Below are 72,089 nucleotides of genomic sequence, written 5' to 3'. Positions count from 1 at the left end.
ATTTTAAATCTGACTTCCAACAGTCTATTCACTCTAAACAATGTGATTTTTTGACCACTTTCCCTGAAGCTTTGACAAAAACATAGAGCACATATATCCCATTTAGCAGACAAGTCTACTCTGCTATTCAAATCTAAAATTAGAACAGAAAAGCCTTCTACCAATTAAACTATACAGCTGTTTTGGTAACTGCATCATTTCATTTAATGGAGCTATCTTCCCACTGTTGAATTAACTGCCATAGAACTAGTTTAATGTAGCTAACTTCCCACTGTTGAATTAACTACCATAGAACTAGTTTCATGTAGCTAACTTCCCACTGTTGAATTAACTACCATATAACTAGTTTCATGTAGCTAACTTCCCACTGTTGAATTAACTACCATAGAACTAGTTTAATGTAGCTAACTTCCCACTGTTGAATTAACTACCATAGAACTAGTTTAATGTAGCTAACTTCCTACTGGTGAATTAACTATCATAGAACTAGTTTAATGTAGCTAACTTCCTACTGGTGAATTAACTATCATAGCTACATCAAACTAGTTCTAACTTCCCTGTTGAATTAACTACCATATAACTAGTTTCATGTAGCTAACTTCCCACTGTTGAATTAACTACCATATTAGTTTAATGTAGCTAACTACTACTGTTGAATTAACTACCATATAACTAGTTTAATGTTGCTAACTTCCTACTGTTGAATTAACTACCATAGAACTAGTTTAATGTAGCTAACTTCCTACTGTTGAATTAACTACCATATAACTAGTTTAATGTTGCTAACTTCCTACTGTTGAATTAACTAGCCATAATTAAATCACCATATAACCAGTTTAATGTTGCTAGTTTAATGTAGCTGACTTCCCACTGTTGAATTAACTACCATAGAACTAGTTTAATGTAGCTAACTTCCTACTGTTGAATTAACTACCATAGAACTAGTTTAATGTAGCTAACTTCCTACTGTTGAATTAACTACCATATAACTAGTTTAATGTTGCTAACTTCCTACTGTTGAATTAACTGCCATAGAACTAGTTTAATGTAGCTAACTTCCCACTGTTGAATTAACTACCATAGAACTAGTTTAATGAAGCTTACTTCCCACTGTTGAATTAACTACCATATAACTAGTTTAATGTTGCTAACTTCCTACTGGTGAATTAACTACCATAGAACTAGTTTAATGTAGCTAACTTCATACTGGTGAATTAACTATCATAGAACTAGTTTAATGTTGCTAACTTCCCACTGTTGAATTAACTACCATAGAACTAGTTTAATGTAGCTAACTTCATACTGGTGAATTAACTATCATAGAACTAGTTTAATGTTGCTAACTTCCTACTGGTGAATTAACTACCATAGTTCAGTTTAATGTAACTAACTTCATACTGGTGAATTAACTATCATAGAACTAGTTTAATGTTGCTAACTTCCCACTGTTGAATTAACTACCATAGAACTAGTTTAATGAAGCTTACTTCCCACTGTTGAATTAACTACCATAGAACTAGTTCACACTCCAGGGTCTCTTAAATGAAAATGAATTACCCTCCCTTCAGCAAAATATATTTTCCCTCAACAGAGTCAAGCTGTTTCACCTGGAGTCGATTGTCGCACCAGCCAATCAATTGACGTTACATAACTACAAAAATCACGTCAAACACTCTGGCTTTCTTAAAGCATTCTGTTCATCAGCAAGCTGACCAGACTGTTCTAGATAGTGGATAGTAGACTGTTCTAGATAGTGGATAGTAGACTGTTCTAGATAGTGGATAGTAGACTGTTCTAGATAGTGGATAGTAGACTGTTCTAGATAGTGGATAGTAGACTGTTCTAGATAGTGTCCTTTTTGGAGGATTTTGACATAGGATTGATTATCGATTTCTACGATACAGAAGGAATAATGCCAATCTCAAAACAAGTCTGCAAAGAGTTCAAATAGTATTTGGAAAAGTTTTGGGGGAAATTATGACATATTTCACAATAATTGATGCAAGAAATACATGTATTGTTCCGATATCATTCCAACATGAGGTGTACTGTAATCAAATGAGACAAATGCATGACTGAAAGAAGCAAGGTTTAGCAGGCACCAGTTAGCATCAAGCCTGTCTGGAGCATCTGACCATAGGTTCTCATCCACATCACAGTAAATGTCCTCATTGTTCATGCACCTGCATGAAAAAACATTTTGGCATGACAAATCCAAGCCTGACATAGTTCTGGATTGATGTCATTGCATGCCTCATCCATGGCCTGAAGGGAGCGGTATGCTCATGGGGGACGGCCATCATACATCTTCCACCTCTATTGTAATCATTAAATGTATTTTAATTGTGTTATGTATTATAGTGTGTGTGGCTCAGTTAGTATGAGCATGGCACTAGCAACACCAGAGCTGTGGGTTTGATTCCCACTGAGGTTACATACCAACACTTTGGAGAAAACACCTGCTACACAAATAGCATATATTAGAGTCATAATAAAATGTATTTTAACAAATAAGAAGAGAATCATATCTAAAGTAAAGAGTGGGTTGCATTGTGAAAAGCATTTACATTTATATGAACATGTATTGCAATGTGAAACATGTATTTCTAGATGAAACACTGATTAAGTTTGGTGAATAAGTGACTGTATGATTTTGTGTCTTGTAATAGTCAATAGAAAAATGGCTTAGTTTTGAAACAACTGTCTTTTTGATGAACTGTTTTGGAGTTTTGTACTAATCATTGCTAAAATGTACCACGTAGTTGTGAACACTGCCCCTCCTTCCCTCCCCCAGAGCTGGTTGAAGAGGTGAGTATTTATGACGTCCTGTGGGAGACCAGTGAGAGAGTAGCAGATGAGATCCTCTACTCAGCCTTCCTCAGAGGGATGTATTCCAGGCGTCTGCCTGCGCTGCTATGCTGACTTCTGCCACCAGGGTGCTATACCTGGACAGAGTCATCACCATGCTGCGGGTGAAAATAAATAAAACAAATACCTGTAAAGATTTACTTACTGACTGTGATACGTGGTTGTCGGTCCCTAGTTATCTTAAGATAAGTTGCTCTGGTATAACAATATACATGTGTGTATATGAGCCAGGTGCTGATCAGAACAGTCCAGGGTCCTCCAGACATCATGCTGTTTCTCAGAGACACATCAACTCTACCAAGTCTCTGAAGGAGGCCCAGAACCAAACTCCCACCACACCTGGTAGGAAGCTGTTATAACAATCACCCTTAATATACAATTTAAGATAATACACTGCTCAAAAAAATAAAGGGAACACTTAAACAACACAATGTAACTCCAAGTCAATCACACTTCTGTGAAATCAAACTGTCCACTTAGGAAGCAACACTGATTGACAATAAATTTCACATGCTGTTGTGCAAATGGAATGACAACAGGTGGAAATTATAGGCAATTAGCAAGACACCCCCAATAAATGAGTGGTTCTGCAGGTGGTGACCTCAGACCACTTCTCAGTTCCTATGCTTCCTGGCTGATGTTTTGAGGTCACTTTTGAATGCAGGCGGTGCTTTAACTCTAGTGGTAGCATGAGACAGAGTCTACAACAACACAAGTGGCTCAGGTAGTGCAGCTCATCCAGGATGGCACATCAATGGGAGCTGTGGCAAGAGGTTTGCTGTGTCTGTCAGCGTAGTGTCCAGAGCATGGAGGCGCTACCAGGAGACAGGCCAGTACATCCAGGAGACATGGGAGGCCGTAGGAGGGCAGCAACCCATCAGCTTGACCGCTACCTCTGCCTTTGTGCAAGGAGGCAGGAGGAACACTGCCAGAGCCCTGCAAAATGACCTCCAGCAGGCCACAAATGTGCATGTGTCTGCTCCAAGCGGTCAGAAGCAGACTCCATGAGGGTGGTGTAAGGGCCCCGACGTCCACAGGTGGGGGTTGTGCTTACAGCCCAACACCGTGCAGGGCGTTTGGCATTTGCCAGAGAACACCAAGATGGCAAATTCGCCACTGGCGCCCTGGGCTCTTCACAGGTGAAAGCAGGTTCACACTGAGTACATGTGACAGAGTCTGGAGACCGCCGTGGAGAACGTTCTGCTGCCTGCAACATCCTCCAGCATGACCGGTTTGGCGGTGGGTCAGTCATGGTGTGGGGTGGCATTTCTTTGGGAGCCGCACAGCCCTCCATGTACTCGCCAAGTAGCCTGACTGCCATTGGGTGCCGAGATGAGATCCTCAGACCCCTTGTGAGACCATATGCTGGTGCGGGTGGCTCTGGGTTCCTCCTAATGCAAGGCAATGCTAGACCTCATGTGGCTGGGTGTGTCAGCAGTTCCTGCAAGGAAGGCATTGATGCTATGGACTGGCCCGCCCGTTCCCCAGACCTGAATCCAATTGAGCACATCTGGACATCATGTCTTGCTCCATCCACCAACGCCACGTTGCACCACAGGCTGTCCAGGAGTTGGCGGATGCTTTTAGTCCAGGTCTGGGTGGAGATCCCTCAGGAGACCATCCGTCACCTCATCAGGAGCATGCCCAGGCGTTGTAGGGAGTCATACAGGCACGTGGACGACACACACTACTGAGCCTCATTTTGACTTGTTTTAAAAGGACATTACATCAAATTTGGAATCAGCCTGTAGTTGGTTTCACTTTAATTTTGATCTGCGACTCCAAATCCAGACCGCCATGGGTTGATAAATTTGATTTCCATTGATAATTTTGTGTGATTTTGTTTTCAGCACATTCAACTATGTAAAGAAAAAGTATTTAATAAGAATATTTCATTCATTCAGATCTAGGATGTGGTATTTTAGTGTTCCCTTTATTTCTTTGAGCAGTGCTGTATCCTAATTTACAATTTTAAGATAATATTACTTAATATACAATTTAAGATAACATATATATTTATACAATTTAGATAATGTATTAATGTATAATTTAAGAGTAGGCAAGAAAATTCAACTAGAACGTAGTAGGTGATTTATCAATTCCAAAAACATTTCATGAGCGTTTTCAATGACCCTTTTTTAACCTTTTTTTGTTTTGGTTAATTTCAAGTTCAATTTTGGTTACCCAAGTTTTGGTGTATGTAGACACGCCCCCAAAACGTAAACCAATAATATCCCTTTTTGACTCCCTTTATTTCATTCAGTTCAGGTCTTTTAACAGGACAACACAACAGGAAGATTTTAATTTACAGGATATTTAGAAACCAAATGCATTCAGATCCAACCTGGTGCAGGACAACATGACAGGGAAGATTTTTTAATTTACAGAATATTTGAGAAACCAAATGCATTCAGATCCAACCTGGTGCAGGACAACACAACAGGGAAGATTTTAATTTACAGGATATTTGAGAAACCCAAATGCATTCAGATCAACCTGGTGCAGGACAACATGACAGGGAAGATTTTTAATTTACAGAATATTTGAGAAACACAAATGCATTCAGATCCAACCTGGTGCAGGACAACATGACAGGGAAGATTTTAATTTACAGGATATTTGAGAAACCCAAATCATTCAGATCCAACCTGGTGCAGGACAACATGACAGGGAAGATTTTAATTTGGAATATTTGAGAAACCCAAATGCATTCAGATCAACCTGGTGCAAGGACAACACGACAGGAAGATTTTAATTTACAGGATATTTGAGAAACCCAAATGCATTCAGATCCAACCTGGTGCAGGACAACGTGACAGGAAGATTTTAATTTACAGGATATTTGAGAAACCCAAATGCATTCCAGATCCAACCTGGTGCAGGACAACATGACAGGAAGATTTTAATTTACAGAATATTTGAGAAACACAAATGCATTCAGATCCAACCTGGTGCAGGACAACATGACAGGAAGATTTTAATTTACAGGATATTTGAGAAACCCAAATGCATTCCAGATCCAACCTGGTGCAGGACAACATGACAGGAAGATTTTTAATTTACAGAATATTTGAGAAACCCAAATGCATTCAGATCCAACCTGGTGCGGGACAACACACTTTTAATTTACAGGATATTTGAGAAACCCAAATGCATTTAATTTACAGGGAAGATTTTAATTTACAGGATATTTGAGAAACCCAAATGCATTCAGATCCAACCTGGTGCAGGACAACATGACAGGGAAGATTTTAATTTACAGAATATTTGAGAAGCCAAATGCATTCAGATCAACCTGGTGCAGGACAACATGATTTTAATTTACAGGATATTTGAGAAACCCAAATGCATTCAGATCCAACCTGGTGCAGGACAACATGACAGGGAAGATTTTAATTTACAGAATATTTGAGAAACCCAAATGCATTCAGATCCAACCTGGTGCCAACATGACAGGGAAGATTTTAATTTACAGAATATTTACAGAAACCCAAATGTTTCAGATCCAAGGACAACACGACAGGGAAGATTTTTAATACAGGATATTTGAGAAACCCAAATGCATTCAGATCAACCTGGTGCAGGACAACATGACAGGGAAGATTTTGAATTTACAGAATATTTGAGAAACCCAAATGCATTCAGATCAACCTGGTGCAGGACAACATGACAGGAAGATTTTAAATTTACAGAATATTTGAGAAACCCAAATGCATTCAGATCCAACCTGGTGCAGGACAACATAGCCAGGAAGATTTTAATTTACAGAATATTTGAGAAACCCAAATGCATTCAGATCCAACCTGGTGCAGGACAACACGACAGGGGAAGATTTTAATTTACAGGATATTTAGAGAAACCCAAATGCATTCAGATCCAACCTGGTGCAGGACAGTGGATATAAGGCAGAAGCCACTGCTCCAAAACCTCAAATAAAAAGCCAGACTACGGTTTACAGCTGCACATGGGGACAAAGATGGTACTTTTTGGAGAAATGTCCTCTGGTCTGATGAAACAAAATTAGAACTGTTTGGCCATAATGACCATCGTTATGTTTGGAGGAAAAAGGGGGAGGCTTGCAAGCCGAAGAACACCATCCCAACCTTGAAGCACGGGGGTGGCAGCATCATATAGTGTGGGTGCTTTGCACCAACCCAACCTCTGGTCTGTGGAGTCTGGACCTGATGTTAGCTTGAGTGACTTATTTATTTATGACATGTAGGAGGGACTGGTGCACTTCACAAAATAGATGCCATCATGAGACAGGACAATTATGTGGATATATTGAAGCGATATCTCAAGACGTCAGTCAGGAAGTTGAAGCTTGGTTGCAAATGAGTCTTCCAAATGGACAATGACCCCAAGAATACTTCAAAGGTGTGGCAAAATGGCTAAAGGACAAAGTCAAGGTATTGGAGTGGCCATCACAAAGCGCTGACCTCAATCCCATAGAAGATTTGTGGGCAGAACTGAAAAAGCATGTGCGAGCAATGAGGCATACCAACCTGACACAGTAACACCAGCTCTGTCAGGAGGACTGGACCAAAATTTACCCACCTACTTGTGGGAAGCTTGTGGAAGGCTAACCGAAATGTTTGACCCAAGTTTAAACAATTTATAGGCAATGCTACCAAATACTAACTGAGTGTATGTACATTTACTCACTGGGAATGTGTTGAAATAAATAAAAGCTGAAATAAATCATTCTCTCTACTATTATGCTGACATTTCACATTCTTAAAATAAAGTGGTGATCCTAAGACATGGAATTTGAACTTTTATTAAATGTCAGGAATTGTGAAACTGAGTTGAAATGCATTTGGCTAAGCTTAGCCATAACCACATAGTAAACTCTCTGTCTCACTTCCTCCATCTCTTCCTTTTCCTCTTCCTGCCTACAGAACCTGTCCTCCATCCAGCCCTCTGTAGCCATGCGTCAGTACCTCCAGGTTTTCCATAACCACATAGTAAACTCTCTGACTCACTTCCTCCATCTCTTTCTCTTCCTCTTCCTGCCTACAGAACCTGTCCTCCATCCAGCCCTCTGTAGCCATGCGTCAGTACCTCCAGGTTTTCCATAACCACATAGTAAACTCTCTGTCTCTCTTCCTCCTCCATCTCCTCCTCCTTTTCCTCTTTCTCCTGCCTACAGAACCTGTCCTTCATCCAGCCCTCTGCAGCTGTGCGTCAGTACCTCCAGAGCTTCCATGACATTGTGAATGAGGAGCCCATCTACTGGCTGGTGTCTCTGCTGCCCAGAGCCCTGCTCAGACCTTACCTGGCACAGAACCTGCCCCTGGGAGAGAGGACCAGACCAGACCCCAGCCCCTGCCTCTACCCCTGGCTAAACCTCTTCCCCTGCCCCTGCTACCAGTGGGGGGGAGAGGACATGATGTCAGACCAGAGGAGCCAGAAGGATGAGTCAGGGACATATTACAGGTATATTGAGGAAATTATAATGTAATACAACTGATACAATATAAAATATATGCTGATTGATATTGATGATATGAGGTATGCTGATTGATATTGATGATATAATATATGCTGGTTGATATTGATGATATAATATATGCTGGTTGATATTGATGATATAATACATTGTTAATTGATATTGATGATATTGATTGCCTATGGAAGTTTATAGTGTCTGAACTCCACATTGTTGTGTTTAATCTTGTCAAATGTGGTGATATTGTGGAGTGACTCTTTTCTATCCTGTCTCTCTCTCCAGGCATCTACTGGAGAAGTACCAGGGTGTGATAGACGTCTATAAGGCTGTCAACATCTTCAGAGTCCAGATGATCAACGAGAAGTCTCTCTTCACCTCCAGGTGCGGTGAGCCTGACTTAGGTCTACAGTTAGCCTGACTTAGGTCTACAGTTAGCCTGACTTAGGTCTACAGTTAGCCTGACTTAGGTATGCTGTTAGCATGGTCATGCTATCTATGTTTACAGTTAGCCAGATCCGGCTATCTAATTCTACAGTTAGCCTGGTCCTGCTAACTAAGTCTACAGTTAGCCTGGTCCTGCTAACTAAGTCTACAGTTAGCCTTGTCCTGCTATCTAATTCTACAGTTAGCCTGGTCCTGCTAACTAATTCTACAGTTAGCCTGGTCCTGCTAACTAAGTCTACAGTTAGCCTGGTCCTGCTAACTAAGTCTACAGTTAGCCTGGTCCTGCTAACTAAGTCTACATTTAGCCTGGTCCTGCTAACTAAGTCTACAGTTAGCCTGGTCCTGCTATATAATTCTACAGTTAGCTTGGTCCTGCTATCTAAGTCTACAGTTGGCTTGGTCCTGCTAAACAAGTCTTGCAAGGTCTCCCTCTCAAAACAGGCTCTGAACCCTACGGGGATCTTCTTAGCCTAGGCACCAGTCAATTTTGTGATGTTCATCTCTGTATTACTAGTTGGCAGAGTAATATAACTGAGGTCATATATCATGTTGTCTCTGTGATGTTCATCTCTGTAATAATGTTCAATGTCTCTGTTATGTTCATCTCTGTATTAATGTTAAATATCTCTGTGATGTTCATCTCTGTGTTAATGTTTATTGTCTCTGTGATGTTCATCTCTGTGTTACTAGTTGACAGAGTAATATAACTGAGGTCATATATATAATGTTGTCTCTGTGATGAATCAATGAATATCTGATGTCATCTAATCCGTCTGTGTAATATCATCCTAGCTGGTTTCCCACTGGTGACGAGGAGGAAGAGGAGGACCAACCCAACCTGTTGTCTGCGGAGTCTGGTCCTGACATTAGGGTGAGTGACGTATTTATTTATGACATGTTAATCTTGTATTGAAGTCAGTCGAGGATTGTGAACATTTATTATATTTTATTTCACCTTTATTTAACCAGGTAGGCTAGTTGAGAACACATTCTCATTTACAACTGCGACCTGGCCAAGATAAAGCAAAGCAGTTCGACACATACAACAACACAGAGTTACACATAGAATAAACAAACATACTGTCAATAATTCAGTACAAAAAGTCTATATACAGTGTGTGCAAATGAGGTAAGATAAGGGAGGTAAGGCAATAAATAGGCCATGGTGGCAAAGTAATTACAATTTAGAAATTAAACACTGGAATGGTAGATGTGCAAAAGATGAATGTGCAAGTAGAGATACTGGGTGCAAAGGATCAAGATAAATAAACACAGTATGGGGATGAGGTAGTTGGATGGGCTATTTACAGATGGGCTATGTACAGGTGCAGTGATCTGTGATGATTGATAATGTGACTGTTTCTCTTTTAAACATTTACATGTATTTTCTTACACACTGACCCTCCAATCCCCCCAAAACAGTTGTTCTTTGCAAACACCAAATTTAGGCCAGCCCACTGTGCTTAACGATGGACCGGCCCATCTGGCCCCAAAATGTTCTATCGCCAGTCAGTTTCTGGTTCATAGTGACTCTATTGGGACAGCTATGTCAGGAGAGCCTTTCAGATAACACATCCTATCTCTCATTGGTCTTGTTTGTCCTGTCCCTTAAATCTGGTTGTTTCTGTCGCCCCCTCCAGGTGAAGCTGTAGCAGTGCAGCTGTAGGATACAGGGAGCTGAGTGTGTAAGGCTGTGTGTGTTGGCTTTCACACTGGGCAGGACTGTTCCTCTTGTCAGACATATTCCACTTTTATGTTAGTAACTTCCCCAAATAACTACTGTTTAAACTGTATTAATCCAATAACACAATGAATGTACACATCTAATAACACATTTAATTATTGTCAACAAAGGGGCTACAATAAAATAAAAAATAGTTTGGAAATAAAATCATAGAATGAAACTGTGTGAACTGTTAAACTGTATTTTCTATATGGGTAGTGCAATATGAATAATACACAGCCAATCACAAGAATTGCTCTGGCTAGCCAATAAACAGATGGTATTTCTTCCAAGAATTGACCAATCAGAACAAGCTAAGGTTGCCCAACTAGCAGTGGGCCAATATTTGAATGCTCCATTGTATAAACAATTGTATTTATCCTATGTGCATATTTTATATTCATGTTGGATCCACTGATTTCAAACAATTAGAGAATAGTTGTCCTTATCACATATTCCTCAAATTCTGTCTTTAATTATTTCCTGGATATACAATCAAAAAAATAACATTATGGTTGAGATGTCAACCTGTTCTTAAATGAATAGATGAAAGCCTTTCTCTTTGGGACGTACCAAACATAACTCCTGTTACTTTAACACTTTCCCCTTTCTGGGTGGAACGTTGCGAAGTTCCAATCCTGACGAGTGGATTGACAAAAATAGAGGGTTTTATATCAGAATTTATGGTCTGGATGATTACATTTTTTACATTTAAGTCATTTAGCAGACGCTCTTATCCAGAGCGACTTACAAATTGGTGAATTCACCTTCTGACATCCAGTGGAACAGCCACTTTACAATAGTGCATCTAAATCATTAAGGGGGGGGTGGTGAGAAGGATTACTTATCTTATCCTAGGTATTCCTTGAAGAGGTGGGGTTTCAGGTGTCTCCGGAAGGTGGTGATTGACTCCGCTGTCCTGGCGTCGTGAGGGAGTTTGTTCCACCATTGGGGGGCCAGAGCAGCGAACAGTTTTGACTGGGCTGAGCGGGAACTGTACTTCCTCAATGGTAGGGAGGCGAGCAGGCCAGAGGTGGATGAACGCAGTGCCCTTGCTTGGGTGTAGGGCCTGATCAGAGCCTGGAGGTACTGCGGTGCCGTTCCCCTCACAGCTCCGTAGCAGGCAAGCACCATGGTCTTGTAGCGGATGCGAGCTTCAACTGGAAGCCAGTGGAGAGAGCGGAGGAGCGGGGTGACGTGAGAGAACTTGGGAAGGTTGAACACCAGACGGGCTGCGAGCGTTCACTGGATGAGTTGTAGGGGTTTAATGGCACAGGCAGGGAGCCCAGCCAGCAGCGAAGTTGCAGTAATCCAGACGGGGAGATGACAAGTGCCTGGATTAGGACCTGCGCCGGCTTCCTGTGTGAGGCAGGGTCGTACTCTGCGGATGTTGTAGAGCATGAACCTACGGGAACGGGCCACCGCCATGATGTTGGTTGAGAACGACAGGGTGTTGTCCAGGATCACGCCAAGGTTCTTAGCGCTCTGGGAGGAGGACACAATGGAGTTGTCAACCGTGATGGCGAGATCATGGAACGGGCAGTCCTTCCCCGGGAGGAAGAGCAGCTCCGTCTTGCCGAGGTTCAGCTTGAGGTGGTGATCCGTCATCCACACTGATATGTCTGCCAGACATGCAGAGATGCGATGATGATGTTGAGGAGCGAGGATAGTTAGAAACCAGATGTTGTCTACTGTCAGATTTACATGTTGAGGATAGTTAGAACCCAGATGTTGTCTCCTGTCAGATTTACATGTTGAGGATAATTAGAAACCAGATGTTGTCTCCTGTCAGATTTACATGTTGAGGATAGTTAGAAACCCAATGTTTTCTCCTGTCAGATTTACATGTTGAGGATAGTTAGAAACCAGATGTTGTCTCCTGTCAGATTTACATGTTGAGGATAGTTAGAAACCAGATGTTGTCTCCTGTCAGATTTACATGTTGAGGATAGTTAGAAACCAGATGTTGTCTCCTGTCAGATTTACATGTTGAGGATAGTTCAGAAACCAGATGTTGTCTCTGTCAGATTTACATGTTGAGGATAGTTAGAACCCAGATATTGTCTCCTGTCAGATTTACATGTTGAGGATGAGTTAGAAACCAGATGTTTTCTCCTGTCAGATTTACATGTTGAGTATAGTTAGAAACCAGATGTTGTCTCCTGTCAGATTTACATGTTGAGGATAGTTAGAAACCAGATGTTGTCTCCTGTCAGATTTACATGTTGAGGAAGCTGAGGATAGTTTATTTATATGTTGAGGACAGTTAGAAACCAGATGTTTTCTCCTGTCAGATTTACATGTTGAGGATAGTTCAGAAACCCGATGTTTTCTCCTGTCAGATTTACATGGCAGGAGCGAGGATAGTTCGAAACCCGATAGTTGTCTCCTGTCAGATTTACATGTTGAGGATGAGTTAGAAACCCGATGTTTTCTCCTGTCAGATTTACATGGCGAGGAGCGAGGATAGTTCGAAACCCGATGTTGTCTCCTGTCAGATTTACATGTTGAGGATAGTTAGAAACCCGATTTTTTCTCCTGTCAGATTTACATGGCGAGGAGCGAGGATAGTTAGAAGCCTTCCACAAGCTTCCCACAATAAGTTGCATAAATGTTGGTCCTTTCCTCCTGTCAGAGCTGGTGTAACTGAGGCAGATTTGTAGGCTTCCATGCTCGCACACGCTTTTTCAGTTCTGCCCACAAATGTTGTATGGGATTGAGGTCAGGGCTTTGTGGGCAACTCAAATACCTCGAGTTTGTTCTCCTTAAGCCAATTTGCTACAATTTTGGAAGCATGCTTGGGGTCGTTGTCCATTTGAAAGACCCATTTACGACCAAGCTTTAACTTCCTGACTGAAATCTTGAGATGTTGCTTCAATATATCCACATATATATCCTCAAACATTCGCATGGCATGCTTTCGCTGTAAAGCCTATTGTAAATCGGACAGTGCAGTTAGATTAACAGGAATCTAAGCTTTTAACCAATATAAGACACTTGTATGTACCTAAATGTTTAATATCCATCATTTTTATGATTATTCATTTGAATTGCGTGCCCTCCAGTTTCACCGGAAGTTATACGCCTAGCCTTAACTGTTTATGGCTGCAGGGGCAGTATTGTATTGTATTGTATTGTATTGTACAGTATTGTATTGTATTGTATTGTATTGTACAGTATTGTGTAGCTTGGATGAAAAGGTGCCCATTGAAAACGGCCAACTCCTCAGTCTCAGCTGCTAATATATGCATATTATTATTATTGGATAGAAAACACTCTAAAGTTTCCAAAACTGTCATTATATTGTCTGTGAGTATAACATAACTGATATTGCAGGCGAAACCCTGAGGAAAATCAAAACAGGAAGTGGCTTCTATTTTGAAAACTCCATGTTCCATAGCCTACTTTTGCTCCATTTAAAGGGATATAGAACCAGATTCCTTTTCATATCGCTTCCTCAAGGTGTCAAGTCTTCAGACAGTTTCAGGCTTTTATTTTGAAAAATGAGCCAGAGCGATAACATCGTGTCAAGTTGTCACAAGTTTTGCTCGCGCAACAGAATTTGGACAGGTATTGCTTTTCCCTCTCCTACTGTGAAAGAGATTTGCGGTTGATATATTATTGATTATATATTTTAAAAACAACCTGAGGATTGATTATAAAAAATGTTTGACATGTTTCTGTGGACATTATGGAAACTATGTGGAATTTTTGTCTGCGTTGTCGTGATCGCTCTTTCCTGTGGATTTCTGAGTATAACGTGACAAACAAACGGAGGTATTTTGGATCTAAAAATAATCTTTATGGAACAAAAGGAACATTTGTTGTGTAACTGGGAGTTTCGTGAGTGAAAACATCCGAAGACAATCAAAGGTAAACGATTAATTTGATTGCTTTTCTGATTTTCGTAACCGAGCTACCTGATGCTAAGTGTACATAATGTTTTATTGTGCGATCGATACACTTACACAAATGCTTGGATTGCTTTTGCTGTAAAGCAGAATTTCAAAATCTGACACGACAGGTGGATTAACAAAAGGCTAAGCTGTGTTTTCCTGTATTGCACTTGTGATTTCATGAATATAAACATTTATAGTAATATTTATTTTATGTTACGCTATGCTATTCAGCGGTTGTTGATGACACTTATCCCGATATCGGGATTGCAGCCATAACAAGTTAAAAAGTTTTAATGGTCTCCGGTTGTAACGGCTTTCGTCTGGTGAAGAAGAGTCGGACCAAAATGCAGCGTGGTATCTTTGATACATGTTTAATGACAAAGAAAAAACTAACAGTACAAAAACAACAAACGGAAAGTGAAAACCTATACAGCTATCTGGTGACAACAAACACAGAGACAGGAACAATCACCCACGAAATTCTCAAAGAATATGGCTGCCTAAATATGGTTCCCAATCAGAGACAACAATAAACACCTGCCTCTGATTGAGAACCACTCATGACAGCCATAGACTAAGCTAGATAACCCCCACTAAGCCACACACCCAATACCTAACAAAAACCCCAAGACAAAACACACCACAATAAACCCATGTCACACCCAGGCCTGACCAAATAAATGAAGACAAACACAATATATATCGACCAGGGCATGACACTGGTATTCTCTGTCTTAAATTTGATCAGGGTACCTGAGGGTTGATTAGGAACGTTGTTTAATATGTTTGGAAGAACTTTATTGGTAACTTACGGGATTAATTTGTATGCATTTTGAACCGGTGGATTACTGAGTCTAGCGCACCAATGAAACTGACTTTTTTGGCATATAAAGAAAGACTTTATCGAACAAAAGGACCATTTGTTATGTAGCTGGAAGCCTTGTGATTGCAATCGAACAATGCGGCTGAATTAACAAGAATTTATGCTTTTAAATTATGTATGGCATTTGCATTTTCATGAATGTTTAATATTACGATTTCTGTAATTTGAATTTCGACCTCTGCAATTTCACTGGATGTTGTCGAGGTGAGACGCTAGCGTCCCAGTGATCCGTAAGAATTTAATGGACCCCAGGAAGTGTAGCTGCTGCATATTCAGTAGGTAATAGACCCCAGGAAGTGTAGCTGCTGCATATTCAGCAGGTAATAGACCCCAGGAAGAGTAGCTGCTGCATGTTCAGTAAGTAATAGACCCCAGGAAGTGTAGCTGCTGCATATTCAGTAGGTAATAGACCCCAGGAAGTGTAGCTGCTGCATATTCAGTAGGTAATGGACCCCAGGAAGAGTAGCTGCTGCATATTCAGTAGGTAATGGACCCCAGGAAGAGAAGCTGCTGCATATTCAGTAGTTAATGGACCCTTGGAAGAATTGCTGCTGCATTTTAAGTCGTTACTGTTTCCGCCTGTCTGACGTGCCCAAAGTAAACTGCCTGTTACTCAGGCCCAGAAGCTAGGATAAGCATATAATTGGTATAATTGGGGGAAATCCATAATTGGGGGAAATGTGAAGCTATTGAAAACTGACGTCCGCCTCCCAGATTGCAGTTCCTATGGCTTCCACTAGATGTAAACAGTCTTTATACATAGACTCTGGCTTGTTTTCTGAAAAACCAACGAGGAATAGTAGTTTATCCAAGGGGAGCACTAAGGCAAAAATAGTCTATCTGTGCGCATGATAGAGGGCAGCTCTTCGTTATTTTCCTTCCCTATTGAACATACTAGTCTCCATTATAAAATTTGATCATTTATTTAAATATTATACCACCTGAGGATGAATTAAAACGTCAGTTTGACATGTTTGGACAAACTTTACCACTACCTTTTGGGGAACTTATTTTTATGCATGTTGAACTGGTGGATTATTGAACTCAATGAACTAAACAGACATTTTGGGATGTAAAGAAGGACTTTATCCGAATAAAACAACCATTCATTGTGTAGCTGGGACCCTTGGGATTGCAAACAGAGGAATATCGTCAAAGGTAAGTGATGTATTTTAGCTATTTATGATTTTGTGATGCTGTGCTGGTTTGAAAACATATGTTGTTGTGGGCGTTGTCCTCAGATAATCGAATGCTATGCTTTCGCCGAAGAAAATTGTAAATCGAAAGCAACGTGGATCGATTTACGAAGATTCTAAGCTAAAGAATCTAGTATTTTCATGAATGTTTAATATTACGATTTTGTATTTTGCATTTTGAATTTGGAGCGCTCTGATTTAGAGCGCTGGAAAGTTTGCGGGATCCGTGCGCAAAGAGGTTTTAATGGGGATCCTAACAAACTAAACAATCCTAACGACATTAAATATTTTTAAATGTATTACACTAAATCAGTTTATGGGTCTATACTGTACATGGCAAATCCTCTCCGTATTAACAAAACATTACTTTTTACAGTCAAAATGACTGATTTAAATACATGTAAAGGATAATGGATAATGATAAAATCATTATCCATTAATAATGGATTGGGCACATGTGACACCAGCATCTTCCTCCTGAATCCTCCTCACGATGGTTGCAGAAGCTGGGGTCCTTGGGATATGTTGCCTCCTGGATTTGAGGTCTTACCAATGCCTTTCCCAGCTCCTCGAGAAAGAGCAATCTCCTCTGGAGCTTCCCTCTGTTCCAATCTGGGTTCAACGCCATCCAGATGACAAACGCGTTGTACACCGAGATGTCCAAGATGTTGAAGAATATCACCGGGTAGGGTTCAGCGTAGGGTTCTTCTTTTGCAGCTGTAGCCAGTCACCAACTTGTCCAAATTGTCCACCCCACCTTTTGTGGCATTGTAATCCATTATGATTTCTGGTTTTTGATGTTCCTGGCCAAAAAAATCTGTCATTCTGCCCCTGAACAAGGCGGTTAACCCATTGTTCCCCGGTAGGCCATCATTTCAAATAAGAATATGTTCTTAAATAAAGGTTGAAAACATTTTTTGAAATAAAATTCTCCATCCCTATGCAGCGTACTCACGAGTACCACATTTTTGCCTTTCCTTGGCACGTAGGACACTAGGGACGTGTCAGCTGTGAACACAAACTTAGAGGAATTGATAGGCCTGTTCCATTTATTCAACAGCTGAGGTGGGAGCTCTGGCTTTTTTCCGTACTGTTCCTACCATCGTCAGCTTCTTCTTGCGGAGCTCCTGTCCCAGGTTTTGCGAAATAAAGTTGTGCATGTGATGCTGTGGCAACTGTGTCCCTGTGTCACATCCAGGACAACCCTCATCCCTTGGTTCTTCTCAGGGATCCTCCATCTGGCTTCCCCACATATGATGAAGTAGCATCACAGGCAGCCCACATCTTGATTCCATATTTTGCGGGTTTAGACGGTATGTACTGCCTGAAGGGGCAGCGGCCTCTAAATGGCATAAGCTGCTCATCAATAGTAACGTTGGGCCCAGGGTTGTAAAACAGGGGAAGGCGGTCCACCCACTTGTCCCACACTGACCTGATTGCAGATAGCTTGTCTCTCTGCAGCCGAGCTGGTCTGGTGTCTCGGTTATTGAAGCGGACAGTTGAACAGACTGTATGTCCTGCACATAAGTAAACTCCATCCGCGTCGGCCCTGGTTGCATCCTTATCACATTGGCAACCATGAAGGGTGTCTCATTCCTTGGCCAAGAATGAGCTGGTTGCTGATGGACTGGCTGCTGACTGGCTGCTTCTGGGGCTGGCTGCTGATGGGCTGGCTGCTGACGGGCTGGTCCTGGGGCTGGCTGCTGACGGGCTGGTCCTGGGACTGGCTGCTGACTGGCTGCTTCTGGGGCTGGCTGCTGATGGGCTGGCTGCTGACGGGCTGGTCCTGGGGCTGGCTGCTGACGGCTGGTCCTGGGGCTGGCTGCTGACGGGCTGGTCCTGGGGCTGGCTGCTGACGGATTAGCTGCTGACGGACTGGTCCTGGGGCTGGCTGCTGACGTACTGGCTGCTGACGGCCTGGTCCTGGGGCTGGCCGCTTGACGGACTGGTCCTGGTGCTGGCTGCTGACGGATTAGCTGCTGACGGACTGGTCCTGGGGCTGGCTGCTGACGGACTAGCTGCTGACGGGCTGGTCCTGGGGCTGGCTGCTGACGGACTGGTCCTGGGGCTGGCTGCTGACGGACTAGCTGCTGACGGGCTGGTCCTGGGGCTGGTTGCTGACGTACTGGCTGCTGACGGCCTGGTCCTGGGGCTGGTTGCTGACGTACTGGCTGCTGACGGCCTGGTCCTGGGGCTGGCCGCAGCGGACTGGTCCTGGTGCTGGCTGCTGACGGACTAGCTGCTGACGGACTGGTCCTGGGGCTGGCTGCTGACGGACGAGCTGCTGACGGGCTGGTCCTGGGGCTGGCTGCTGACGGACTGGTCCTGGGGCTTGCTGCTGACGGGCTGGTCCTGGAGCTAGCTGAAGGTCAATCTCATCCTATTCTTCAAACTCACTGTTAGACTCCGAATTGACAGAGACATGATCATCATATTCTAAAAATTCTTAATCCTGCAAAGTGGAAGACTCTACTTCCACACTAGCATCTCTATCTGCAAAGATTATTTCTGAGGCCCTCTGAGCAGAGATTATTTTTGCCATACTGATTGATTGTGGTAAGGAACCCCACACATGCAAAGCTATTTATTTGTTGTGTCCTCCTCCATTTGCACCAGGCTGGGGTAGAGTGTTTTACAATGTATTGGAATAATGTTTTGAAGTAATGTATCGTAATAACATTGAGAAGGTTAATGCAAGACATTGTGTAGTTTCACACGCTACAACGGGTAAAGAGTGTGAGAAAAACGGTAGACCAGCAGACAAGGCAGGGAGACAAACAGACAAGGCAGGGAGACAAAACAGACAAGGCAGGGAGACAAAACAGACAAGGCAGGGAGACAAAAAGACAAGGCAGGGAGTTAAAAGAGACAAGGCAGGGAGACAAAACAGACAAGGCAGGAAGACAAACAGGTTCATGGTGCTTTGTTGAAACAGCAGGCCCAGGGAAGAGGAAGGCAGTGTTAGCACACAGCATACATTTGTTTCATTTTTACTTGTTTTCACTTAAACACACACACACACACACACACACACATATTTCCACACTTTTATTACCCTCTGGTCCAGTGGACCCAAACACCACATATGTAATATAAATGATCAGAATGTTTTATTTTCATTAAAATGTTTTATTTGTCACAGAAAATGACAAAAAAATATATAATTGTGTAATCTTTCTTTTGGTAAACATTGAAAATGGCTCTGACAGACCCGAACACCACACAAGGGTTAAGCATCACCATCTCTACACACCCTGCTGGCATGCTAACTTTTACTGTGGTTTCAACCACATGGAATGCAGCCTAGCAGATACTGTTGTGGGGATCTACCTCTACGTTGTTATTGTCAGAACATTAAAGTCTCTTCCTACTATTATAATTGAGACAGAAAAGCCTAGCAGGGTGCAACATACTCCAACTCCTTTACATACTATTATAATTGAGACAGAACGGCCTAGCAGGGTGCAACATACTCCAACTCCTTTACATACTATTATAATTGAGACAGAAAGGCCTAGCAGGGTGCAACATACCCCAACTCCTTTACATACTATTATAATTGAGACAGAAAGGCCTAGCAGGGTGCAACATACTCCAACTCCTTTACATACTATTATAATTGAGACAGAAAGGCCTAGCAGGGTGCAACATACTTCAACTCCTTTACATAATATTATAATAGAGACAGAAAGGCCTAGCAGGGTGCAACATACCCCAACTCCTTTACATACTATTATAATTGAGACAGAAAGGCCTAGCAGGGTGCAACATACCCCAACTCCTTTACAGACTATTATAATTGAGACAGAAAGGCCAAGCAGGGTGCAACATATCCCAACTCCTTTACATACTATTATAATTGAGACAGAAAGGCCTAGCAGGTGCAACATACTCCAACTCCTTTACATACTATTATAATTGAGACAGAAAGGCCTAGCAGGGTGCAACATACCCCAACTCCTTTACATACTATTATAATTGAGACAGAAAAGCCAAGCAGTGTGCAACATACTCCAACTCCTTTACATACTATTATAATTGAGACAGAAAGGCCTAGCAGGGTGCGACATACTTCAACTCCTTTACATACTATTATAATTGAGACAGAAAGGCCTGGTGGGGTTCAACTTGTCAAGAAGATAAATGGTATGCAAATAACACTGGCTTACAAACTTCTACATGTCAACTTCAACCCGAAGTGGAGCAGAGGACCACCAGGTTAGTTGACAAAGTCATGGTACTTTAAACACTGTTGTTTCCTGTCATCCATGATATCATGTTACAGCGATGACATTATATTACAGATATGTTACTTGTGGTTACCAATATGGATCCTTCTGTTACTGGATCCTTTGATAAAGATTGTATAAAATAAATAATACCAATACTGCTCTATATTCTCAACTCCAAATGTATTTTTTATACATTTGCTTTGAAAATATATTTTGTTCAACAAGAAATAAAGACTAATCGAATAAAGGTAGGGGTCATGATGATTGTTACCCCTTGTTTTCAATAGTTTAGCACGCTCCTTTTACGAGGATAACCCACTGAGACTTTTACTGAAATGATTGTTACCCCTTGTTTTCAATAGTTTAGCACACTCCCCTTACGAGGATAACCCCACTGAGACTTTTACTAAACTTATTGTTACCCCTTGTTTTCAATAGTTTAGCACACTCCCCTTACGAGGATAACCCCACTGAGACTTTTACTAAAATGATTGTTACCCCTTGTTTTCAATAGTTTAGCACGCTCCCCTTACGAGGATAACCCCACTGAGACTTTTACTAAAATTATTGTTAAGGGCTGAGACACAACATTGTTGTTGGAATGCAGTGGGAGTTTACCATTCCCTTGTTATTCAACATCGGTTTCCTCATTTCATTTCTATTATTACTGAGGTAAAAGGCCTGGGGGGGGTGCAACTGGTTATATAAGAAGATAAATGCCTGTGGGCCACACCCTCTCATGCAATGCCATGCAAATATAACACTGGCTTACAAACTTCTACATGTCAACTTCAACCTGAAGAGGAGCAGAGGACCACCAGGTTAGTTGACAAAGTCATGGTACTTTAATCTTCTTATGGCTGCAGGGGCAGTATTGAGTAGCTTGGATGAAAAGGTGCCCATATCAAACGGCCTGCTCCTCAGTCATAGTTGCTCATATTTGCATATTATTGTTAGTATTGGATAGAAAACACTCTGAAGTTTCTGAAACTGTTTGAATGATGTCTGCGAGTATAACAGAACTCATATTGGCAGGAAAAAACCTGAGTTGAAATCAAAACAGGAAGTCAGAAATCTGAGCTTGTATGAGTCCCCGATGAAATCCCCTTGAGATATGAATGATGTTGCACTGCTTAGGGGTTCCACTAGATGTCAACCATCAATAGAAATTATAATGAGGCTTCTATGTTGTGGGAGTGAATGAGAGCAGAATATATCAGATGTCCATCAAGCAGCCATTTTGTGATCCCACTTTTTCCTCATGGTCGTCAATTCCATTGCTCATGAAGACAAGAAAGAATAGTCCGGTTAGGAACTTTATTGAAGCTATATGTTACAAGAAAGAATAATCCTAATGATTGACTCTGTACTTAGTTTGAAATGTTTCTTTGACCTGTATATGACTTTTTGAAGTTTTTGTCCAATTTAACATTGACCAGAATTAGCGTTTGGATATGAATTTATTTTACTAGAACAAATTCTTATTTTCAATGACGGCCTAGGAACAGTGGGTTAACTGCCTGTTCAGGGGCAGAACAACAGAATTGTACCTTGTCAGCTCGGGGATTTGAACTTCCAACTAGTCCAACGCTCTAAACACTAGGCTACCCTGACACCCCAAATGTACTAACAAACAAGGTATTTGGACATAAATAATGGACATTTTCGAACTAAACAAACATTTATTGTGGACCTGGGATTCCTGGAGGCTTTCTGATGTAGATCATCAAAGGTAAGGAAAATGTATCATGTAATTTCTTGTTTATGTTGACGCCATCTTTGCGGCTGTGGTGTTTTACTTCTGAGCGCCGTCTCAGATTATTGCATGCGTTTCTTTTAACGTAAAGTTTTCTTGAAATCTGAAACAGCGGTTGCATTAAGGAGAGGTATTTCTATAATTCCATGTGTATAACTTGTATTATCATCTACATTTATGATGAGTATTCTGTTGAATGATGTGGCTATGCAAAATCACTTGATGTTTTTGGAACTAGTGAATCTAACAAGCCAATGTAAACTCAGATTTAAAAATATATAAATCTTAACTTTATCAAACAAAACATGCATGTATTGTGTAACCTGAAGTCCTATGAGTGTCATCTGATGAAGATATTTCAAGGTTAGTGATTGATTTTATCTTTATTTGTGCTTTTTGTGAATGCTATATTTTTCTGGAAAATGGCTGTGCTTATTGTGGTTTGGTTGAGACCTAACATAATCGTTTGTAGTGCTTTCGCTGAAAAGGCTATTTGAAATCGGACATTTTGGTGGGATTAACAATGAGAAAAGCTTTATAATGATATAAGAGACATGTATGTTTTAGGCATTGTAATTATGAGATTTCTGTGGTTTGAATTTGGCGCCCTCTATTTTCACTGGTAGTTGTCATATCGATCCCGGTATTGGGATTTCAGCCATTACAGGTTTTAAACACTGTTTCCTGTTATCCATGATGTCATGTACAGCGATGACATTATATTACAGAGATGTTACTTGTGGGCACCAATATTGATCCTTCTGTACCAGATGTTACTTGTGGGCACCAATATTGATCCTTCTGTACCAGATGTTACTTGTGGGCACCAATATTGATCCTTCTATACCAGATGTTACTTGTGGGCACCAATATTGATCCTTCTGTACCAGATGTTACTAGTGTGCACCAATATTGACCCTTCTGTACCAGATGTTACTAGTTGTGGGCACCAATATTGATCCTTCTGTACCAGATGTTACTCGTGGTGGGCACCAATATTCATCCTTCTGTACCATATGTTACTTGTGCACCAATATTGATCCGGGATAGGGCTGCGATTTAGGACAGGAAGCCCTGGTCTCTGTCTTGTCTGGTAACTGTGATCATGTTGTAGAGGTGGAGGAACCAGTCCACCTCCTAGTCCAGGGACGGACAACCTAATCACTGATAGAAGATGCTGTCTATGGTAGCCTGATTTGTGTCTTGGCCCTATGTCCAAAATGGAGTCCTATTCCCTATATAGTGCACTACTTTAGGCATTCGGACTGCGTAAATTCACCCTACCTGCCTCAGCTCCTCAAGGACACTCTCTAGCTGGCAAAAATGCTGATTGAGAGAAAGAGCAGGTAGTGGGTAGTCCCTGCGTTCCAAATGGCTCAGGTATGATGTAGGTTTACATCCACCCAGTGTCTATGGAGTACCAATGGCTAAAACAGATATGATGTAGGTTTACATGTCTATGGAGTACCACCAGATAGATGTCATCCACCCAGTGTCTATGGAGTACCAATGGCTAAACAGGTATGATGTAGGTTTACATCCACCCAGTGTCTATGGAGTACCAATGGCTAAAACAGATATGATGTAGGTTTACATCCACCTAGTGTCTATGGAGTACCAATGGCTAAAACGGCTAAATCATATGATGTAGGTTTACATCCACCCAGTGTCTATGGAGTACCAATGGCTAAACAGATATGATGTAGGTTTACATCCACCCAGTGTCTATGGAGTACCAATGGCTAAAACAGGTATGATGTAGGTTTACATCCACCCAGTGTCTATGAGTACCAATGGCTAAAACAGATATGATGTAGGTTTACATCCACCCAGTGTCTATGGAGTACCAATGGCTAAAACAGATATGATGTAGGTTTACATCCACCCAGTGTCTATGGAGTACCAATGGCTAAACAGGTATGATGTAGGTTTACATCCACAGTGTCTATGGAGTACCAATGGCTAAAACAGATATGATGTAGGTTTACATCCACCCAGTGTCTATGGAGTACCAATGGCTAAAACGGGCAAATCATATGATGTAGGTTTACATCCACCCAGTGTCTATGGAGTACCAATGGCTAAAAACAGATATGATGTAGGTTTACATCCACCCAGTGTCTATGGAGTACGAATGGCTAAAACAGGTATGATGTAGGTTTACATCCACCCAGTGTCTATGGGAGTACAACAATGGCTAAAACAGATATGATGTAGGTTTACATCCACCCAGTGTCTATGGATGTACCAATGGCTAAAACAGATATGATGTAGGTTTACATCCACCCAGTGTCTATGGAGTACCAATGGCTAAAACAGATATGATGTAGGTTTACATCCACCCAGTGTCTATGGAGTACCAATGGCTAAAACAGATATGATGTAGTTTACATCCACCCAGTGTCTATGGAGTACCAATGGCTAAAACAGATATGATGTAGGTTTACATCCACAGTGTCTATGGAGTACCAATGGCTAAACAGGCTAAATCATATGATGTAGGTTTACATCAAATCAAATGTTATTTGTCACATACACATGGTTAGCAGATGTTAATGCGGAGTGTAGCGAAATGCTTGTACTTCTAGTTCCGACAATGCAGTAATAACCAACAAGTAATCTAACTAACAATTCCTAAAACTACTGTCTTATACACAGTGTAAGGGGGATAAAAAGAATATGTACATAAGGATATATGAATGAGTGATGGTACAGAGCAGCATAGGCAAGATGCAGTAGATGGTACTCAGTACAGTATATACATATGAGATGAGTATGTAAACAAAGTGGCATAGTTTAGTGGCTAGTGATACATGTATTACATAAAGATGCAGTAGATGATAGAGTACAGTATATACGTATACATATGAGATGAATAATGTAGGGTATGTAAACATTATATTAGGTAGCATTGTTTAAAAGTGGCTAGTGATATATTTTACATCAGTCTCTCGGTCCCTGCTTTGATGCACCTGTACTGACCTCGCCTTCTGGATGGTGACGCGGTGAACAGGCAGTGGCTTGGGTGGTTGTTGTCCTTGATGATCTTTATGGCCTTCCTGTAACATCGGGTGGTGTAGGTGTCTGGAGGGCAGGTAGTTTGCCCCGGTGATCGTTGTGCAGACCACACTACCCCTCTGGAGAGCCCTTACGGTTGTGGGCGGAGCAGTTGCCGTACCAGGCGGTGATGCTCTCGATTGTGCATCTGTAGAAGTTTGTCAGAGAGTGCTTTTTTGGTGACAAGCCGAATTTCTTCAGCCTTCTGAGGGTTGAAGGGGCTGCTGCGCCTCTTCACGATGCTGTCAGTGTGGGTGGACCAATTCAGTTTGTCTGTGATGTGTACGCCGAGGAACTTAACTTATTCCCCTCTCCACTACTATTCCATCCCGATGTGATGAGGGGGTGTTCCCTCTCTGCTGTTTCCTGAAGTCCACAATCATCTCCTTAGTTTTGTTGACGTTGAGTGTGAGGTTATTTTCCTGACACCACACACAAGGGCCCTCACATCCTCCTGTAGGCCGTCTCGTCATTGTTGGTCCACCATTTTCTATGGAGTACCAACTGCTAAAGCAGGTATGATGTAAGTTTACATCCACCCGGTGTCTATAGAGTACAGTACTGTCACGCCCTGACCGTGGGTGCTTTGCCTTCTTTCTCTTTTGTTTGGTCAGGGTGTGATTTGGTGGGCATTTTATGTTTATGTCTAGGTTTTTTATTTCTATGTTCGGCCTGGGTATGTCTTCTCAATCAGCTGTTTTTCGTTGTCTCTGATTGGGAATCAGACTTCAGAGCTGTTTTTGCCACTAGGTTGTGGGTAGTTGATTTCTGTTTAGTGTTTCTCACCTTGCAGGACTGTTTCGGTTTTTCCTTTTGTTCATTCAGTGTTCAGTTGAATTCATTAAAGATGAACACATACCCTGCTGCATTTTTGATGATTCCTCTTCTTCCAATGAAGAGCGGCTAAAACAGATATGATCATGATGTTTCAATAATCACTAACTGATTTTTTCTCAATAATGACTAATTATTTATACATTTCAATCAGGACTGACTAATCAGAATACTATTATGTTACTGTATAGATGTATGATTTTTTTAACCCTAGTATTGAATATAATGTGTGTAAATATAATCAAGAAGTAGAACTTGGTAGAAATTAATTCACTTATAGCCAGACTGGCTAGAATGCTTATCTACATAGGCAGACCTTGGCTTAGTAAATAGAATTATCTTAGTAGGAGAGATAACATGGGAAGGCTTGAGAACTATACAGCCATTGATGAGTTGATGAGACGGGTAGTACGAAAACTAATGACGTCATTTTCAGTTTATAATCTGTAGTAAAACTGTATTATGTTCACTCCTAGAATAAACGCTGCTGGTTGATATTAGACTGGTCTCTGTCCATTTTATACAAATAAAGTCTTACAAATTCTTAGGAATTGACAGAGTGTTTAATTTTAATTGGGTATTAAAACAGAGGAATATAATTCCTATAACACTAACCCATGCTGTCAGCACATCAGAATATATACAAACCCTGTATGAACAGTCATGTTTGCTCTTATTCATAAAATGTAGGTTAACTGCAAGGATAAACCGACATGACGACATATCTTGTTCCTATCGATATCAAACGATATCCATATCATACCCGAAGAATCAATATTGGTGCCCACCACTGGTACAGAAGGATAACATCTGGTACAGAATGATAAATATTGGTGCCCACTAGTAACATCTGGTACAGAAGGATCAATATTGGTGCCCACAAGTATCATCTCTGTAATATAATGTCATCATGAATAACAGGAAACAGTGTTTAAAACCTGTAATGGCTGAAATCCCAATACCGGGATCGATATGACAACTACCAGTGAAAATAGAGGGCGCCAAATTCAAACCACAGAAATCTCATAATTACAATGCCTAAAACATACATGTCTCTTAAATCATTATAAAGCTTTTCTCGTTGTTAATCCCACCAAAATGTCCGATTTCAAATAGCCTTTTTCAGCGAAAGCACTACAAACGATTATGTTAGGTCTCAAAACCACAATAAGTTATACATTCATGGAATTATAGATATCATAGGACTTCTTACACAATACATGCATGTTTTTGTTTGATAAAGTGATTTATATATTTTTTAAATCAACATTGGCTCGTTAGATTCACTAGTTCCAAAAACATCAAGATTTTGCAAGAAATTCAACAGAATACTACGGAAAAAGAAACATGGAATGCAATAATCTGAGATTTCAAGTGCTCAAAATCTGTCAAAGTAAAACACCACAGCCGCAAAGATGGCGTCAACATAAACAAGAAATTACATGATACATTTTCCCTTACCTTTGATGATCTACATCAGAAAGCACTCCAGGAATCCCAGGTCCACAATAAATGTTTGTTTAGTTCGAAAATGTCCAATTTATGTCCAAATACCTTGTTTGTTAGTACATTTGAGGTGTCAGGGTAGCCTAGTGTTTAGAGCGTTGGACTAGTTGGAAGTTCAAATCCCGAGCTGACAAGGTACAATTCTGTTGTTCTGCCCCTGAACAGGCAGTTAACCCACTGTTCCTAGGCCGTCATTGAAAATAAGAATTTCTGAGTAAAATAAATTCATATCCAAACGCTAATTCTGGTCAACGTTAAATTGGACAAAAACTTCAAAAGTCATATACAGGTCAAAGAAACATTTCAAACTAAGTACAGAGTCAATCATTAGGATTATTCTTTCTTGTAACATATAGCTTCAATAAAGTTCCAACCGGACTATTCTTTCTTGTCTTCGTGAGCAATGGAAGTGACGACCATGAGGAAAAAGTGGATCACAAAATGGCTGCTTGATGGACATCTGATATATTCTGCTCTCATTCACTCCCACAACATAGAAGCCTCATTATAATTTCTATTGATGGTTGACATCTAGTGGAACCCCTAGGCAGTGCAACATCATTCATATCTCAAGGGGATTTCATCGGGGACTCATACAAGCTCAGATTTCTGACTTCCTATTTTGATTTCAACTCAGGTTTTTGCCTGCCAATATGAGTTCTGTTATACTCGCAGACATCATTCAAACAGTTTCAGAAACTTCAGAGTGTTTTCTATCCAATACTAACAATAATATGCAAATATTAGCAACTGAGACTGAGGAACAGGCCGTTTGATATGGGCACCTTTTCATTCAATCTACTCAATACTGCCCCTGCAGCCATAAGAAGATTAAAGTACCATGACTTTGTCAACTAACCTGGTGGTCCTCTGCTCCTCTTCAGGTTGAAGTTGACATGTAGAAGTTTGTAAGCCAGTGTTATATTTGCATGGCATTGCATGAGAGGGTGTGGCCCACAGGCATTTATCTTCTTATATAACCAGTTGCACCCCCCCAGGCCTTTTACCTCAGTAATAATAGAAATGAAATGAGGAAAACGATGTTGAATAACAAGGGAATGGTAAACTCCCACTGCATTCCAACAACAATGTTGTGTCTCAGCCCTTAACATCATTTTAATTTTAGTAAAAGGCAATCATTTTAGTGTCTCAGTGGGGTTATCCTCGTAAGGGAGCGTGCTAAACTATTGAAAACAAGGGGTAACAATAAGTTTAGTAAAAGTCTCAGTGGGGTTATCCTCGTAAGGGGAGCGTGCTAAACTATTGAAAACAAGGGTAACAATCATTTTAGTAAAAGTCTCAGTGGGGTTATCCTCGTAAGAGGGGCGTGCTAAACTATTGAAAACAAGGGGTAACAATCATTTTAGTAAAAGGCTCAGTGGGGTTATCCTCGTAAGGGTGCTAAACTATTTTGAAAACAAAGTAACAATCATTTTAGTAAAGTCTAATCCTCACTAAACTTTGAAAACAAGGGGTAACAATCATCATGACCCCGTACCTTAATTTTATTCTCAGATCCTCACGTGCTTTTGATTTCTTGTTAGTCTTAAACAAAAATATTTCTCAAAGCAAATGTATAAAAAATACACTTGGAGTTGAGAATATAGAGCAGTATTGGTATTATTTATTTTATACAGTCTTTTTATACAATCTTTATCAAAGGATCCAGTAACAGAAGGATCCATATTGGTGACCATAAGTAACATCTCTGTAATATAATGTCATTGCTGTAACATGACATCATGGATGACAGGAAACAACAGTGTTTAAAGTACCATGACTTTGTCAACTAACCTGGTGGTCCTCTGCTCCACTTCGGTTGAAGTTGACATGTAGAAGTTTGTAAGCCAGTGTTATTTTGCATGGCATTGCATGAGAGGGTGTTTGCCCACAGGCATTTATCTTCTTGTCCAGTTGAACCCCCCAGGCCTTTCTGTCTCAATTATAATAGTATGTAAAGGAGTTGGGGTATGTTGCACCCTGCTAGGCCTTTCTGTCTCAATTATAATAGTATGTAAAGGAGTTGGGGTATGTTGCACCCTGCTAGGCCTTTCTGTCTCAATTATAATAGTAGGAAGAGACTTTAATGTTCTGACAATAACAACGTAGGCCTTTCTGTCTCAGGTAGATCCCTCAATTATAATAGTAGGAAGAGACTTTAATGTTCAACAGTATCTGCTAGGCTGCATTCCATGTGGTTGAAACCACAGTAAAAGTTAGCATGCCAGCAGGGTGTGTAGAGATGGTGATGAGGATGCTTAACCCTTGTGTGGTGTTGGGTCTGTCAGAGCCATTTTCAATGTTTACCAAAATAAAGGTTACACAATTATATATTTTTTTGTCATTTTCTGTGACAAATAAAACATTTTAATGAAAATAAAACATTCTGATCATTTATATTACATATGTGGTGTTTGGGTCCACTGGACCAGAGGGTAATAAAAGTGTGGAAATACAAGTGTGTGTGTGTGTGGGCCTGTGTTTGTCTCCCTGCCTTGTCTGTTTGTCTCCCTGCCGTGTCTGTTTGTCTCCCTGCCTTGTCTGTTTGTCTCCCTGCCTCGTGAAAACAAGTAAAAATGTTTGTCTCCCTGCCTCGTCTGTTTGTCTCCCTGTCGTCTGTTTGTCTGCCTTGTCTGTTTGTCTCCTGCCTCGTCTGTTTGTCTTCTTCTGTTTTGTCTCCCTGCCTCGTCTGTTTTGTCTCCCTGCCTCGTCTGTTTGTCTCCCTGCCTCGTCTGTTTGTCTCCCTGCCTCGTCTGTTTGTCTCCCTGCTCGTCTGTTTGTCTCCCTGCCTCGTCTGTTTGTCTCCCTGCCTCGTCTGTCTGCTGGCTGGTCTACCATTTTTCTCACACTCTTTACCCGTTGTAGCGTGTGAAACTACACAATGTCTTGCATTAACCTTCTCAATGTTATTACGATACATTACTTCAATACATTATTCCAATACATTGTAAAACACTCTACCCCAAATTGGAGGAGGGACACAACAAATAAATAGCTTTGCATGTGTGGGGTTCCTTACCACAATCAATCAGTATGGCAAAAATAATCTCTGCTCAGAGGGCCTCAGAAATAATCTTTGCAGATAGAGATGCTAGTGTGGAAGTTCGTCTTCCACTTTGCAAGATTAACCTCTTGAAACTCCCCCATCCCGGATCCGGGGATGATGATCAAAGTCTCATTAGCATAACAACGTTAACGATTTCTGAAAATCGAAATAAAATTAAAATAATGACCTCTCAGCTTAGCTCCAAAACCAGCATCTCAGATTTTCAAAATATGCAGCCAGCCCCAGGACCAGTATGCAAAGCTAGCATAGCATTTTGTGTAGCATGTAGCACGCAACATTTTCACAAAAACCAGATAACCAAATAAATAAAATCATTTACCTTTGAAGAGCTTCTGATGTTTTCACCAGGAGACTCTCAGTCACATACCAAATGCGCAGTGTTTCCTGAAAGCGTCTGTGTGTAGGAGAAATCGTTCCGTTTTCTACATTGCGTCTGTCCGTCGAACCGAAAATGCAGTCACCTACAACGTGACCCCGGATTAACTACATAATATCACCGAAACATGGCCAGCAGTCCCAGGACCAGTCCGTCAGCAGCCAGCCCCAGGACCAGCCCGTTGCATCGCATGGAAAATACTGGCAGGTGACTTTGCGCACCAATTTCAGCCGCAGGACACCGGGCGGACCAAATGTCCGTCTCTTATGGTCAATCTTCCAATGATCTGCCTACAAATACGTCAGCCAGCCCTTGGGGAAACAGAAAGACCATTCCTCTTGCGTTCACAGCCATATAAGGAGATCCAGAGCCTCAAAAATCCTTGTCATTTCCTGGATGCCATCTCATCTTGGACCTGAAGCTCACGTTATAGGGCACGCACAGAGAAGATCTTTGTATTTCTGGACACGTCAGAATGCCAGCAATTATATGCAGGACCATCTTTTTGTGACAAAATATCTTGTTTAAAACGGGAAGCATCCAAAAATGACCAGTTTCAAGAGGTTAAGAATTTTCAGAATATGGATCATGTCTCTGTCAATTCGGAGTCTAACAGTGAATTTTGAAGATGAGGATGAGATTGAGCCCTCCAGGACCAGACCGGCAGCAGCTAGTCCGTCAGCAGCCAGCCCCAGGACCAGTCCATCAGCAGCCAGCCCCAGGACCAGTCCAGCCAGCAGCCAGCAGGACCAGTCCGTCAGCAGCCAGCCCCAGGACCAGTCCATCAGCAGCCAGCCCAGGACCAGTCCATCAGCAGCCAGCCCCAGGACCAGTCCGTCAGCAGCCAGCCCCAGGACCAGTCCATCAGCAGCCAGCCCCAGGACCAGTCCGTCAGCAGCCAGCCCGTCAGGACCAGTCCGTCAGCAGCCAGCCCCAGGACCAGTCCGTCAGCAGCCAGCCTCAGGACCAGTCCGTCAGCAGCCAGCCCATCAGCAGCCAGCCCCAGGAGCAGCCAGTCAGCAGCCAGTCCATCAGCAGCCAGCCATTCTTGGCCAAGGACCAGACACCCTGCATGGTTGCCAATGTGATAAGGATGCCAGCCCGGATGGAGTTTACATGTGCAGGACCAGCCCCACTGTTCAGCCAGACACCAGCCAGAAAATCATTCTGGACCATTTGCGATGTTTTTGGAGAGAAATGGTAGGAGATGGACCAACCTCATGTACATGCATACTTTGGGGGTCTTATACTTGCTGGTGCTTTCATATCCAATGGAATTACAAAATCCCTGTGGGATGCAGAAACTGACAGAGAATTCCTCCGTGCAACAATGTCTCTACTGGATCCACATTTTTCCAGGATTATCCTCTTCAATAACTGAGACACCAGACCAGCTCGGATGTAGAGAGACAAGCTATCTGCAATCAGGTCAGTGTGGGACACGTGGGTGGACCGCCTTCCCCTGTTTTACAACCCTGGGCCCAACGTTACTATTGATGAGCAGCTTATGCCATTTAGAGGCCGCTGCTTCTTCAGGCATTACATACCTTCTAAACCCACAAAATATGGAATCAAGATGTGGGATGCCTGTGATGCTGCTTCATCATATGTGTGGAACTCATAAGTGTATACGAGGAAGCCAGATGGAGGAGCCCCTGAGAAGAACCAAGGGATGAGGGTTGTCCTGGATGTGACACAGGGACACAGTGGCCACAGCATCACATGCAATAACTTCTTTATTTCGCAAAACCTGGGACAGGAGCTCCGCAAGAAGAAGCTGACGATGGTAGGAACAGTACGGAAAAAAAGCCAGAGCTCCCACCTCAGCTGTTGAATAAATGGAACAGGCCTATCAATTCCTCTAAGTTTGTGTTCACAGCTGACACGTCCCTAGTGTCCTACGTGCCAAGGAAAGGCAAAAATGTGGTACTCGTGAATACGCTGCATAGGGATGGAGAATTTTATTTAAAAAAATGTTTTCAACCTTTATTTAAGAACAAATTCTTATTTGAAATGATGGCCTACCGGGGAACAATGGGTTAACCGCCTTGTTCAGGGGCAGAATGACAGATTTTTTTGGCCAGGAACATCAAAAACCAGAAATCATAATGGATTACAATGCCACAAAAGGTGGGGTGGACAATTTGGACAAGTTGGTGACTGGCTACAGCTGCAAAGAAGAACCCTACGCTGAACCCTACCCGGTGATATTCTTCAACATCTTGGACATCTCGGTGTACAACGCGTTTGTCATCTGGATGGCGTTGAACCCAGATTGGAACAGAGGGAAGCTCCAGAGGAGATTGCTCTTTCTCGAGGAGCTGGGAAAGGCATTGGTAAGACCTCAAATCCAGGTGGCAACATATCCCAAGGACCCCAGCTTCTGCAACCATCGTGAGGAGGATTCAGGAGGAAGATGCTGGTGTCACATCTGCCCAATCCATTATTAATGGATAATGATTTTATCATTATCCATTATCCTTTACATGTATTTAAATCAGTCATTTTGACTGTAAAAAGTAATGTTTTGTTAATACGGAGAGGATTTGCCATGTACAGTATAGACCCATAAACTGATTTAGTGTAATACATTTAAAAATATTTAATGTTGTTAGGATTGTTTAGTTTGTTAGGATCCCCATTAAAACCTCTTTGCGCACGGATCCCGCAAACTTTCCAGCGAAATCAGAGCGCGCCAAATTCAAAATGCAAAATACAAAATCGTAATATTAAACATTCATGAAAATAAAAGTGTCATACTTGATTCTTTAGCTTAGAATCTTGGTAATCCATCCACGTTGCTCGATTTACAATTTTCTTTCGGCGAAAGCATAGCATTCGATTATCTGAGGACAACGCCCCACAACAACATATGTTTTCAAACCAGCACAGCATCACAAAATCATAAATAGCGCTAAAATACATCACTTACCTTTGAGGATATTCCTCTGTTTGCAATCCCAAGGGTCCCAGCTACACAATGAATGGTTGTTTCATTCGATAAAGTCCTTCTTTACATCCCAAAAAGTCTGTTTAGTTCATTGAGTTCAATAATCCACCAGTTCAACATGCATAAAAATAAGTTCCCAAAGGTACTGGTAAAGTCTGTCCAAACAAGTCAAACGACGTTTCTAATTCATCCTCAGGTGGTATAATATTTAAATAAATGATCAAATTTTATACGGAGACTAGTATGTTCAATAGGGAAGGAAAATAACGAAGAGCGCGCCCTCTATCATGCGCGCATAGACTATTTTTGCCTTAGTGCTCCCCTTGGATAAACTACTATTCCTCGTTGGTTTTTCAGAAAACAAGCCAGAGTCTATGTATAAAGACTGTTTACATCTAGTGGAAGCCATAGGAACTGCAATCTGGGAGGCGGACGTCAGTTTTCAATATCTTCACATTTCCCCCAATTATGGATTTCCCCCAATTATACCAATTATATGCTAGCTTCTGGGCCTGAGTAACAGGCAGTTTACTTTGGGCACGTCAGACAGGCGGAAATTCAGGAAACTAGACCGTGTACTGAAACAGTAACGACTTAAAATGCAGCAGCAACTCTTCCAAGGGTCCATTAACTACTGAATATGCAGCAGCTTCTCTTCCTGGGGTCCATTACCTACTGAATATGCAGCAGCTACTCTTCCTGGGGTCCATTACCTACTGAACATGCAGCAGCTACTCTTCCTGGGGTCTATTACCTACTGAATATGCAGCAGCTACACTTCCTGGGGTCTATTACCTACTGAATATGCAGCAGCTACACTTCCTGGGGTCCATAACCTTGCAGCAGCTACACTTCCTGGGGTCCATAACATGCAGCAGCTACACTTCCTGGGGTCCATAACCTACTGAATATGCAGCAGCTACTCTTCCTGGGGTCCATTACCTACTGAACATGCAGCAGCTATTACCTACTTCCTGGGGTCTATTACCTACTGAATATGCAGCAGCTACACTTCCTGGGGTCCATAACCTACTGAACATGCAGCAGCTACACTTCCTGGGGTCCATAACCTACTGAATATGCAGCAGCTACTCTTCCTGGGGTCTATTACCTACTGAATATGCAGCAGCTACACTTCCTGGGGTCTATTACCTACTGAATATGCAGCAGCTACACTTCCTGGGGTCTATTACCTACTGAACATGCAGCAGCTACACTTCCTGGGGTCCATTATGCAGCTACACTTCCTGGGGTCCATAACCTACTGATGCAGCAGCTACACTTCCTGGGGTCCATAACCTACTACCTACTGGGGTCTATTACCTACTGAATATGCAGCAGCTACACTTCCTGGGGTCTATTACACTTATGCAGCAGCTACTCTTCCTGGGGTCTACCTACTGAATATGCAGCAGCTACACTTCCTGGGGTCTATTACCTACTGAATATGCAGCAGCTACACTTCCTGGGGTCCATTAACTTCTTACGGATCACTGGGACGCTAGCGTCTCACCTCGACAACATCCAGTGAAATTGCAGAGGTCGAAATTCAAATTACAGAAATCGTAATATTAAACATTCATGAAAATACAAGTGCCATACATAATTTAAAAGCATAAATTCTTGTTAATTCAGCCACATTGTTCGATTGCAATCACAAGTGTTCCAGCTACATAACAAATGGTCCTTTTGTTCGATAAAGTCTTTCTTTATATGCCAAAAAAGTCAGTTTCATTGGTGCGCTACACTCAGTAATCCACCGGTTCAAAATGCATACAAATTAATCCCGTACGTTACCAATAAAGTTCTTCCAAACATATTAAACAACGTTCCTAATCAACCCTCAGGTATCCTGATCAAATTTAAGACAGAGAATACCAGTGTCATGCCCTGGTCGATATATATTGTCTTTGTCTTCATTTATTTGGTCAGGCCTGGGTGTGACATGGGTTTATTGTGGTGTGTTTTGTCTTGGGGTTTTTGTTAGGTATTGGGTCTGTGGCTTAGTGGGGGTATCTAGCAAAGTCTATGGCTGTCTGGAGTGGTTCCCAATCAGAAGCAGGTGTTTATCGTTGTCTCTGATAGGGATCCATATTTAGGCAGACATATTCTTTGAGTATTTCGTGGGTGATTGTTCCTGTCTCTGTGTTTGTTGTCACCAGATAGCTGTATAGTTTTTCACTTTCCGTTTGTTGTTTTTGTACTGTTAGTTTTTTCTTTGTCATTAAACATGTATCAAAGATACCACGCTGCATTTTGGTCCGACTCTCCTTCACCAGACGAAAGCCGTTACAACCGGAGACCATTAAAACTTTTTAACTTGTTATGGCTGCAATCCCGATATCGGGATAAGTGTCATCAACAACCGCTGAATAGCATAGCGTAACATAAAATAAATATTACTATAAATGTTTATATTCATGAAATCACAAGTGCAATATAGGAAAAAACAGCTTAGCCTTTTGTTAATCCACCTGTCGTGTCAGATTTTGAAATAATGCTTTACAGCGAAAGCAATCCAAGCATTTGTGTAAGTGTATCGATCGCACGATAAAACATTATGTACACTTAGCATCAGGTAGCTCGGTTACGAAAATCAGAAAAGCAATCAAATTAATCGTTTACCTTTGATTGTCTTCGGATGTTTTCACTCACGAAACTCCCAGTTACACAACAAATGTTCCTTTTGTTCCATAAAGATTATTTTTAGATCCAAAATACCTGTGTTTGTTTGTCACGTTATATTCAGAAATCCACAGGAAAGAGCGATCACGACAACGCAGACAAAAATTCCACATAGTTTCCATAATGTCCACAGAAACATGTCAAACGTTTTTTATAATCAATCCTCAGGTTGTTTTTAAAATATATAATCAATAATATATCAACCGCAAATCTCTTTCACAGTAGGAGAGGGAAAAGCAATACCTGTCGAAATTCTGTTGCGCGAGCAAAACTTATGTGACAACTTGACGCGATGTTATCGCTCTGGCTCATTTTTCAAAATAAAAGCCTGAAACTGTCTGAAGACTTGACACCTTGAGGAAGCGATATGAAAAGGAATCTGGTTCATATCCCTTTAAATCCAGCAAAGGGAGGCTATGGAACATGGAGTTTTCAAAATAGAAGCCACTTCCTGTTTTGATTTTCCTCAGGGTTTCGCCTGCAATATCAGTTATGTTATACTCACAGACAATATATTGACAGTTTTGGAAACTATAGAGTGTTTTCTATCCAATAATAATAATATGCATATATTAGCAGCTGAGACTGAGGACTTGGCCGTTTTCAATGGGCACCTTTTCATCCAAGCTACACAATACTGTACAATACAATACTGTACAATACAATACAATACTGCCCCTGCAGCCACAAAAAGTTAAGGCTAGGCGTATAACTTCCGGTGAAACTGGAGGGCACGCAATTCAAATGAATAATCATAAAAATGGTGGATATTAAACATTTAGGTACATACAAGTGTCTTATATTGGTTAAAAGCTTAGATTCCTGTTAATCTAACTGCACTGTCCGATTTACAATAGGCTTTACAGCGAAAGCATGCCATGCGAATGTTTGATAGTTTTTTCCACCAGCACAGGTGACATAAATTCACAAAGGGAGGGAAGGAGGGACTGGTGCACTTCACAAAATAGCCCCAAGATTTCATAGAAATATTTTTCCACCAGCACAGGTGAAGGACAACAAAGTAAATTCACAAAGGGAGTGGGCAGAACTGGAGGGAAGCCTACAAATCTGCCTCAGTTACACCAGCTCTGTCCTTATTGTGGGAAGCAAAGATGTAAATCTGACAGGAGACTTTCATCTATTCATTTTCTGAAGAACAGGTTGAACATCTCAACCATAATGTTATTTTTTGATTGTATATCCAGGAAATAATTAAAGACAGAATTTGAGGAATATGTGATAAGGACAACTATTCTCTAATTGTTTGAAATCAGTGGATCCAACATGAATATAAAATATGCACATAGGATAAATACAATTGTTTATACAATGGAGCATTCAAATATTGGCCCACTGCTAGATGGGCAACCTTAGCTTGTTCTGATTGGTCAATTCTTGGAAGAAATACCATCTGTTTATTGGCTAGCCAGAGCAATTATTGTGATTGGCTGTGTATTATTCATATTGCACTACCCATATAGAAAATACAGTTTAACAGTTCACACAGTTTCATTCTATGATTTTATTTCCAAACTATTTTTTATTTTATTGTAGCCCCTTTGTTGACAATAATTAAATGTGTTATTAGATGTGTACATTCATTGTGTTATTGGATTAATACAGTTTAAACAGTAGTTATTTGGGGGAAGTTACTAACATAAAAGTGGAATATGTCTGACAAGAGGAACAGTCCTGCCCAGTGTGAAAGCCAACACACACAGCCTTACACACTCAGCTCCCTGTATTCTACAGCTGCACTGCTACAGCTTCACCTGGAGGGGCGACAGAAACAACCAGATTTAAGGGACAGGACAAACAAGACCAATGAGAGATAGGATGTGTTATCTGAAAGGCTCTCCTGACATAACTGTCCCAATAGAGTCACTATGAACCAGAAACTGACTGGCGATAGGACATTTAGGGGCAGATGGGCCGGTCCATCGTTAAGCACAGTGGGCTGGCCTAAATTGGTTGTTTGCAAAGAACAACTGTTTTGGGGGGATTGGGGGTGTCAGTGTGTAAGAAAATACATGTAAATGTTAAAAAGAGAAACAGTCACATTATCAATCATCACAGATCACTGCACCTGTACATAGCCCATCTGTAAATAGCCCATCCAACTACCTCATCCCCATACTGTGTTTATTTATTTATCTTGATCCTTTGCACCCAGTATCTCTATTTCCACATTCATCTTCTGCACATCTACCACTCCAGTGTTTAATTGCTGTATTATAATTACTTTGCCACCATGGCCTATTTACTGCCTTACCTCCCTTATCTTACCTCATTTGCACACACTGTATATAGACTTTTTGTACTGAATCATGTGTAACTCTGTGTTCTTGTTTGTGTCGAAATGCTTTGCTTTATCTTGGCCAGGTCTCAGTTGTAAATGAGAAGGTGTTCTCAACTAGCCTACCTGGTTAAATAAAGGTGAAATAAAATGTAAAACAATTAGCACAATCCTCGACTGACTTCAATACAAGATTAACATGTCATAAATAAATACGTCACTCGCCCTAATGTCAGGACCAGACTCCACAGACAACAGATTGGGTTGGTCCTCCTCTTCCTCCTCGTCACCAGTGGGAAACCAGCTAGGATGATATTACACAGACGGAATAGATGACATCAGATATTCATTGATTCATCACAGAGACAACATTATATATATGACTTCAGTTATATTACTCTGTCAACTAGTAACACAGAGATGAACATCACAGAGACAATAAACATTAACACAGAGATGAACATCACAGAGATATTTAACATTAATACAGAGATGAACATCACAGAGATATTTAACAGTAATACAGAGATAACATTTGAACATTATTACAGAGATGAACATCACAGAGACAACATGATATATGACCTCAGTTATATTACTCTGCCAACTAGTAATACAGAGATGAACATCACAAAATTGACTGGTGCTTAGGCTAAGAAGATCCCGTAGGATTCAGAGCCTGTTTTGAGAGGGAGACCTTGCAAGACTTGTTTAGCGGGACCAAGCTAACTGTAGACTTAGATAGCAGGACCAAGCTAACTGTAGAATTATATAGCAGGACCAGGCTAACTGTAGACTTAGTTAGCAGGACCAGGCTAACTGTAGACTTAGTTAGCAGGACCAGGCTAACTGTAGAATTAGTTAGCAGGACCAGGCTAACTGTAGACTTAGTTAGCAGGACCAGGCTAACTGTAGACTTAGTTAGCAGGACCAGGCTAACTGTAGAATTAGATAATCGGATCTGGTTAACTGTAAACATAGATAGCAGGACCATGCTAACAGACAAGTCAGGCTAACTGTAGACCTAAGTAGGTTAACTGTAGACCTAAGTCAGGCTAACTGTAGACCTAAGTCAGGCTCACCGCAGGAGGTGAAGAGAGACTTCATCATCTGGACTCTGAAGATGTTGACAGCCTTATAGACGTCTATCACACCCTGGAACTTCTCCAGTAGATGCCTGGAGCAGGACCACAATATCACCACATTTGACAAGATTAAACACAACAATGTGGAGTTCAGACACTATAAACTTCCAGGCAATCAATATCATCAATATCAATTAACAATGTATTATATCAATATCAATCAGCATATATTATATCATCAATATCAACCAGACATCAATATCAATCAGCATAATATCATCAATATCAATCAGCATACCTATAGTCAATCATCAGGCATAACATCAGTATCAATCAGATACCTCATATCATCAGTATCAATCAGGCATACCTCATATCATCAGTATCAATCAGACCTATAGTCAGGCTACCTCATATCATCAATATCCAGCATACCTCATATCATCAGATCAATCAGCATATATTATATCATCAATATCAATCAGACCTCATATCATCAATATCAATCAGCATCATCATCAATATCAATCAGGATACCTCATATCAAGTATCAATCAGCATACCTCACATCAATATCAATCAGCATACCTCATATCATCAGTATCAATTAGCATACCTCATATCATCAGTATCAATCAGCATACCTCATATCATCAATATCAATCAGCATACCTCATATCATCAGTATCAATCAGTACTTATCATCAATATCAGCATACCTCAGTATCATCAGCCCTCATATCATCAATATCAATTAGACCTCATATCATCAGTATCAATCAGCATACCTCATATCATCAATATCAATCAGCATACCTCATATCATCAATATCAATCAGCATACCTCATATCATCAGTATCAATGCATACCTCATATCATCAGTATCAATCAGCATACCTCATATCATCAGTATCAATCAGCATTCAGACATCTATAATCACTTCCATAGTATCAATTAGCAATCAATATCATCAATATCAATTCAATATCAATCAGTATTATATCATCAATATCAATCAGCATACCTATATCATCAATATCAATCAATACCTCATATCATCAATATCAATCAGCATACCTCATATCATCAATATCAATCAGCATACCTCATATCATCAGTATCAATCAGCATACCTCATATCATCAGTATCAATCAGCATACCTCATATCATCAATATCAATCAGCATACCTCATATCATCAATATCAATCAGCATATATATCATCAGTATCAATCAGCATACCTCATATCATCAGTATCAATCAGCATACCTCATATCATCAATATCAACCAGCATATCAATCAGCATACCTCATATCATCAATATCAATCAGCATACCTCATATCATCAGTATCAATCAGCATACCTCATATCATCAGTATCAATCAGCATACCTCATATCATCAGTATCAATTAGCATACCTCATATCATCAATATCAATCAGCATACCTCATATCATCAATATCAATTAGCATACCTCATATCATCAGTATCAATCAGCATACCTCATATCATCAATATCAATCAGCATACCTCATATCATCAATATCAATCAGTATCAATCAGCATACCTCATATCATCAATATCAATCAGCATATATTTTATCAGCATATATTTTATATTGTATCAGTTGTATTACATTATAATTTCCTCAATATACCTGTAATATGTCCCTGACTCATCCTTCTGGCTCCTCTGGTCTGACTTCATGTCCTCTCCCCCACTGGTAGCAGGGGCAGGGGAAGAGGTTTAGCCAGGGGTAGAGGCAGGGGCTGGGGTCTGGTCTGGTCCTCTCTCCCAGGGGCAGGTTCTGTGCCAGGTAAGGTCTGAGCAGGGCTCTGGGCAGCAGAGACACCAGCCAGTAGATGGGCTCCTCATTCACAATGTCATGGAAGCTCTGGAGGTACTGACGCACAGCTGCAGAGGGCTGGATGGAGGACAGGTTCTGTAGGCATGGGGAGGAGGATGAAGAGGAGGAGGAAGAGAGACGTGGAGACCAAGGTGAAGCTATATACAGGGAGTACCAGTCCCTCCTGCATGTCATAAATAAATACGATGATGTCAATTAGCCTATCAGAAGCCTATCAGAAGCTTCTAAAGCTATTACATAATTTTCTGGAATTTTTCCAAGCTGTTTAAAGGCACAGTCAACATAGTGTATGTAAACGTCTGATCCACTGGATTTGTGATACAGTGAATTATAAGGTAAATAATATGTCTGTAAACAATTGTTGGAAAAAGTAATTGTGTCATGCACAAAGTAGATGTCCTAACCGACTTGCTAAAACTATAGTTTGTTAAAATCAAATTTGTGGAGTGGTTGAAAAACGAGTTTTAATGACTCCAACCTAAGTGTATGCAAACTTCCGACTTCAACTGTAGTATGCAGTGAACACTTAAGTCTATAGTGTACAATTGTTGTTTTAGGGAAGTAGCTTAAAGACCAATAGAGAACATTGGCTATAAAGCCGTGTGTATGCTCCACATCGAAACACATGTAATAGTGGGTTGTAATTTAGTATAGCTGGTTTTTTATAGCTACACCAGGTTGGATCTGAATGCATTTGGGTTTCTCAAATATCCTGTAAATTAAAATCTTCCCTGTCATGTTGTCCTGCACCAGGTTGGATCTGAATGCATTTGGGTTTCTCAAATATTCTGTAAATTAAAATCTTCCCTGTCATGTTGTCCTGCATCCAGGTTGGATCTGAATGCATTTGGGTTTCTCAAATATTCTGTAAATTAAAATCTTCCCTGTCATGTTGTCCTGTTAAATGCATTTGGGTTTCTCAAATATCCTGAACTGAATGAAATAAAGGGAGTCAAAAAGGGAAAAGATAGAAGATATTATTGGTTTACGTTTTGGGGGCGTGTCTACATACACCAAAACTTGGGTAACCAAAATTGAACTTGAAATTAACCAAAACAAAAAAGGTTAAAAAAGGGTCATTGAAAACGTTTATGAAATGTTTTTGGAATTGATAAATCACCTACTACATTCTAGTTGAATTTTCTTGCCTAAGTACTCTTAAATTATACATTAATATATTATCTTAAATTGTATAAATATATATGTTATCTTAAATTGTATATTAAGTAATATTATCTTAAATTGTACATTAGGATATACACTGCTCAAAGAAATAAAGGGAACACTAAAATAACACATCCTAGATCTGAATGAATGAAATATTCTTATTAAATACTTTTTTCTTTACATAGTTGAATGTGCTGAAAACAAAATCACACAAAAATTATCAATGGAAATCAAATTTATCAACCCACGGAGGTCTGGATTTGGAGTCGCATTCAAAATTAAAGTGAAAACCAAACTACAGGCTGATCCAAATTTGATGTAATGTCCTTTTAAAACAAGTCAAAATGAGGCTCAGTAGTGTGTGTCGCCTCCACGTGCCTGTATGACCTCCCTACAACGTCTGGGCATGCTCCTGATGAGGTGACGGATGGTCTCCTGAGGGATCTCCACACAGACCTGGACTAAAGCATCCGCCAACTCCTGGACAGCCTGTGGTGCAACGTGGCGTTGGTGGATGGGGCAAGACATGATGTCCCAGATGTGCTCAATTGGATTCAGGTCTGGGAACGGGCGGGCCAGTCCATAGCATCAATGCCTTCCTCTTGCAGGAACTGCTGACACACTCCAGCCACATGAGGTCTAGCATTGTCTTGCATTAGGAGGAACCCAGAGCCAACCGCACCAGCATATGGTCTCACAAGGGGTCTGAGGATCTCATCTCGGTACCTAATGGCAGTCAGACTACCTCTGGCGAGCACATGGAGGGCTGTGCGGCCCCCAAAGAAATGCCACCCCACACCATGACTGACCCACCGCCAAACCGGTCATGCTGGAGGATGTTGCAAGCAGCAGAACGTTCTCCACGGCGTCTCCAGACTCTGTCACATGTACTCAGTGTGAACCTGCTTTCACCTGTGAAGAGCCCAGGGCGCCAGTGGCGAATTTGCCAATCTTGGTGTTCTCTGGCAAATGCCAAACGTCCTGCACGGTGTTAGGCTGTAAGCACAACCCCCCCACCTGTGGACGTCGGGCCCTTACACCACCCTCATGGAGTCTGCTTCTGACCGTTTGAGCAGACACATGCACATTTGTGGCCTGCTGGAGGTCATTTTGCAGTGCTCTGGCAGTGTTCCTCCTGCTCCTCCTTGCACAAAGGCAGAGGTAGCGGTCCTGCTGCTGGGTTGTTGCCCTCCTACGGCCTCCTCCATGTCTCCTGATGTACTGGCCTGTCTCCTGGTAGCGCCTCCATGCTCTGGACACTACGCTGACAGACACAGCAAACCTTCTTGCCACAGCTCGCATTGATGTGCCATCCTGGATGAGCTGCACTACCTGAGCCACTTGTGTTGTTGTAGACTCTGTCTCATGCTACTACTAGAGTGAAAGCACTGCTAGCATTCAAAAGTGACCAAAACATCAGCCAGGAAGCATAGGAACTGAGAAGTGGTCTGAGGTCACCACCTGCAGAACCACTCCTTTATTGCGGGTGTCTTGCTAATTGCCTATAATTTCCACCTGTTGTCTATTCCATTTGCACAACAGCATGTGAAAGTTATTGTCAATCAGTGTTGCTTCCTAAGTGGACAGTTTGATTTCACAGAAGTGTGATTGACTTGGAGTTACATTGTGTTGTTTAAGTGTTCCCTTTATTTTTTTGAGAAGTGTATTATCTTAAATTGTATATTAAGGGTGATTGTTATAACAGCTTCCTACCAGGTGTGGTGGAGTTTGGATCTGGGCCTTCTTCAGAGACTCCTGGTAGCGTTGATGTGTTCTCTGGAGAAACAGCATGATGTCTGGAGGACCCTGGACTGTTCTGATCAGCACCTGGCTCATACACACATGTATACTGTTATACAGAGCAACTTATCTTAAGATAACTAGGCACGACAACCACGTATCACAGTCATAGTAAGTAAATCTTTGCGGTATTTGTTTTATTTATTTTCTTTTCACCCGCAGCATGGTGATGACTCTGTCCAGGTATAGCACCTCCTGGTGGCAGAAGTCAGCATAGCAGCGGGCAGGCAGACGTCTGGAATACATCCCTCTGAGGAAGGCTGAGTCGAGGATCTCATCTGCTACTCTCTCACTGGTCTCCCACAGGACGTCATAAATACTCACCTCTTCAACCAGCTCTGGGGAGGGAGGGAGGGGCAGTGTTCACAACTACGTGGTACATTTTAGCAATGATTAGTACAAAACTCAAAACAGTTAATCAAAAAGACAGTTGTTTCAAAACTAAGCCATTTTTTTTATTGACTATTACAAGACACAAAATCATACAGTCACTTATTCACCAAACTTAATCAGTGTTTCATCTAGAAATACATGTTTCACATTGCAATACATGTTCATATAAATGTAAATGCTTTTCACAATGCAACCCACTCTTTACTTTAGATATGATTCTCTTCTTATTTGTTAAAATACATTTTATTATGACTCTAATATATGCTATTTGTGTAGCAGGTGTTTTTCTCCAAAGTGTTGGTATGTAACCTCAGTGGGAATCAAACCCACAGCTCTGGTGTTGCTAGTGCCATGCTCATACGAACTGAGCCACACACACTATAACACATACGCACAATTAAAATACATTTAATGATTACAATAGAGGTGGAAGATGTATGATGGCCATCCACATGAGCATACCGCCCTCCTTCAGGCCATGGATGAGGCATGCAATGACATCAATCCAGAACTATGTCAGGCTTGGATTTGTCATGCCAAAATGTTTTTCCGCAGGTGCATGAACAATGAGGACATTTACTGTGATGTGGATGAGAACCTATGGTCAGATGCTCCAGACAGGCTTGATGCTAACTGGTGCCTGCTAAACCTTGCTTCTTTCAGTCATTCATTTGTCTCATTTGATTACAGTACACCTATGTTGGAATGATATCGGAACAATACATGTATTTCTTGCATCAATTATTGTGAAATATGTCATAATTTCCCCCAAAACCTTTCCAAATACTATTTGAACTCTTTGCAGACTTGTTTTGAGATTGGCATTATTCCTTCTGTATCGTAGAAATCTATAATCAATCCTATGTCAAAATCCTCCAAAAAGGACACTAAAATCACATTGAACCATAGAGGGATTAGTCGCATTAGCAATGTTTGTAACTTGTATTCATGAATTCTAAATAACAGGCTATCCCACTATCTAGAACAGTCTACTATCGACGATCTAGAACAGTCTACTATCTAGAACAGTCTACTATCTAGAACAGTCTACTATCTACTATCTAGAACAGTCTACTATCTACTATCTAGAACAGTCTACTATCCACTATCTAGAACAGTCTACTACTATCTAGAACAGTCTACTATCTACTATCTAGAACAGTCTACTATCTACTATCTAGAACAGTCTACTATCTACTATCTAGAACAGTCTACTATCTACTATCTAGAACAGTCTACTATCTACTATCTAGAACAGTCTACTATCTACTATCTAGAACAGTCTACTATCGACGATCTAGAACAGTCTACTATCTAGAACAGTCTACTATCTAGAACAGTCTACTATCTACTATCTAGAACAGTCTACTATCCACTATCTAGAACAGTCTACTATCTACTATCTAGAACAGTCTACTATCTACTATCTAGAACAGTCTACTATCTACTATCTAGAACAGTCTACTATCTACTATCTAGAACAGTCTACTATCTACTATCTAGAACAGTCTACTATCTACTATCTAGAACAGTCTACTATCGACGATCTAGAACAGTCTACTATCTAGAACAGTCTACTATCTAGAACAGTCTACTATCTACTATCTAGAACAGTCTACTATCCACTATCTAGAACAGTCTACTATCTAGAACAGTCTACTATCCACTATCTAGAACAGTCTACTATCTACTATCTAGAACAGTCTACTAGCTACTATCTAGAACAGTCTACTATCCACTATCTAGAACAGTCTACTATCTAGAACAGTCTACTAGCTACTATCTAGAACAGTCTACTATCCACTATCTAGAACAGTCTACTATCCACTATCTAGAACAGTCTACTATCCACTATCTAGAACAATCTACTATCCACTATCTAGAACAGTCTACTATCTAGAACAGTCTACTAGCTACTATCTAGAACAGTCTACTATCCACTATCTAGAACAGTCTACTATCTAGAACAGTCTACTAGCTACTATCTAGAACAGTCTACTATCCACTATCTAGAACAGTCTACTATCCACTATCTAGAACAGTCTACTATCCACTATCTAGAACAATCTACTATCCACTATCTAGAACAGTCTACTATCTACTATCTAGAACAGTCTACTATCCACTATCTAGAACAGTCTGGTCAGCTTGCTGATGAACAGAATGCTTTAAGAAAGCCAGAGTGTTTGACGTGATTTTTGAAGTTATGTTCTTGATTGGTAGTGCATTCAGGGGGTGAAACAGCTTGACTCTGTTGAGGGAAAATATATTTTGCTGAAGGGAGGGTAATCCATTTTCATTTAAGAGACCCTGGAGTGTGAGTTCTAAACTAGTTCTATGGTAGTTAATTCAACAGTGGAAGTTAGCTACATTAAACTAGTTCTATGGCAGTTAATTCAACAGTAGGAAGTTAGCTACATTAAACTAGTTATATGGTAGTTAATTCAACAGTGGGAAGTTAGCTACATTAAACTAGTTCTATGGTAGTTAATTCAACAGTGGGAAGTTAGCTACATTAAACTAGTTCTATGGTAGTTAATTCAACAGTAGGAAGTTAGCAACATTAAACTAGTTATATGGTAGTTAATTCAACAGTGGGAAGTTAGCTACATTAACCTAGTTCTATGGTAGTTAATTCAACAGTAGGAAGTTAGCAACATTAAACTAGTTATATGGTAGTTAATTCAACAGTAGGAAGTTAGCTACATTAAACTAGTTCTATGGTAGTTCATTCAACAGCAGGAAGTTAGCTACATTAAACTAGTTATATGGTAGTTAATTCAACAGTAGGAAGTTAGCTACATTAAACTAGTTCTATGGTAGTTAATTCAACAGTGGGAAGTTAGCAACATTAAACTAGTTCTATGGCAGTTAATTCAACAGTAGGAAGATAGCTCCATTAAATGAAATGATGCAGTTACCAAAACAGCTGTATAGTTTAATTGGTAGAAGGCTTTTCTGTTCTAATTTTAGATTTGAATAGCAGAGTAGACTAATGATGTGCTCTATGTTTTTGTCAAAGCTACAGGGAAAGTGGTCAAAATCACATTGTTTAGAGTGAATCGACTGTTGGAAGTCAGATTTAAAATGGGAGATATAAATAAAAGGAGATTTAGAATGTCGAAGACATTAAAGACATTAAGACGTTAAAGAGGAATAGGTTTTCTAGGACAACAAAAAGCTTAATAGTTTAAAAACAATTCCAGACCGGTTTCATGTTTCACAAGTGTCATTAATGATCAGATAGATCATCTTCTAAATGTCAGAGTGCCATTCAACAAGGAGCTGCGCCAAGACATTCCTACCTCTCTCATGTGATTTCTTCTGACTTGGCAATGATGCTAAACCAGATCTAAAAGAAAAGGAAATAAAAAAATCCATGAATGTAATTGAGTGTTAATATGGTGCCTGTATAAAGCATGTCCAGATACAAGACAGTGTTGGACCTGCTACCTTGTCTCCATAGAACACACATAGAACCTCAGCTCTGCACAGGCCACGTCATTCCAGCCCTGCCCACCTGTTGTCAAGACAAATCTCACTTCAGTTATTTCAATGTGCTCAGAGTGTGTGTGTGTGTGTGTGTGTGTGTGTGTGTGTGTGTGTGTACCTCCAGTGTGCAGCTCCATACAGTTCTCCCCCTGTCCAGAGTTACTGGGCTCATCCTCCTCCCAGTAGAAACTGTCAACAGCTGAGCCGTCACTCCACAGCCACATCCCCTCCTTATCACAGAAACACATTGATTGATGGATTGAAACCACTTCGTTGTTTTTAAACAGAAAGTACATTGAGCTTTTGCCTCTGTAAACTGTAGACATTTGACAGACTGGTTGACAGGCTGACAGACTGACTGATGAATTATTGACCCAGTGTACCTGAGCTGCATCGTAGCCTCCCATCCAGACCGGCTGGTCTGTGTGTCTCCTGACCAGATCCTGGACAAACACCTGTTGACCCGGGCTGTGAACCGACACCAGGTTCCCTCTGTGTTGGGAGCAGTACAACTAGAGTGACAGTCAGAGAACACTATGTTAACCCGCTGAGCTAAAGCCCTGGCAGTACCTCAGGGAGCGAAGATCATTGCAGGCTAGAAATGGAAATTTCCTGAATTAAATGTGTGCTGGTCTTGAAGCATCAATGGTTGTGAAATAGTAATAGTTGTAGTAGTGACAGCAGTAGAAGTGGCAGTATTGGTGACAGAAGTAGTAACAGTTGTAGTAGTAGTTTTTAATTTAACTAGATTTTAAAGTATAAACTGTTATGTGAAAAAATTATATTTTAGCTTCATTCTTTTACCATGGATTTGCCCTAAATCAATGCCTAACTAACTCTACTACAGCAACAGAACAAGTTGGCCTTTAGTTTCTCAGTCTCTCCCAATTACAAGCGTTACCTCTGCAGTGGCCCAGGTGGCCCAGATGGGGTAGAAGGAGAAGCAGCGATGCTCATTCTGATGCCACCCGGCTGGGCAAGGTGACTGGGAGTCCACCCCTTCCACCTCCTCCTCTGTAGTGTTCACCACCCCTGGGGCAGCATCCAGCCCTGGAACAACAACACACACCGACAGTATGTACTGTTCAAGAGCTGTGCTTGACTTAGTTTACCTGGTACATATGAAGCAATTAATGGAATAATCCCAAAAGTGCAAACTGAGCTAGATCAAGTAGCACTTCAAATACTGTATAGCATCTAGAGTTGGGTTTGACCAGATACAATGCAATTTACTGTAAACAAATTGACAACAGACTTTCAGCACGCTTATAGGGAAGGACATTCAACATGCACAGCGTTTACACAGATGGTTAATGATTGGCTGAGTGAAATTGATGATAAAAAGATTGTGGGAGTTGTTTTGTTAGACTTCAGTGCAGCTTTTGACAATATCATTAGTCTATGGCTTTATACCTCCTGCTATAATGTGGATAAAGAGTAACCTGTTTAAATAAATAAATAAATAATTTGTTCTAAACTCAGACCTGCCGAGTTAAATGAAGGTTAAATCAAATAGGAAAATAAGAGGGTGTTTTTCTATCTGTTGAATTAAACTAGTTACACTGTTTGATTTCATATTCACCTGTTTTTGCGAGGTGCAGAGCCATCACAACACAACAAAGCATAGAGACATTCTAACGCCAAAACTGTAAAGATATACAGAGAGAAACAATGATATTACATTACATAACAACTTAACTCTACATTTAATAACCTTTAATAGTGTTAACGGGATCCTGGATACCATTTTTCCATGTCTCCCCAAGTGTGCATTAGGAAGGAAGGTAGTGGTTGTTTCATGTTGAAAATGCTATTTTGCGTAAGTGGTCACAATGACTGGAAGTCTACAGGTACGGTAGCATTGCTAATGTACCTGTAGACTTCCAGTATTGAACTAGATCTTACATTATGCATTTAACATAATTTAATTTAAAATGACATTTTTCGCATAACATGAAAAAACATAACACAAATGAACTTTTAAGTGACATAAGTTAATCATGACATAACAGAGCAGCTCCATCTGTAACGTAGCACATTACCTGGACATAAATCAGAGAATGTTGAGAGTAACACAGTGACAGTAGTAGTAGTAGCTTGTTCTTGGTAGAGTAGCTCAGAATCAGAGAATGTTGAGAGTAACACAGTGACAGTAGTAGTAGTAGCTTGGTCTTGGTAGTGTAGCTCAGAATCAGAGAATGTTGAGAGTAACACAACAGTAGTAGTAGCTTGGTCTTGGTAGTGTAGCTCAGAATCAGAGAATGTTGAGAGTAACATAAATGACAGTAGTAGTAGCTTGGTCTTGGTAGTGTAGCTCAGAATCAGAGAATGTTGATGTAACACAGTGACAGTAGTAGTAGTAGCTTGTTCTTGGTAGAGTAGCTCAGAATCAGAGAATGTTGAGAGTAACACAGTGACAGTAGTAGTAGTAGCTTGGTCTTGGTAGTGTAGCTCAGAATCAGAGAATGTATGAAAATACCTGAGCTGGCTAATAACACAGTGACAGTAGTAGTAGTAACTTGGTCTTGGTAGTGCACATTAGCTCAGAATCAGAGAATGTTGAAAGTACCTGAGCTGGCTACTGCTTCTGGCTTGGATTAGTCACTGTTGAGGAGGAGGAGTGAAATGAGTTGATGTTGAGGAGAAGAGATGAGGAAACTGATGAGGTACTGCAGAGCAGCACCAGAGCATATCCTCCTCTCTACACTAGTGGGTGTGTCCTGTTGAGCCTCAGCCCTGCCCACTCTCATTATCAGTCAGACGAGAATCACATCAACAACCTGCTAGTTCCAACAACACATCTCCTGCTCTGACAGACTAGAATCACATCAACAACCTGCCCTTCCAACAACACATCTCCTGTTCTGACAGACTAGAATCACATCAACAACCTGCTAGTTCTAACAACACATCTCCTGCTCTGACAGACTAGAATCACATCAACAACCTGCTCGTTCTAACAACACATCTCCTGTTCTGACAGACTAGAATCACATCAACAACCTGCTAGTTCTAACAACACATCTCCTGTTCTGACAGACTAGAATCACATCAACAACCTGCTAGTTCTAACAACACATCTCCTGTTCTGACAGACTAGAATCACATCAACAACCTGCTCGTTCTAACAACACATCTCCTGTTCTGACAGACTAGAATCACATCAACAACCTGCTAGTTCTAACAACACATCTCCTGTTCTGACAGACTAGAATCACATCAACAACCTGCTAGTTCCAACAACACATCTCCTGCTCTGACAGACTAGAATCACATCAACAACCTGCTAGTTCTAACAACACATCTCCTGTTCTGACAGACTAGAATCACATCAACAACCTGCTAGTTCTAACAACACATCTCCTGCTCTGACAGACTAGAATCACATCAACAACCTGCTAGTTCTAACAACACATCTCCTGCTCTGACAGACTAGAATCACATCAACAACCTGCTAGTTCCAACAACACATCTCCTGCTCTGACAGACTAGAATCACATCAACAACCTGCTAGTTCTAACAACACATCTCCTGCTCTGACAGACTAGAATCACATCAACAACCTGCTAGTTCTAACAACACATCTCCTGCTCTGACAGACTAGAATCACATCAACAACCTGCTAGTTCTAACAACACATCTCCTGCTCTGACAGACTAGAATCCCATCAACAACCTGCTAGTTCTAACAACACATCTCCTGTTCTGTCAGACTAGAATCACATCAACAACCTGCTAGTTCTAACAACACATCTCCTGCTCTGACAGACTAGAATCCCATCAACAACCTGCTAGTTCTAACAACACATCTCCTGCTCTGACAGAAGACACAGAGAAAACCCTCAATTTCCCGCATGGAACAGCCTTCATTTCTCAGAACAAGAATAGACTGACGAGTTTCAGAAGAAAGTTCTTTGTTTCTGGCCTTTTTTAGCCTGTAAGCCAACCCACAAATGCTGATGCTCCAGATACTCAACTAGTCTAAAGAAGGCCAGTTTTATTTCTTCTTTAATCAATACGAAAGTTTTTCAGTTGTGCTAACATAATTGCAAAAGGGTTTTCTCATGATCAATTAGCCTTTTTAATATGATAAAGTTGGATTAGCTCACACAACGTGCCGTCACAGGAATGATGGTTGCTGATAATGGGCCTCAGTTCACCTATGTAGATATTCCATACAAAATAACCTGTTTCCAGCTACAATAGTCACTTACAACATTAATAACAATGTCTACACTGTATTTCTGATCAATTTCATGTTATTGTAATGGGCAAAACATTTGCTTTTCTTCCAAAAACAAGGACATTTTTAAGTGATCCCAAACTTTTGAAAGGTAGTTGATATCAAAATAAAGGTAAATACATATTTCAATGTCCAGATGTAGAAAGTTATGATTTACCTATAATTTACCAGTAATTCATTAATTTAGTAACACCATCCTCATAAATTATACTGTTAAAGATATTCTGCCCTATAAACCTACATAAGCTACCTATTTGCATTGCAATTATCCAGTAACAACACCAATGAATTACAGATTCCTCCAAGATGGTTGAGTGTTTTTAGCTGAAAGGCCGAGCTAATAGATTCTTATCTTGTTCCAGATACTGTGTGAGGGCTTGGCTCCTCTAATGCCTCACAGAGGTGGACCCATTGAAAATAGGGTGTAGTCCTCCCTGAGGCAGGAGAGTTTCAGGCGAGTGGCGGTCCGGTTCAAGCTGAGCTAACATCCGGAGAATCTCTTCCCGAAATTTATGGAAGATTCCCCGGGCCATCGATCAGTTTCACCTTTTCTCCCTCCTCTTGCGTGCAAATCATCTTGCACCTATTGTATTCGGGCCCGGCCATGAATAAAAACACAATTAGAATAACACTATTAGCTTGCTAGCCAGTATGATCCAAGCCTCAGGTCAAGTTGGAGAGGGTCTGTTGTCCGGGCCTCTGGCAGTCTCTATGGGGGTGCCACAGGGTTCAATTCTTGGACCGACTCTCTTCTCTGTATACATCAATGATGCCGCTATTGCTGCTGGTGATTCTCTGATCCACCTCTACGCAGACGACCCTATTCTGTATACTTCTGGCCCTTCTTTGGACACTGTGTTAACTTCTTCGATATAGGGGCGCTCTTTTTTTGGATAAAAAAACGTTCCCATTTTAAACAAGATATTTTGTCACGAAAAGATGCTTGACTATTCATATAATTGACAGCTTTGGAAAGAAAACACTCTGACGTTTCCAAAACTACAAAGATATTGTCTGTGAGTGCCACAGAACTAACGCTACAGGCGAAACCAAGATGAAATTTCATACAGGAAATGCCCAGATTTTGAATGCGTTGTGTTCCAATGTCTCCTTATATGGCAGTGATTGCGCCAGGAATGAGCCTACACATTCTGTCGTTTCCCCAAGGTGTCTGCAGCATTGTGACGTATTTGTAGGCATATCATTGGAAGATTGACCATAAGAGACTACATTTACCAGGTGTCCGCTTGGTACTTTACCAGGTGTCCGCTCCTGTACTCCCTGTTCACCCACGACTGCGTGGCATCGCACGCCTCCAACTCAATCATCAAGTTTCTGGACGACACAACAGTGGTAGGCTTGATTACCAACAACGACGAGACGGCCTACAGGGAGGAGGTGAGGGCCCTCGGAGTGTGGTGTCAGGACAATAACCTCACACTCAACGTCAACAAAACTAAGGAGATGATTGTGGACTTCAGGAAACAGCAGAGGGAACACCCCCTATCCACATCGATAGAACAGTAGTGGAGAGGGTAGTGTTTAAGTTCCTCGGCATACACATCACAGACAAACTGAATTGGTCCACTCACACAGACAGCATCGTGAAGAAGGCGCAGCAGCGCCTCTTCAACCTCAGGAGGCTGAAGAAATTCGGCTTGTCACCAAAAGCACTCACAAACTTCTACAGATGCACAATCGAGAGCATCCTGGCGGGCTGTATCACCGCCTGGTACGGCAACTGCTCTGCCCACAACCGTAAGGCTCTCCAGAGGGTAGTGAGGTCTGCACAACGTATCACCGGGTGCAAACTACCTGCCCTCCAGGACACCTACACCACCCGATGTTACAGGAAGGCCATAAAGATCATCAAGGACAACACCCACCCGAGCCACTGCCTGTTCACCCCGCTATCATCCAGAAGGCGAGGTCAGTACAGGTACATCAAAGCTGGGACCGAGAGACTGAAAAACAGCTTCTATCTCAAGGCCATCAGACTGTTAAACAGCCACCACTAGCCTTGAGTGGCTGCTGCCAACACACTGACTCAACTCCAGCCACTTCAATAATGGGAATTGATGGGAAGGATGTAAAATATATATCTAGCCACTTTAAACAATGCTACCTAATATAATGTTTACATACCCTACATTATTCATCTCATATGTATACGTATATACTGTACTCTATCATCTGCTGCATCCTTATGTAATACATGTATCACTAGCCACTTTAACTATGCCACTTTGTTTACATACTCATCTCATATGTATATACTGTACTCGATGCCATCTACTGTATCTTGCCTATGCTGCTCTGCACCATCACTCATTCATATATTTATGTACATAATCTTTATCCCCTTACACTCTGTAAAGGAAATTAGTTTTGGAATTGTTAGTTAGATTACTTGTTGGTTATTACTGCATTGTCGGAACTGGAAGCCCAAGCATTTCGCTACACTCGCATTAACATCTGCTAACCATGTGTATGTGACAAATAAAATTTGATTGGATTTGATTTGGTGTCCTCCGTCGAAATTATTGCGCAATCTCCAGCTGCGTCCACTTTTCCATTTGGTTCAGAGGAGAAAGGCAACTGCCACGAATAATTTATCATCGAATAGATATGTGAAAAACACCTTGAGGATTGATTCTAAACAACGTTTGCCATGTTTCTGTCGATATTATGGAGTTAATTTGGAAAAAAGTTTGGAATTTTCGGGGGTTTTCTTAGCCAAACGTGATGAACAAAATGAAGCGATTTCTCCTACACAAATAATCTTTTTGGAAAAACTGAACATTTGCTATCTAACTGAGAGTCTCCTCATTGAAAATATCCGAAGTTCTTCAAAGGTAAATGATTTTATTTGAATGCTTTTCTTGTTTTTGTGAAAATGTTGCCTCCTGAATGCTAGGCTTAATGCTATGCTAGCTATCAATACTCTTACACAAATGCTTGTGTAGCTATGGTTGAAAAGCATATTTTGAAAATCTGAGATGACAGTGTTGTTAACAAAAGGCTAAGCTTGTGAGCCAATATATTTATTTCATTTCATTTGCGATTTTCATGAATAGTTAACGTTGCGCTATGCTAATGAGCTTGAGGCTATGATTACGCTCCCAGATACGGGATTGCTCGACGCTAGAGGTTAACCTCTCTGAGCACCGAACCCGTTAGCGGGATAAAATTCGACAACATACGGTGATCGCTACATAAATAGTCATATTAAACATTCATTCAAGTGTCTCACATGGTTCGAAACCCTAAAATCTTGCTAATCCAACTGCGTTGTCAGATTTAAAAAATGATTTATTGCGAAAGAATACGCTACCATTATCTGAACACAGACCCCCATATCAAATGACTTATTCAACCAGCACTTGCGTAATAAAATCACAGATTGCATTGAAATAAATTATTTACCTTTGAAGATCTTGCTCTGGTTGCAATCCCAAGACTCATTGTTACACAATGAATGGTCTTTTGTTCGGTTAAATCCATTTTTTATAGCCTAACACCAAACATTTTGTGAGCGCTTATCTCGTTGAATTTCATGTCATTCTATTTTCAACGTCATCCAACGTAAAATAGACAGTCTTTCCCTGACTTTATGCAGTCATGTTTGATTTGTTTGTAACACAACCAAACTTGATGGGTCTTTTGCGTATTGACCCGGAAATACCAATTGGAAGACAACAAGTGATGAGCCCATTGTGCACCAATTATATGACCACTGTCTCGTTGATTGACTGTATTTTAACGCCTTAACGGTACACGTTCCCCAAGGGCACCCCCCCAAGCTCAACTCAAAAGATGGCGCACAGAATGCAAAAATATTCTTAGAAATATTTAACCTCCACACATTAACAAGTCCAATAGCTCAAATGAAAGATAAACACATTGTTCATCTACCCAGCGAGTCAGATTTCTAAAATGTTTTACGGCGAAAACATAGCACATATGTATATCAAACCACCACAAGGACACATACAATATGTACCCATATTGTCAAGCAAAAAAACACAAATCACAAACGCAGGATTAAAAGAAAAATCATTCACTAACCTTTTGAAAATCTTCATCAGATGACAGTAATAGGACGTGTTACAGAGTACATTTATGTTTTTTTTTCAATAATATGCAATTTATATCCATAAATCTCCTTTTATATTGAGCCATGTTCAAAAAATGCTACAGAAATGTACGGAGAAATTATAGAAAGCTCCGCCAGATAACGCCAGATAACAGCAATACACATCATAAACTTTGACTAAATATACATGTTCTACATATAGTTAGAAAGATACACTGCTTCTTAATGCAACCGCTGTGTTACATTTATTTTTAACATTACAGAATTCGTTCACTATGCAATAATCTGAAGCGGTGCTCAGACATAAGCAACATTTCTCTGCTATGTTGGAGTCAACAGAAATACAAAATTACAACATAAATATTCCCTTACCTTTGATGGTCTTCGATCAGAATGTAGTGGAAGGAGTCATACTTACCTAATATAACGTTTGGTTTCAGTTCGTGTGTCTTTGTATTAGCATATGCAAACAGCTTCAGCTGAAATGCACCAAAAATGACTTCTGGTCACGAACAGTTGCACATCAAAACTTCAAAATTAAATATTATATGTCAACTAAACTGGTCAAACTAAGTGCAGAATCAAGCTTTAGGATGTTATTAACGTACAAAACAATTGGCAATTCAACCAAAAGAACGCAACTCTCCTCAGACGAAATGGAGCAAAGAGTGCCCTGTCTACAATTGCGCCAGGACGCGCAGCTAAATTCTCGTGACACTTCAGTATTTTGCCCGCCAACCGGTCAAAGCTCGCAGGATTTTCTCCATTCCTCGCCCTATTGAAAGAACACAGCACGCTGAACACACACAAACTGTTGCCAGATCCGTAGCTGGTTGGGAAAGGTGGGGGCGATGACGTCAAAGTTGGGGTAACTTTCCTGATGAGAGAGAGAGTTTGGGAGAATGGCTGCCCTGTGAGTTCTGCTTTACATACAGACATAATTTGAACGGTTTTAGAAGCTTTAGAGTGTTTTCTATTCAATAATTATTATTATATGCATATATTAGCAATTTTGGACAGAGTTTTTTTCTGTTTACTATGGGCACGCAATTCCTCCAAAGGGGGCAGTATTGTGCATAGCCTTAACAGGTTTTAACCCAATGGCCACTGATCGCCTTGAAAGCTAGCTGGGTAGATAGCCAATGAGCAGAGGTAAATGGCAATATCCCATGGTTCTTTGTTGTAAGACAAACCTTTCCATTGAACGCTGGCGTAAGGACCGTTCTTTCGCCATTGACAATTCAATCGTGAAGGAGCGACGCTTATTACGCACAGCGATATTTTTGTGACTTGCATCTTCAGCTGTTTATTTATCCAACATCATGGCGAATAAGTCAAGGAAAGCTAATTCTAAGACTAGATATACGAATGTAGAAACAATTTTAGAGGATCGTGATTTGCAAATAAATTCATAAAAAATCCTACAATGTGATTTTCTGATTTTTTTTAATCATTTTGTCTGTCATAGTTGAAGTGTACCTATGATGAAAATTACAGGCCTCTCTCATCTTTTTAAGTGGGAGAACTTGCACAATTGGTGGCTGACTAAATACTTTTTTGCCCCACTGTATCTACTGTCTCTATTATGTTATGACAGACCAGCTATATCTACTGTATTATTAAAGGAATTAAATATGCTCTATGTTTTAATACCCACTTGAAATTAAACACTGTGTCAATTCATAAGGATTTGTAAGACCCTTATTCTATAATAATGGACAGAGCCCAGTCTTAAAGTCAATCAGCAGAGTTTATTCACGAGAGTACTGAACACGATACAGGTTACCACAGGTTATAAACTGAAAATGACGTCATTAGTTCCAGTACCAACCTGGCTCTTCTCCCACTCTGGTACAAAGGCAGTATCTCAAGCCTTCCCACATCGCCTGTCACGCCTTGGTCTTAGTATTGTGTGTTTTAGTTTATTAGTTAGTCAGACCAGGGTGTGACATGGGGTTATTATGTATTGTATTTTCGTTTTGGGGTTTGTAGTGTTTGGGATTCTAGTTGATTAGGGGTGTGTGTGGTGTTTATTAGGTTGGCTGCCTGAGGCGGTTCTCAATCAGAGTCAGGTGCTTCTCGTTGTCGCTGATTGGGAACCGTATTTAGGTAGCCTGTATTTCGCTTTGCATTTCGTGGGTGATTGTTCCTGTCTCTGTGCTAGTTTCACCAGTCAGGCTGTATTAGGTTTCGTTCTGTTTTGTTGTTTTTTTTGTATTTAATAGTTATTCGTGTTAGTTCGTTCGTTTTGTCTTTCACTTAATAAACATGAGTAACTTACACGCTGCATTTCGGTCCGACTCTCCTTCAACTAAACAAGAACGCCGTTACAGAATCACCCACCAAACCCGGACCGAGCAGCGTGTCAACAGGCAGGAGCAGCGCGTCAACAGGCAGGAGCAGCGCAAACGGGAGCTACACGAGAAACAACAGAAGCAGCTTCAGTGGGAGAGGCTACACCATTTGGAGAATTGGACATGGGAGGAGGAACTGGACGGAAAAGGACCCTGGGCTCAGCCTGGTGATTATCGCCTCCCCAAGGAAGAATTAGAAGCGGCTAAAGCGGAGAGGCGCAAATATGAGGAGGCAGCACGGCGATGTGGATGGAAGCCCGAAAAGCAGCCCCAAATTTTTTTTTTTGGGGGGCTATCAGGGGGAGTGGCTGAGTCAGGATACAGACCTGAGTCAACTCTCCCTGTTTATTGTGAAGAGCCAAGGAGGAGGTCAGAACCAGTGTTGGAGGTGAGCGAAGCAGAGACTGTGAAGGAGTTCATGGGAAAATTGGAGGAGAGTCTAATGAGGGAGTTGCTAGTTTGGTGCTTTAGATATAATATTCGGCCGACGGAGCTTGTCGGGGATTTGATGGCACCTGGGTCAGCACTCCATACTAGTCCTGAGGTGCGTGTTAGTCGGCTGGTGGAAAGTGTGCCAGTCTCACGCACTAAGCCTCCTGAGTACCAGCCTAGCCTTGCACGTCCTGTGCCAGTCCTGCATTCAGGCTCTCCAGTACTCCTTCACGGTCCAGTCCATCCTGTGCCACCTTCACACACCAGTCCTCCGGTAGTAGCTCCTCACACCAGGCTTCCTGTGCCTGTCCTTTATCCAGAACCACCTCCACACCCCAGCCCTCCAGTAGCAGCTCCCCGCACTAGGCTTCCTGTGCGTGTCCTCGGCCAAAAACCACCAGTGCCAGAACCACGCATCAGGCCTTCAGTGCGCCTCGCCTGTTCAGCGCAGCCAGCGCTTTCTCCCTCTCCTGCGCTGTCGGAGTCTCCCGTCTGTTCAGCGGTTCTAGAGCTTTCCTCCTCTACAGCGCTGCTGGAGTCTCCTGTCTGTTCAGCGCAGCCAGCGCTTTCTCCCTCTCCTGCGCTGTCGGAGTCTCCCGTCTGTTCAGCGGTTCTAGAGCCTTCCTCCTCTACAGCGCTGCTGGAGTCTCCTGTCTGTTCAGCGCAGCCAGCGCTTTCTCCCTCTCCTGCGCTGTCGGAGTCTCCCGTCTGTTCAGCGGTTCTAGAGCCTTCCTCCTCTACAGCGCTGCCGGAGCCTCCTGTTTGTATAGAGCAGCCTGAGCTGCCAGTCTACATTAAGCAGCCAGAGCTGTCAGTTTGTATAGAGCAGCCTGAGCTGTCAGTCTACATTAAGCAGCCAGAGCTGTCAGTTTGTATAGAGCAGCCTGAGCTGTCAGTCTACATTGAGCAGCCAGAGCTGCCAGTTTGCATTGAGCAGCCTGAGCTACCAGTCTGCATGGAGTTGCCAGTCTGCATGGAGCTGCCAATCTGCAAGAAGCCGCCAGAGCTGTCAATCTGCATGGAGCAGCCTGAGCCGTCAGTCAGCATGAAGCAGCCAGATCTGCCAGTCAGCCAGACTCTTCCAGATCTGCCAGTCAGCCAGACCATTCCAGTCAGCCAGACTCTTCCAGATCTGCCAGTCAACCAGACTCTTCCAGATCTGCCAGTCAACCAGACTCTTCCAGATCTGCCAGTCAGCCAGACTCTTCCAGATCTGCTAGTCTGCATGGAGTTGCCAGTCTGCATGGAGCTGCCAATCTGCAGGAAGCCGCCAGAGCTGTCAATCTGCATGGAGCGGCCTGAGCCGTCAATCAGCATGAAGCAGCCAGATCTGCCAGTCAGCCAGACTCTTCCAGATCTGCCAGTCAGCCAGACCATTCCAGTCAGCCAGACTCTTCCAGATCTGCCAGTCAACCAGACTCTTCCAGATCTGCCAGTCAACCAGACTCTTCCAGATCTGCCAGTCAACCAGACTCTTCCAGATCTGCCAGTCAGCCAGACTCTTCCAGATCTGCCAGTCAGCCAGACTCTTCCATCTGCAGTCACTCTTCCAGATCTGCCAGTCATCCAGACTCTTCCAGATCTGCCAGTCATCCAGACTCTTCCAGATCTGCCAGTCATCCAGACTCTTCCAGATCTGCCAGTCATCCAGACTCTTCCAGATCTGCCAGTCATCCAGACTCTTCCAGATCTGCCAGTCATCCAGACTCTTCCAGATCTGCCAGTCATCCAGACTCTTCCAGAGCTGCCAGTCATCCAGACTCTTCCAGATCTGCTAGTCAGCCAGGATCCGCCAGTAAACCAGGATCTGCTAGTCAGCCAGGATCCGCCAGTCGGCCAGGATCTGCCAGTCAGCCAGGATCCGCCAGTCGGCCAGGATCCGCCAGTCAGCCAGGATCCGCCAGTCAGCCTGGATCTGCCGGATTCTACTTCCTGGCTGGGCTTTTTCTCAGTACTGGGCTTTTTCTCAGTGCTGGGCTGCCTCTCAGTGCTGAGCTGCCCCTCAGTGCTGAGCTGCCCCTCAGTGCTGAGCTACGTCTCAGTCCTGAGCTGCCCCTCTGTCCCGAGCTGCCCCTCTGTCCCGAGCTGCCCCTCTGTTCCGAGCTGTCCCTCAGTCCCGAGCTGCCTCAGTCCCGAGCTGCCCCTCAGTCACGAGCTGCTCTTCTATTATGTAGGGTTCTGGGTGAGGACTATTCGGCCATGGTCGGCGGTTAGGGTGGATTATCTATGGACGCGAAGGGGAGGAACATTGACATTTTTGAAGTGGGGTCCACGTCCGGAGCCGGAACCGCCACCATGGACAGACGCCCACCCGGACCCTCCCTATGGTTTTGAGGTGCGTTCGGGAGTCCGCACCTTAGGGGGGTTCTGTCACGCCTTGGTCTTAGTATTGTGTGTTTTAGTTTATTAGTTAGTCAGACCAGGGTGTGACATGGGGTTATTATGTATTGTATTTTCGTTTTGGGGTTTGTAGTGTTTGGGATTCTAGTTGATTAGGGGTGTGTGTGGTGTTTATTTGGTTGGCTGCCTGAGGCGGTTCTCAATCAGAGTCAGTTGCTTCTCGTTGTCGCTGATTGGGAACCGTATTTAGGTAGCCTGTATTTCGCTTTGCATTTCGTGGGTGATTGTTCCTGTCTCTGTGCTAGTTTCACCAGTCAGGCTGTATTAGGTTTCGTTCTGTTTTGTTGTTTTTTTTGTATTTAATAGTTATTCGTGTTAGTTCGTTCGTTTTGTCTTTCACTTAATAAACATGAGTAACTTACACGCTGCATTTCGGTCCGACTCTCCTTCAACTAAACAAGAACGCCGTTACATCGCCTCCCTACCAATTTAATATAATTTATGAGCCAAGGTCTTCTTGTGTAGATAAGCATTCTAGCCAGTCTGAAGATATCGTTCATTCATTTCTACCAAGGAACAGACAGTCATTGTTCTAACTCTTGACCACATTTACACACATTATATTCAACACTGGGATCAAGAAAGAAAACTCATACATATACAGCAACATAATAGTATTCTGATTAGTACATATACAGTAACATAATAGTATTCGGATTAGTACATATACGGTAACAGTATAGTATTCTGATTAGTCAGTCCTGATTGAAATGTATACATAATTAGTCATCATTGATAAAAATTAAGATGTATCTATTATATTATGTCAGACCAGCTAGATCTACTGTCTCTATTATATATGACAGACCATCCAGATCTACTGTCTCTATTATATTATGACAGATCAACGAGATCTACTGCCTCTATTATAATATGACAGAACAATTAGATCTACTGTCTCTATAATATTATGACACACCAGCTCAATATACTGTCTCTATAATATTATGACACACCAGCTCAATATAATGGCTCTATTATATTATGACAGAACAGCTAGATCTACTGTCTCTATTATATTATGACAGACTAGCCAGATCTACTGTCTCTATTATATTATGACAGACCAGCTAGATCTACTGTCTCTATTATATTATGACATATCAGCTAGATCTGCAGCCCCTATTATAATATGTCAGACCAGTTAGATCTACTGTCTCTATTATATTATGACAGACCAGCTAGATCTACTGTCTCTATTATATTATGACAGACCAGCTAGATCTACTGTCTCTATTATATTATGATAGACCAGCTAGATCTACTGTCTCTATTATATTATGACAGACCAGCTAGATCTACTGTCTCTATTATATAATGACAGACCAGCAAGATCTACTGTCTCTATTATATTATGACAGACCATCTAGATCTACTGTCTCTATTATATTATGACAGACCAGCTATATCTACTGACTCTATTATATTATGACAGATAATCTAGATCTACTGTCTCTGTTATATTATGACAGATCAGCAAGATCTACTGTCTCTATTATATTATGACAGACCAGCTAGATCTACTGTCTCTATTTTATTATGACAGACCAGCTACATCTACTGTCTTTATTATATTATGACAGACCAGCTCAATATACTGTCTCTATTATATTATGACAGACCAGCTAGATATACTGTCGCTATTATATTATGATAGACCAGCTAGATCTACTGTCTCTATTTTATTATGACAGACCAGCTAGATCTACTGTCTCTATTGTATTATGACAGACCAGCTCAATATACTGTCTTTATTATATTATGACAGACCAGCTAGATCTACTGTCTCTATTATATTATGACAGACAAGCTAGATCTACTGTCCAAATTATATTATGACAGACCAGCTTGATCTACTGCCTCAATTATAATATGACAGACCAGCTAGATCTACTGTCTCTATTATACTATGATAGACCAGCAAGATCTACTGTCCAAATTATACTATGACAGACCAGCTTGATCTAGTGTCTCTATTTTATTATGACAGACCAGCTAGATCTACTGTCTCTATTATATTATGACAGACCAGCTAGATCTACTGTCTCTATTATATTATGACAGACCAGCTAGATCTCCTGTCTCTATTATATTATGACAGAGCAGCAATATCTACTGCATCTATTATAATATGACAGACCAGTTAGATCTACTGTCTATATTTTATTATGACAGACCAGCTAGATCTACTGTCTTTATTATATTATGACAGACCAGCTCAATATACTGTCGCTATTATATTATTATAGACCAGCTAGATCTACTGTCTCTATTATATTATGACAGACCAGCAAGATCTACTGTCCAAATTATATTATGACAGACCAGCTAGATTTACTGTCTCTATTATGTAATGACAGACCAGCTCAATCTTCTTTCTCTATTGTATTATGACAGACCAGCTAGATCTGCTCTCTCTATTATATTATGATAGACCAGCAAAATCTACTGTCTCTATTATATTATGACAGACCAGCTAGATCTACTGTCTCTACTATATTATGACAGACCAGCAACATCAACTGTATTTATTATATTATGACAGACCAGCTATATCTACTGTCTCTATTATATTATGACAGACCAGCTAGATCTACTGTCTCTATTATATTATGATAGACCAGCTAGATCTACTGTCTCTATTATATTATGACAGACCAGCTAGATCTACTGTCTTTATTGTATTATGACAGACCAGCTAGATCTACTGTCTCTATTATATTATGACAGACCAGCTAGATCTACTGTCTCTATTTTATTATGATAGACCAGCTAGATCTACTCTCTGTATTATATTATGACAGACCAGCTTGATCTAGTGTCTCTATTTTATTATGACAGACCAGCTTGATCTACTGCCTCAATTATAATATGACAGACCAGCTAGATCTACTGTTTCTATTATATTATGACAGATCAGCAAGATCTACTGTCTCTATTATATTATGACAGACCAGCTAGATCTGCTGTCTCTATAATATTAAGACAGACCAGCTAGAACTCCTGTCTCTATTATATTATGACAGAGCAGCAATATCTACTGCCTCTATTATAATATGACAGACCAGTTATATCCACTGTCTCTATTTTATTATGACAGACCAGCTCAATATACTGTCGCTATTATATTATTATAGACCAGCTTTATCTACTGTCTCTATGTTATTATGACAGACCAGCTAGATCTACTGTCTCTATTGTATTATGACAGACCAGCTCAATATACTGTCTTTATTAAATTATAACAGACAAGCTAGATCTACTGTCCAAATTATATTATGACAGACCAGCTTGATCTACTGTCTCTATTATATTATGATAGACCGGCAAGATCTACTGTCCAAATTATATTATGACAGACCAGCTTGATCTAGTGTCTCTATTTTATTATGACAGACCAGCTTGATCTACTGCCTCAATTATAATATGACAGACCAGCTAGATCTACTGTTCCTATTATATTATGATAGACCAGCAAGATCTACTGTCTCTATTATATTGTGACAGACCAGCTAGATCTTACTGCCTCAATAATAATATGACAGACCAGCTAGATCCACTGTCTCTATTATAATATGACATTCCAGCTAGATCTGCTGCCCCTATTATAATATGACAGACCAGCTAGATCTACTGTCTCTATTATATTATGACAGACCAGCTAGATCTACTGTCTCTATTATATTATGACAGACCAGCTAGATCTGCTGCCACTATTATATTATGACAGACCAGCTAGATCTACTGTCTCTATTATATTATGACAGACCAGCTAGATCTACTGTCTCTATTATATTATGACAGACCAGCTAGATCTACTGTCTCTTTTCTATTATGACAGACCAGCTTGATCTACTGTCTCCATTATATTATGACAGACCAGCTAGATCTTCTGTCTCTATTATTTTATGACAGACCATCTAGATCTACTGTCTCTATTATATTATGACAGACCAGCTTGATCTACTGTCTCTATTATAATATGACAGAACAGCTTAGATCTACTGTCTCTATTATATTATGACACTGTTCTATCTACTGTCTCTATTATTTATGACAGACCAGCAAGATCTACTGTCTCTATTATATTATGACAGACCAGCTCAATCTACTGTCTCTATTATATTATGACAGACCAGCTAAATCTACTGTTCTATTATATTATGACAGACCAGCTAGATCAAAAGTCTCTATTATATTATGACATTCCAGCTAGATCTGTGTCTCTTTTATATTATGACAATCCAGCTATTATAATTTTATGACAGACCAGCTCAATATACTGTCTCTATTATATTATGACAAACCAGCTAGATCTACTGTCTCTATTATATTATGACAGACCAGCTAGATCTACTGTCCAAATTATATTATGACAGACCAGCTGATCTACTGTTTCTATTATATTATGACAGACCAGCTTGATCTACTGTCTCTATTATATTATGACAGACCAGCTAGATCTATTTATCTGTCTCTATTATATTATGACAGACCAGCTAGATCTACTGCCTCAATTATAAGATGACAGACCAGCTAGATCTACTGTCTCTATTATATTATGACAGACCAGCTAGATCTACTGTCTCTATTATATTATGACACACCAGCTCAATATACTGTCTCTATTATATTATGACAGACCAGCTAGATCTACTGTCTCTATTATATTATGACAGACCAGCTTGATCTACTGCCTGTATTATAATATGACAGAACAATTAGATCTACTGTCTCTATTATATTATGACACACCAGCTCAATATACTGTCTCTATTATATTATGACAGACCAGCTAGATCTACTGTCTCTATTATATTATGACAGACCAGCTAGATCTACTGTCTCTATTATATTATGACAGACCAGCTCTACTTCATATTATATTTTGACAGACCAGCTAGATCTACTGTCTCTATTAAATTATGACATACCAGCTAGGTTTACTGTCTCTATTATATTATGACAGATTATATTATGACCGACTAGATCTAAAAGTCTCTATTATATTATGACAGACCAGCTAGATCTACTGTCAATATTATATTTTGACAGACCAGCCAGATCTACTGTCTCTATTAAATTATGACATACCAGCTAGATTTACTGTCTCTATTATATTATGACACACCAGCTCAATATACTGTCTCTATTATATTATGACCGACCAGCTAGATTACTGTCTCTATTATATTATGACAGACCAGCTCTGCTGTCCTATTATAAAATGACAGACCAGCTAGATCTACTGTCTCTATTATATTATGACAGAATGTGTTAGGCCAGCTAGATCTACTGTCTCTATTATATTATGACAGACAGCTAGATCTACTGTCTCTATTATTTTATTACAGACCAGTTTGATCTAGATCTACTGTCTCTATTATTTATGACAGACCAGCTCAATATCTACTGTCTCTATTATATTATGACAGACCAGCTTGATATACTGTCTCTATTATATTATGGCAGACCAGCTTGATTTACTGTCTCTATTATATTATGGCAGACCAGCTTGATCTACTGTCATTATTGTATAATGACAGACCAGCGAGATCTACTGCCTCTATTATATTATGACAGACCAGCTAGATCAACTGTCTCTATTGTATTATGACAGACCAGCTAGATCTACTGCCTCTATTATATTATGACAGACCTGTTAGATCTACTGTCTCTATTATATTATGACAGACCAGCTTGATCTACCCTCTATTTTGCAATGACAGACCAGCTAGATCTACTGTCTCTATATTTTGACAGACCAGAAAGATCTACACTCTCTATTGTATTATGACAGACCAGCTAGATCTACTGTCTCTATTATATATGACAGACCAGCTAGATCTACTGTCTCTATTATATTATGACAGACCAGCTAGATCTACTGTCTCTATTATATTATGACAGAACAGCTAGATCTACTGTCTCTATTATATTATGACAGAACAGCTAGATATACTGTCTCTATTATATTATGACACACCAGCTCGATCTACTGTCTCTATTATATTATGACAGACCAGCTAGATCTACTGTCTCTATTATATTATGACAGACCAGCTAGATCTACTGTCTCTATTATATTATGACAGACCAGCTAGATCTACTGTCTCTATTATAATATGAAAGACCAGCCAGATCTACTGTCTCTATTATATTATGACAGACCAGCTAAATCTAATGTCTCTATTATATTATGACAGAACAGCTAGATCTACTGTCTCTATTATATTATGACAGACCAGCTAGATCTACTGTCTCTATTATATTATGACAGACCAGCCAGATATACTGTCTCTATTATATTATGACAGACCAGCTAGATCTACTGTCTCTATTATATTTTGACAGACCAGTTAGATCTACTGTCTCTATTATATTATGACAGACCAGCTAGATCTACTGTCTCTATTATATTATGACAGACCGGCTAGATCTACTGTCTCTATTATAAAATGACAGACCAGTTAGATATACTGTCTCTATTATATTATGACAGACCAGCTAGATCTACTGTCTCTATTATATTATGACAGACCGGCTAGATCTACTGTCTCTATTATAAAATGACAGACCAGTTAGATATACTGTCTCTATTATATTATGACAGACCAGCTAGATCTACTGTCTCTATTATATTATGACAGACCAGCTAGATCTACTGTCTCTATTATATTATGACAGACCAGCTAGATCTACTGTCTCTATTATATTATGACAGACCAGCTATATCTACTGTCTCTATTATATTATGACAGACCAGCTATATCTAATGTCTCTATTATATTATGACAGACCAGCTAGATCTACTGTCTCTATTATATTAAGACAGACCAGCTAGATCTACTGTCTCTATTATATTATGACAGACCAGCTAGATTTACTGTCTCTATTATATTATGACACACCAGCTGTCTCTATTATATTATGACAGACCAGCTAGATCTACTGTCTCTATTATATTATGACAGACCAGCTAGATCTACTGTCTCTATTATATTATGACAGACCAGCCAGATCTACTGTCTCTATTAAATTATGACATACCAGCTAGATTTACTGTCTCTATTATATTATGACAGACCAGCTCAATATACTGTCTCTATTATATTATGACAGACCAGCTAGATCTACTGTCTCTATTATATTATGACAGACCAGCGAGATCTGCTGCCCTATTATAAAATGACAGACCAGTTAGATCTACTGTCTCTATTATATTATGACAGACCAGCTAGATCTACCCTCTCTATTGTAATGTGTTAGGCCAGCTAGATCTACTGTCTCTATTATATTATGACAGACCAGCTAGATCTATTGTCTCGATATTATATTATGACAGTTTGATCCAGATAGACCACCTGATCTACTGTCTCTACTATATTTTGACAGACCAGAAAGATCTACTGTCTCTATTATATTATGACAGACCAGCTAGATATACTGTCTCTATTATATTATGACAGACCAGCTAAATCTAATGTCTCTATTATATTATGACAGACCAGCTAGATCTACTGTCAATATTATATTATGACATACCAGCACGATCTACTGATTAGACCAGCTAGATCTACTGTCTCTATTATATTATGACAGACCAGCTAGATCTACTGATCTATTATATTATGACAGAGCAGCTCTCTATTGTATTATGACAGACCAGCTTGATCTACCCTCTATTTTGATATGACCAGCTAGATCTACTGTCTCTATATTTTGACAGACCAGCTAGATCTACTGTCTCTATTATATTATGACAGACCAGCTAGATCTACTGTCTCTATTATATTATGACAGACCATCTAGATCTACTGTCTCTATTATATTATGACAGACCAGCTAGATCTACTGTCTCTATTATATTATGACATAACAGCTAGATCTACTGTCTCTATTATATTATGACACAACAGCTCAATATACTGTCTCTATTATATTATGACACACCAGCTCGATCTACTGTCTCTATTATATTATGAGAGACCCGCTAGATCTACTGTCTCTATTATATAATGACAGACCAGCTAGATCTACTGTCTCTATTATATTATGACAGACCAGCTAGATCTACTGTTTCTATTATAATATGAAAGACCAGCCAGATCTACTGTCTCTATTATATTATGACAGACCAGCTAAATCTAATGTCTCTATTATATTATGACAGAACAGCTAGATCTACTGTCTCTATTATATTATGACAGAACAGCTAGATCTACTGTCTCTATTATAGTATGACAGACCAGCCAGATCTACTGCCTCTATTATATTATGACAGAGCAGCTAGATCTACTATCTCTATTATATTTTGAGAGAACAGTTAGATCTACTGTCTCTATTATATTATGTCAGACCAGCTAGATTTACTGTCTCTATTATATTATGACAGACCAGCGAGATCTGCTGCCCCTATTATAAAATGACAGTCCAGTTAGATCTACTGTCTCTATTATATTGTGACAGACCAGCTAGATCTACCCTCTCTATTGTAATGTGACAGACCAGCGAGATCTGCTGCCCCTATTATAAAATGACAGACCAGTTAGATCTACTGTCTCTATTATATTATGACAGAGCAGCTAGATCTACACTCTCTATTGTAACGTGATAGGCCAGCTAGATCTACTGTCTCTTTTATATTATGACAGAGCAGCTAGATCTAGTGTCTCTATTATATTTTGACAGAACAGCTAGATCTACTGTCTCTATTATATTATGACAGAACAGCTAGATGTACTGTCTCTATATTTTTATGTCAGACCAGCTGATCTACACTTTCTATTGTAATATGATAGACCAGCTAGATCTACTGTCTCTATTATATTATGACACACCAGCTCGATCTACTGTCTCTATTATATTACGACAGACCAGCTCGATCTACGGTCTCTATAATATTATGAAAGACCAGTTAGATCTACTGTCTCTATTATATTATGACAGACCAGCTAGATCTACTGTCTCTATTATATTATGAGAGACCAGCTAGATCTACTGACTCTATTATATTATGACAGAGCAGCTAGATCTACCCTCTCTATTGTAATGTGATAGGCCAGCTAGATCTACTGTCTCTATTATATTATGACAGACCAGCAAGATCTACTGTCTCTATTATATTATGACAGACCAGAATGATCTACTGTCTCTATATTATGACACACCAGCTCGATCTACTGTCTCTATTATATTATGACAGACCCGCTAGATCTACTGTCTCTATTATATAATGACAGACCAGCTAGATCTACTGTCTCTATTATAGTATGATAGACCAGCTAGATCTACTGACTCTATTATATTATGACAGACCAGTTACATTTACTGTCTCTATGAATACATGACAGACCAGCTTGATCTACTGTCTCTATTATATTATGACACACCAGCTCGATCTACTGTCTCTATTATATTATGAGAGACCCGCTAGATCTACTGTCTCTATTATATTATGACAGACCAGCTAGATCTACTGTTTCTATTATAATATGAAAGACCAGCCAGATCTACTGTCTCTATTATAT

At 40.7% G+C, this 72,089-nt stretch overlaps 1 protein-coding gene across 1 annotated transcript; it reads right to left on the bottom strand.

Annotated features, from left to right (window-relative positions):
• Positions 1 to 40,274: 40,274 nt before the first annotated feature.
• LOC135533181 (uncharacterized) lies at positions 40,275 to 51,631 on the bottom strand. Its single transcript, XM_064960581.1, has 10 exons — positions 51,605 to 51,631; positions 49,937 to 50,085; positions 49,419 to 49,547; positions 49,154 to 49,265; positions 48,997 to 49,063; positions 48,849 to 48,895; positions 45,307 to 45,488; positions 45,064 to 45,177; positions 42,038 to 42,258; positions 40,275 to 40,401 (listed from the first exon to the last, which is right to left on the bottom strand). The coding sequence occupies exons 3-10, from the start codon at positions 49,440 to 49,442 to the stop codon at positions 40,275 to 40,277; spliced, it is 894 nt and encodes a 297-aa protein (XP_064816653.1). The 5' UTR covers positions 49,443 to 49,547; positions 49,937 to 50,085; positions 51,605 to 51,631.
• Between the last annotated feature and the right edge of the window lie 20,458 nt (positions 51,632 to 72,089).

This window comes from Oncorhynchus masou, unplaced genomic scaffold, assembly GCF_036934945.1.
Source record: "Oncorhynchus masou masou isolate Uvic2021 unplaced genomic scaffold, UVic_Omas_1.1 unplaced_scaffold_2270, whole genome shotgun sequence".
In the NCBI taxonomy this organism is placed as follows: Eukaryota; Metazoa; Chordata; class Actinopteri; order Salmoniformes; family Salmonidae; genus Oncorhynchus; species Oncorhynchus masou.
The sequence above is the reverse complement of the archived record's forward strand: the minus strand, read 5'-3'. Positions and strand labels throughout refer to the sequence as shown.

What these genes read in the sequence shown, in the direction of transcription:
- LOC135533181 (XM_064960581.1), bottom strand. Translation starts at nt 49,442, where the DNA reads ATGGGAGGCTACGATGCAGCTCAG. An exon ending in GAGGCTACGATGCAGCTCAG is followed by an intron (nt 49,266 to 49,418) that starts GTACACTGGGTC and finishes TTCTGTGATAAG; the next exon opens with GAGGGGATGTGGCTGTGGAG. An exon ending in TCCAAACTCCACCACACCTG is followed by an intron (nt 42,259 to 45,063) that starts GTAGGAAGCTGT and finishes CCATGCCTACAG; the next exon opens with AACCTGTCCTCCATCCAGCC.